General features: G+C 40.5%; 1 long non-coding RNA gene across 1 annotated transcript; it reads right to left on the reverse strand.

Moving 5' to 3' along the window:
- Nucleotides 1–27,449: 27,449 nt before the first annotated feature.
- On the reverse strand, nucleotides 27,450–47,707 carry LOC104001850 (uncharacterized). Its single transcript, XR_673839.2, has 5 exons — nucleotides 47,434–47,707; nucleotides 45,085–45,232; nucleotides 43,985–44,092; nucleotides 42,595–42,630; nucleotides 27,450–27,525 (listed from the first exon to the last, which is right to left on the reverse strand). It is a non-coding gene; the product is annotated as an uncharacterized LOC104001850 (long non-coding RNA).
- Between the last annotated feature and the right edge of the window lie 24,382 nt (nucleotides 47,708–72,089).

Raw genomic sequence — 72,089 nt, forward strand, 5'->3', positions numbered from 1 at the left:
TGGAAATCATCAAAGATGATGGGCTGGAATCATCTTAAAGCTTGGAAATGTGGTTTCTGGAGGTTGCTGTTGGCTGGGGGCCTAGCCAGGCGGTCAGCTGAAAGATTCTCACATGGCCACTCCATCTATGTGCTGTGGGCTTCTCCACAACATGATGGCTGAGTTCCAAGAGAAAAATTAACAGAGAGAGGAGAGAGAGAGAAGAGAGAGGAGGAAGAAAGAGAGAAAAGAGACAGAGAGAGAGAACCAGATGGAAGCCATATTGCCCTTTATGAGAGACCCCATCAATCACCCAACATTCTTTTGTCAGTTAAGGCAATTGCAAAGATCCACTGGTGTGTTCAAGGGGAGGGAATATTAACCCTGTGTCTGGATGGGGAGTTTTGGTCATGTCACTTTGTGAGCATATGAAATAGTGTATATTGGTGTGAACATCTTTGGAAAATATAATCTGCCAAAGGGATTTGGCAAGAAATATATATCTCATAATATTATTTTGTCACATAAGTGACTGCAACTGATAGTCATCATCCATGTGTGCAGATGTGGCCCCGAAGAAGTAAAATGTACATTGATGGAGAATCAAGCTCTCCCTTTCTCTTTCTCCTTGTGTCTTTAATCTCTCTTCTTGGGGGTAAAAGACACTTTTCAGTTATTTGTGTCCCACAAAAGAACTGCAGGTCTGCAGTGGACCTGTATCTGCATGGGTCTGCAGCAACTTCAATTCTTGCCTCCTCAGAAGAAAGAATTCAGCTGAGGGGCATAAGGCAGAAGGAGAGACCAAGGCAAGTTTTAGAGCAGCAGTGAAAGTTTATTAAAAAGTTTAGAGCAGGAATGTGAGGAAGTAAAGTACACTTGGAAGAGGGCCTAGCCGGTGACTTGAGATATCAAATGCCCCGTTTGACCTTTGACTTGGGGTTTTATATGGTGGCCTGCTTCTGGGGTCTTGTATTACTTCTCCCCTGATTCTTCCCTTGGGGTGGGCTGTCCGCATGCACAGTGGCCTGCTAGCACTTGGGAGGGGAGCATGCACAGTGTGTTTACTGGAGTTGTACACATGCTTGCTTGAGGTGTTCTTCCCTTACCAGTTGAATGCCCCTAGGAGGTCATATACCAGTTAACCTCCGCCATTTTGCCTCTTAATGTGCATGCTTGAGCCCACTCTCCCAACTCCTGAAATCTTATCTGGAAGCTGCAGATCACATTTCAGTTCTTTTCTATCTATTGGGAGACTGCGTTTCCCTGGTGCAGGCTGTGACCAGTTATTATTTTAGAGAGACAGTTAGCCACCTGACCATCACCTGATGGTTGCTTGAGATTCCTGGCATGTGTGTGTGTGGCAGGGGAGCCCTCTCCTGCTCTGTTCATATCTGACTAGTTACCTACCTTAACCGGTCTGCCCTAGCACATTTACAAAATAGCTAGGCTTTTTCTCCCTAGCCACTCCTTTTGTTTGTTGCCTGTGATGACTAATTTTATGTGTTAACTTGACTGGGCTAAGGGATGCCCATGTAGCTGGTAAAACATTATTTCTGGGTGTGCCTCTGAGGGTGTATCTGGAAGAGATTAGCATTTGAATGGGTAGACTGAGTAGAGAAGATCATACAGTCCATTGAGGTCAGGCATCATCCCAGTGTGGGCAGGACCTTACCAATGTGTGCAGGTATCATCCAACCCAGGGAGGGCCTGGATAGAACAGAAAGGAAGAGGAAGGGCACATTCTCTCTCTCTTCCTGAGCTGGGACATCCATCTTCTCCTGCTGTCAGATATCAGCAGCACTCTTGGTTCTCAGGCCTTTGGACTCAGATTGAATTTCACGACTGACTTTTCTGGTTCTCCAGCTTTCAGATGGCAGACGGTGGAACTTCCTGGCCTCCACAACCATGTGAGATAATTTCTATAATGAATCTCCTCCTCATATGTCTCTATATAGCCTATTGATTTTGTTTCTCTGGAGAACCCTGACTAATATATTGCCCTTTCTCTACTTTCCCCAGTGACCGAGTTTGTTTATGCTGAATTTCCCCCAACCCTGTCACCAGGTCCTGCTCATTTTTCCTTCTTTCCTTTCCCATATCAGAATTAAACAATCTAGCCTTTTGCTGGGGAATTAATTGGAGTTACCATGTCCCTAACAAAAATAGTTTGTGTTTTTGCTTTTGCCCATGCATTTTAACAGCTGCCTAATTGAAGTACCTAAAGGGAATAACTAATAGGGAGAAACTTCGGTTTTAAAAGCTGACTGAAGGATTCATTTGGGAATAAGACCAAGCAAGGTAGGTGAAGCTGCTCGACAGCACCTGATGGTGCCTTGCAGATACCCATCCGTGTGGCCTGGGCCCAGGGCTGACCTGCTTTCAGGAGGCCTAATTAACAAAAGGAGAATTGCCTTCTTCCCATGCTCGCGGGAAGGGGCTGATCAAGCAGAATTGTGCAGCCCAGTTATTCTCCACTTTTTAATTATATTTTCTTCAAAATAAAATACTTTTACTATTTTATTCTGGTTATAAATTAGTGCATGCCTACTCTTAAAAATTAAAACAATTCTTGAATGTATAGAGAAAAAGGAAAAATTATCTGAAATCTTACCACTCCTACTTGACTGTTGTAACATTTTGGTAAACACCCTTTCATATGTTTCTATATGCGTAGGTATCTGCAGCTATACCCATATATAACTGCGTATAAATAGTACACTATACAAACAGTGCTGTATCTTATTTTTTTCATTTAATAATAGGTGGTGGGTTTTTTTTCAAGTGTCAGTAAATATAGATCCACACCATCATTTTTATTGACTGCACAATATTCCTCTGTGAGACATACCACAATTTGTTTAACTAATCTCTATTGAACAACAATTATGCTGATTACAATTTTTTGATATTACAATCAATGCTCTGAAGAGCTTTCTTTTACATCCATTTTTATGTACTTCTTTAAAGATCTCCTTTGGATAAATTCCCATAGGGGAAAACAACTAAACTTTTTTCTTTTAAAAAGGACGATAGGAAGCCATGAGGAAGAGAAAGCTGAGTTAGCAGCCTGGTTCCAGAGAATTTATGCAACAAAAATGCATAGAGACCTATATTGTGTCAGGAGACTAATCTAGACAGCTTGAGATGCAAAGATAAAATAAATCTTCAAAAAACTCTAGCCTGGTAGGGTAGATAGACTGACTCTTAAACACATAATTACTACACTGAGATCAAATTCCCAATAGAAATATAAACAAAATACCATGAGAAAGATAAAAGAAGGCAATTAAACCTGGGCAAGAGAGTTGGGAAAATAATTTAACAGAGAAAGCAACCATTGAATTGGTCCGTCATTAAAGAGGTAAGTGTATTATTTGTGTGGGTTGCTATAACAAAGTACTGCAGACTGAGTGGCTAAAACAATGAAAATTTATTTTCTCACAGCTCTGGAGGCTGGGAGTTTGAGATCAAGGTGTCAGCAGGATTGGTTCCTTTTGAGGGTCCTGAAGGAAGAATCTGTTCCAGGCATCTCTCCATGGCTTGTAGATGGCCACCTTCATCCTGTGTCTTTACATTGTCTTCCCCCTGTATGTGGCTGTCTTCAAATTTCTTCTTCTTATAAGGACATCAGTCAAATCAGATTAGGGCTTACACTAATGACCTCATTTTAACTTTCCTCTAAGACCCTCTCTCTAAATACAGTCACATTCTGAGATACTGCGGGTTAGGACTTCAACTTACAAATTTTGCAGGGGACACAGTGTAGCCCAGAACGGTAAGGGAATGCAGAAATGCTTGTATAAAGACCCAGAGTCAGGCAAAGGTACCGTGTGATTATGGAAGCCCGAGGAAGCATTGTGATATAGGTGGAAAAGGTCTATGGGCTGGGAATGTGGAAAGGGAATCCTGACGGGAGATGCATTTGTACTGGGAGGCAGGAGCTTGCAAACAGCCCTAAGGAAGGTTGGCTGAGAAATCATGGATAAGTTTAAGTGAAGGAGTGGCATGGTCAGATTTGTCTTTCATTTAGATGTTGCTGTCAGAACACCAAATGTGGATGAGGATTTGGAGCACCCGGAACAATCATGAGCAGCTGCTAGGATTATAAAATGGAACAATTGTATTGAAAAATAATATGGCAGTTTCTTCAAAAGTTAACCATACACCTACGATATGATCATGTATTCCTCTCCTAAGTATTTATTTCAAGAGAAATGAAAGCATGTCTATACAATGGTTTGCACATGAATGTTAATAGCAGCTTTATTCATAATTACCAGAAACTGGAAACAATCCAAACATCCATCAACAGGTGAATAGGTAAACAAATTTTGGTATGTCCATTCAATACAATACTGCTTAGCAATAAAAAGGAAGGAACCATTAATAACCCTAACATGGATAAATCTCAAAATAATTATATTGAGTGAATGAACCGAAGCCCCCAAAACAAGAATATGATACATACTATGTGATTCTATTGATATAAAATTTTACAAGATATGAATTAATCTGGGGATGAAGATTGGGGACAGGTGGGGCAGAGGTGGGAGGGAGATATTACAAAGGGACATGAGGAAACTTTGGGGGTGATATAAATGTTCCCCATCTTGATTGAGATGATGTTTTCATAGGTGTATGCATATGTCACACTCATCAAATTGTACACTTTAAGTACAGGCAGTCTATTGTGTGTCAGTTATATCTCAATTAATTAAAAGCAAACAAAACCAAAACAAACAAGAAAAGAGGTATGTGGGTGGATAAAAAAATAGAGCATAGACCTGTGAAAGAGATACCAATTAGGAGATTACTCCAGAAGGCCAGTAGGCTTAGGAAAGTCTGAATGAGGCTGGGTAGGTGGTGTCCAGTTGACTCTGCTCTTTTTCTGTTGTGGGACTCAAGATTTTAGGAACTGAACACCTGCGGGCTGCAGAAGGGCATTTTATCCCTATGTGATGGGGGAATGCACCAGCTTTCCTTCCTTCTACTCCCTTCTATATGCTAGCAATAATTTTAGGCATTCATAGCAGTGGTGAGTAAAACAGGCAAATATCTGTTGTGTTCATGAGGCTACATTCTAGTGGGAGACAAAAAGTAATATATCAGGTAGGGCTAAGCGCTATGAAGAAAAAGCAGGGTAAGGGAGTATGTGGTAGATGTGCAGGGGATGTGGAAACTACTTTAGAGAGGTGTTTAGAAAAGGCTACTCTAGGGAGATGACAATTGATCTCAGATCTGCATGAAGTGACCAAGGGATGTTAGTTGAGATCAGGGACAAGTTCCCTTGGCTGAGAGACTGGCAAGTGCAAAGGTCCTGAGGTGGTCATTTAAGTGGCTTGTCAAGAAGAAGCCTGGAGCAGCTGGAAAAGTAGGAAAGGCAACAGCAGAGGCTGGAGTAGGTTCCTGATTTGCCACCCACATATGCCTAGACAAGCCCCCTGGTAATTTATACTGGGCACTTCCTCCTACAACAAAGTTCGTGCTAGACTGTTGAAAATGCTAAATACTATTTGAAATACTGTTCATTTGACTGTAGCTTTGATTCTCTTTCTTATGCCTTCTCTCCTTTTTTTTTTTTTTAATAAGATTGGTGTCGATCATGATATTTGTTGTAATAAGATTTAATCTACGTCTTATTGGCTTTCTACGGTGTGAAAAGTCTTATAATAGTGTCTTTATTTACCATCTATCTTAATGCCCAGTGGTGAGTGGAATCTCAAATTAAAACGAATGTCAGTATGACAGAGAAATGGATACTCACAAGTGGTTGACAAATGAAGACTATTGATACATTTCTATTAATATAAATTCTGCCTTTAAAACGGTAATATTAAGAGGAAGCGACAGACACTGTCAGCCAGCTATTATGAGGTGAGCATTTCTACATGTCTGAATGAATTCTCTTAACAATCTTGTTATTAACACCGTTTTGCAGCTATAGAAACCGAGGCTTAGAAGCATCACAAGACTTGTCCAAGGTCACGCAGCTAGGGAATGCCAAAGCTAGGATTTCAAGTCACTTCTGCTGCCTCCTGGTTTGTTTGGGGCTTCTGTCACTGCACCCTGTCAGTCTTGAGTGCTGTGCCACAACATCCATAATGCCAGGCTGTCATGGACTGAATAGAGAGACAGTCCTCTTAAGAAAGCAAACAGCTTCCTTGAGAAAAAACCCCAAGGCTGTATTCTCTTGATCTTCAGACCTACCTATCTGTCTGAATGTTGCAGAGGAGCTTGTGCCTGTCTTCAGCTGCTCCTCCCTTCCGACAAGAATTCTCCAAAGGGACTGGCGGCAGGAGGCTGGGGGAAGTGGCTGGGTTAGCCAGGCGTGATTGAACACTGTTCCAGTATCGAGACCTGATAAAAATCTGGGGCCGCTGGACACTCGATTTTTAAAGTAATCCTGTCAGTTCCCTAATAATAGTAATAAATTAACCAAACAGCAGATTCAGTGGTATTTTATGTCCTAAGGGTATTGCTTTCACACTTCAACTTGATAGCATGATTTATCAAGAGATAAATTACAGCTGGGAATGAATGGATTTACTGATGTCAGGGAGACGACAAGTATATTCTGAAGATGTTACCAGTGATGGGCATGTACCTGACAAGCATACTTGAAGATCCCCAAACAAAATGCTTCTCTTCAGAGGCTGAATAACTTTTCACTTTGGATGTAGGTCATTGCAAGGACAGAAGGATTTTTGATAGTCTAATTAGCTCTCTCCCCACATCATTGTCACCTCATAGTATTAATTACATTGCTCTTTGTGGGTGGGCTTCTTCAATCACCTTCAAACATTTTCTCCCATTCCTCCACTCCCAATTCACCATTACTGTGTGTCTATCATTCTTGTTACATAAATGCACTCGACTAAGATAGAATTTGACTGTTGGATTCATGCACTGAGCTTGATCTCCTCATCCCTGGATGTAAAGGCAGGAGGGATTAGTTCTGGGAAGTTGCTCAGGAGAGTGATCAGAAAGCAGAACTGATAAAGAGAGCCCAGGTAGAGGGCAGAGATGACTTGGGCTCTCGAGTTGAGAAGTGACCTCCCTGGAGATGTGTGAAGATGGCCTTGAGGCAGACCTGGAACTGTGAGCTGAGAGTGGGGTCTGCAAATTCACAGATGCTTATGGGTCTGTCTAGAGTGGGTACTTTCCAGGAAAGGCATAGTAGAAGAATTCTTGGTGAGGAATGGTCTAATGAATGGGCTCTCAAAGACTTTTAGAGTTTTTTTTTATCACATTAAAAAGAACAGGCACATTTTTGTGGATATGGAGAGGGGCATACAGTGATAGGGAGAACTAGGGGTAAGGCTTGGTGCATGTGATTAGCCCTTAATGGTATATTGAAGGAAAAATAACTCTAAGCTTAGAGCATCTACCTCATAAAAGAGGCAAGTTAAAGGTGTCTTGAGCCTTGGACATTTGAAACATGTTTTAAAAAACAAACTGCAAAGTCTGGGCAGTGTACAGTTAAGAAGCCAACAAATCAAATTGTGCCCAACAAATCAAAGCAAAAAGTATAAGTCATTAGAAAAAGTAGATGTAGAAATAAGATTTAACTTCAGAAGCAACCAAGCAAATAAGCTCATTAATGAATAGTCCACTCAAGGAACAAATAGGATTTAAAATGCTTCCAGCTTCTGGATGTACACAGATTAGAAGAAAATGGTGCAATGCAGTTTCTTGTTAAATCTCTTTAAGTTTACCAATAGCCTGAAGCATCTGTCAAAATCCCAGGCAGGTGCTACAAAGAACTATTTTAAACTTCCAAATTCAGGGCACCTGAAGAAGTAGAGGTGCATGTCATTTTCCCTCTTGTGGATAAACAGCTTTGCCATTCATAAATAGTGAAAACTGTTATAAACATATAATAGTTTTCCACCATATAGTCTGTGTGAATGTCTATGGGCTTACGTTTTTTTAATTGTAAAAATATTTGTTTCATCATATATCTTTTTTTTTCTGACCAAATTCTAGGCACATTTTTATAGGAAAAAAATGATCAAGCATGAGACAGGACCCCTGGACTCTGGAGAGGCACTTTGGTTTCAGGATAATCCTTAAAGATAGAACCTCGCCATCTTGGACATCTGACCTCCAGATAAATCCTCCAAAAAGAAAAAAAAGAAAAGCCCTAAGGACCAGAGAAGTCATCTTTAACATGCATTCTTCATACTCTCTCAGAGAAAATATGCCCACGGCTAATGTGAGAGGCAGAGCAGAACTGAACAGAGGCTTAAATTTTTCTACCTGAGAGTCAGAATTTGCGTGTGGAGATGAATTTTGATAGGTGTCAAAAAGCAACTGTTGGCCTTTATGCTCTTACGGTTACCCACACTTCTAGTGAGCAACTCATGAGTGCTAATATTGGGAAGCAGAGCCACCCAAGCCAACTGTATTCAAATTAAGGTAGAGAGAAAACCCAGATTTGGCTACTTGCCAGACTGCTATGCTACCTCTTTCTCAACTTACATTAACTCAGGAGTAGGAAGCTGGGGCAAGTGGTGAATTCTTCTTTTTCTTCTGCTACTGACCTTCCTTTGAGGCCCAATTTAGCCCAAGATGGGTAAGAAAAGTGAGACTGCTGATATTACTTATTTTGACCTCCACCCAGAAACATACTGCTTCAGCCTTTCATCCTTTTTGGATCAATTGACACAAGTGTTGTTTTTTGTTTTGTTTGATTTGGCTTAAAACAGTGGTTATCAATTTTTTTTCTGCCTTTGGTTTGTTGAAGCAAAAGTTGCTATGAGTCACAAGCTTTGCCTGCTTTACATAGCCATTTAGCTATATTACAAAATTAAATTAAACATATTAAAAATAATATTTTATAATAATAAATATATTAAAAATTATATTAAAAATTATACTGCAGGAACAAATGGGAAGACATGGCACCATTTTTAAGTAAAGTATAACATAACATACATTAAAAAATGTGCCCTGATGAAATTTCACAAACAACAAACTGAATATTCCCATGTAAGCCCCACCCAGGTAAAGAAATAGAAAATTACCAGAACCCCCAAATCCACCTCTTGTGCCTCCTTCTAATTTCTTTCTGAGAAAGATAACCACTGTTTTGACTTCTACTACATATCACTTTTTAAAAATCTACTTTAGGCTGGGGGAGGTGGCTCATGCCTGTAATCCTAGCACTTTGGGAAGCCAAGGAAGGAGGATCACTTGAACCCAGAAGTTCACGACCAGCCTGGGCAACACAGTGAAATCCGGTCTCTACAAAAATAAACAAAATTAACCAGGTACGGTGGCACGTACCTGTAGTTCCAGCTTCTATATTCTGGAAGTTGAGGTGGGAGGATCACTTGTGCCTGGGAGGTTGAGGCTGCAGTGAGCCATGATCATGCCACTGCACTTCAGGCCAGGCAACAGAGCAAGACCTTGTCTCAGAATAAAAATAAATAAATAAATAAATAAATAAATAAATGTAAATAAATAAAAAAATTACTTTGACTAAATTAAATTGTACAGTTTGTCTTCTTTTGTGTCTAGATTCTTTCAACATTATGGTTGTGGGAGTCAATGTTGTTGCTGCAGCAAAATTCATTCATTCTCATTGCTCTAGTATTTCATCTGGTAAACTTGCCGCAGTTCACTTATCCTTTCTACTGTAGATGAACATGTGGAATGTTGACAGTTTTTGCCTATTATGAATAATGTTACAATGCACATATCTTTTGCTGAACATATGTACCATTAGTGTTGGCTATATACTTAGGAGTGGAATTGATGGGCCAAAGAGTGCACATATGTTCAGCATTGGTAAATACTAAATAGTTTTCCAAAGTGATGGTGGCAATTAATGTTCTGGTTCAAGAGTTTGGCTCTATAGTCTTACCATTACTTGATGTTGTGCCTTCTACATTTTAGCCCTTCTGGTAGCTGTACAAATGGCTCAATTTTTGAGAACATATATTGTCAAACACAACAGTTAAAAACTTTTTTAAAAAGCTATAAATATTTGTGTTTTAAAGATTAAATAATGTCCTGAGAGAGACAAATCCATGGATGACCTCACAGGGGAATACTAGTGACAGAGAATTTCTGTACGAACAATGTTTTGAGGATAGCTGGTCTAAATTATTCTATGAAAGATGTACAGAATTGCTTTAAAATGTGGGATTTTAGAATTTTAATAACAATAAAACATTTTTCACTCTGTTTCATGTTTCATGGGCATTTTGAAGAATTGTGATCAATACCTGATTGCAGGATATTTGATCACTGGTTAAGCTACATCAGCACACAAAAAAAGTGCTGCAATAGGGAGTCTGTTCATATGCTAAATACTCTGAAGCGTTTTTCCCTGAGGTAATCTAAATTCTGCTGTCATTTATTAATTCGCCTTCTATGATTTCTACAAACTTTAAGTTTTGGAAGGAAGTCCACATGTATTATGGTATTAGAGCTGTTAAAATTTGCCATCCATTACTTAAAAATCACATTGAACTTATTCACAAAGTGCCTTCCCCTGTGCTGACCATGCAGCAAGATCTGATACCAAATGTCAGAAATTCATTTGGTGGAAATAACAAATTAATTGGCTAAGAGTAGCTCAAGCAACATGCTTATCTTTCTCACATAATGAGAGAGACATATTTGCTGGTTTTAAGACATATTTACCAGCTAGTTGCTGGTATTGTTTCAGCTATTCAGCAATGTCATTAGGCATCTGGCTTTCAATCATTCTATTCCAGCATCCTTAATGCACTAACTTTCATACTCATGCTGTTGCTTTGTGGTTGCAAGATGGCTGCTCTACTTCTGGCATCACATCTGCATTGAAGAAGTAAAAGAAGAAAAGAGGGGGTGATTGCAGCTGTATATTTCCTATTTTTCAAGAAAAGAGCCTCCAGAAGACTTCTGCTTATATCTCTGTATGAATTATCTATTCTGTAGAACAAATAACCCTCAAAATCAGTGGTAAAACAACAACAATACTGCAGGGAATAAGACAGATGGAAAGAAAAACCAAATAATTATTATAATTTCCATGGATCAGGAATTTCACTGAGGCTTAGCTAGGTGAGTTTGGTTCAGGATCTTTCATGGAGTTGCAGTGAGGATGTTGGCAGGAGCTGCAATCATCTGAGGACATGACTGGGGTCCAGGAATCCACTTCTAAAATGGTTCACTGCCAAGATGAGCCTTACCACAGGCTTCCTGATGTGTTCTCACAAAATGGCAGCTAGCTCCCCTCAAAGCAAGTGACCTGAGAGGCAGCGAGGCAGAAATCACATTATTTTATGAACTAGCCTTACAAGACTAATACTATGTTTTGAGTGTAGCTTCTCCAAAATTCAGGTGTTGCCAATGTGATATTATTAAGAGGTGGATCCTTTAAGAGGTGATTAGGCCAAGGAGGCTTCTTCCTCATGAACAGGATTAAGGCCTTTTTAAAAGAGGCTTCACGCAGTGTTCAGCTAGCACACTCACTTGCTCTTCTGCTTTCTGCCATGTGAGGACATAGCAAGAAGGCCCTCACCAGACACTAAATGCTGGTGTCTTGATCTCAGACTTCCAGCTTCCAAAACTGTGAGAAATAAAGTTCTGTTCTTTATGAATTACCCAGTCTCAGGTGATTTTGTTACAGCAGCACAAAACAGACTAAGACAGTTACTTCTGTCTTTTGATAGAAGGGAGAAGAACCAAATAATTTGTGGACATATTTTGAAACCACTACTGCCCTATTGACCAAAATGGATTCACTTCTTCAGTCTAATTACAGTAGTACCTAGGAAGTAAATTATCATTGGAGGCTATGCCCATTCTTCCCTTGAACAAAACAGGGGCCTACTAGCAAAATGAAAGAATATTGCAAAGGCAACTATCTCAGGTATTTGTATGGAGTTCTTGAGAACTTGACCAAATAATTCTAGAGTTTATCTGAAAAAGGTTAGATAGATACAAAAATTGTTAAAAAGGCTTTTTGAGGGACAACAGGGAAACGACCAGACCTATTAGACTTCAAAATGCAAGGTGAACTAATACATAGGTGAATGAATGGGAAATAATATATAGTACACACATAGATCCTAATTCATAGGAAATTAAGATTGAAAGGGATAAATTTTTAAAGAAATGGTATTGAAAAAATCTATTAAAAGATCCATTTACTTTCTTGCTATACAACAGAGTAAATTCTAGATCAATTAAAAAGTGAAGCATGAAAAAGGGAACCACTTAAAGAAATCAGAAGAAACTTGTGGTAAATATTTACCTGATCCAAAATGGGGAAGGACTATCTAAGCATACATACAATGGACCAGATAGCAAAAGAAAAGATTGATTTTCGTATTTAAAATTAAAAACTCTGTGTCAAAACATCATAAAACCTTAAAAGGAAATGAAAATATTATGCATTATTGATATTTGAACGGGATATATTTATTAGCAAGAAAAATGCCTTCCCTTTGCTTGAGGTCTATGGGTCTTTTCTATGGAGTAAATATTGTAGAAATTAAAAGTAAAACAGTAGGAATATGTTTGTATTAGTCCATTTTCACACTGCTGATAAAGACATACCAAAGACTGGGCAATTTACAAAAGAAAGAGGTTTATTGGACTTAAGTTCCACATGGCTGGGGAGGCCTCAAATTATGGCGGAAGGTAAGGAGGAGCAAGTCACATCTTATGTTTGTGGCGGCAGGCAAAGAGAGAGCTTGTACAGAGAAACTCTCATTTTTAAAACCATCAGATCTGGTGAGACCCATTCACTATTATGAGAACAGCACAGGAAAGACCTGCCCCCATGACTCAGTCATCTCCCACCAGGTCTCTCCCACAACACATGGGAATTATGGGAGCTACAAGTTAAGATTTGGGTGGGGACACAGAGCCAAACCATATCATTCAGCCCCTGGCCCCTCCCAAATCTCATATCTTCACATTTCAAAACCAATCATGCCTTCCAAAGTCTCAACTCATTTAAGCATTAACTCAAAAGTACACAGTCCAAAGTCTTATCTGAGACAAGGCAAGTCCCTTCCGCCTATGGTCCTATAAAACCAAAAGCAAGTTAGTTACTTCCTAGATACAATGGGGGTACAGTCATTGGGTAAATACATCTCTTCTAAATGGGAGAAATTGGACAAAACAAAGGGGCTACAGGCCATACAAATCCAAAATCCAATGGGGCAGTCAAATCTTAAAGTTCCAAAATGATCTCCTTTGACTCCATGTCTCACATCCAGGTCACGCTGATGTAAGAGGTAGGTTCCCATAGTCTTGAGCAGCTCCACCTCTGTGGCTTTGCAGGGTGCAGACTCCCTCCTGGCTGCCTTCCCAGGCTGGTGTTGAATGTCTGAGGAAAAGTCAGGTGCATGATGCAAACTGTCAGCGGATCTACCATTCTGGGGTCTGAAGGACAGTGGCCCTCTTCTCACAGCTCCACTAGGCAGTGCCCCAGTAGGGACTCTGTGTGGGGGCTCTGACCCCACATTTCCCTTCCACACTGCCCCAGCAGAGGTTTTGCATGAGAACTCACACCTATAGCAAACTTGTGCCTGGGCTTCCAGGCAATTCCATACATCTTCTGAAATCTTGGCAGAAGTTCTCAAACCTCAATTCTTGACTTCTGTGCACTTGAAGGCTCAACACCATGTGGAAGCTGCCAAGGCTTAAGGCTTGCACCCTCTGAAGCCACGAACTGAGCTTCACATTGGCCCCTTTCAGCCATGGCTGGAGTAGCTGGGACACAGGGCCTCAAGTCCCTAGGCTACACACAGCATGGGGACCCTGGGCCCTGCCCATGAAACCACTTTTTTCTCCTAGGCCTCTAATGGAAGGGGCTGCTATGAGGACCTCTGACATGCCCTGGAGACATTTTCCCCATTGTTTTGGAGATTAACATTCAGCTCCTCCTTGTTACTTATGCAAATTTTTGCAGCTGGCTTGAATTTCTCCTCAGAAAATGGATTTTTCTTTTCTATTGCATTGTCAGGCTGCAAATTTTCTAAACTTTCATGCTCTGCTTCCCTTATAAAACTGAATGCCTTCAACAGCACCCAAGTCACCTCTTGAATGCTTTGCTGCTTAGAAATTTCTTCTGCCAGATACCCTAAATCATCTCTCTCAAGTTCAAAGTTCCACAAATCTCTAGGGCAGGGGCAAAATGCCACCAGTTCCTTTGCTAAAACATAATAAGAATCACCTTTGCTCCAGTTCTTATCTTATAATAAGATAACTGATAATAAGACTTCTATTTTCTTATCTCTGTCTGGGACCACCTTAGCCTGGATTTCATTGTCTCTATCATTATGAGCATTTTGGTCAAAGCCATTCAACAAGTCTCTAGGGCACTCCATACTCTCCCACATTTTCCTGTCTTCTTTTGAGCCCTCCAAACTGTTCCAGCCTCTGCCTGTTACCTAGTTCCAAAGTCACTTCCACATTTTTGGGTGTCTTTTCAGCAGCACCCCACTCTACTGGTACCAATTTACTGTATTAATCCAGTTCATGCTGCTGATAAAGACATACCTGAGACTGGGCAGTTTAGAAGTTTATTGGATTTACAGTTCCACGTGGCTGGGGAGGACTCACAATCATGGTGGAAGGCAAGGAGGAGCAAGTCACATCTTACGTGGATGACAGCAGGCAAAGAGAGAGCTTGTGCACAGAAATTCCTGTTTTTAAAACCATCAGATCTCATGAGACCTATTCACTGCCATGAGAATAACATGGGAAAAACCTGCCCCAATGATTCAATCATCTCCCATCGGGTTCCTCTCATAACACATGGAATTATGGGAGCTATAAGATAAGATTTGGGTGGGGACACAGAGCCAAACCATATCAATGTTAATATGTAATAAGTGAATATAACTGATAATAAGGCATCTATTTTCTTAATAAAATAAGCAAAAACATAAACCTATAATTCATACAAGAGATAGAACAAATGGCTAATAAACAGGAATGGATGGTCAACCTCATTAGTAATCATACCGACACAAGTGAAAACAGAAACAAAACTTAATATTTTATCTATCAGAGTAACACAGCTTGTTTAATAAAAATACTCAGGGCTGGGCCGGGCGCAGTGGCTCACACCTGTAATCCCAACACTTTGGGAGGCCAAGGCAGGAGGATCACGAGGTCAGGAGATTGAGATCATCCTGGCTAACGCGGTGAAACCTCGTATCTACTAAAAATACAAAAAAGTAGCTGGGCATGGTGGCAGGCGCCTGTAGTCCTAGCTACTCAGGAGGCTGAGGCAGGAGAATGGCATGAATCCGGGAGGCGGAGCTTGCAGTGAGCTGAGATCACACCACTGTACTCCAGCCTAGGCAATAGAGCGAGACTCTGTCTCAAAAAAAAAAAAAAAAACAACAAACCACACACAAAAATCTCAGGGCTGGCCAGGTTGTGGTGAAAGAGGATTATTTAACACTGCTAGTTAAAGAAATTTGACAGTCTTCACCAAGAGCCTTCAACATGTTTGTACTTTTTTATCTGATAATTTCCTTTATAGGAGTCTAGTCTAAGGAAATAACAGAAATGTGCTTAAAATATATGTATAAAAAGGTGTGTCTTCATATCATTTATAGTAGAAACAAAAAGAAAATTACCTAAATGTCCCCCAATAGACCCACAGCTAAACAAATCATGGAATGTCCATATGATGGAATATAAAGTGCTGTTAAAATATTTTAATGAGTTTAATTGAATAATGTTCATGACACAATTTTAATTGTAAGAGCAACACAAAACATAAAGTATATGTGATATGTGATAATATAAACTATGGAATAAGTATTATATAAGAGTAAAAAGTTTGGGTGAAAATAGAACAAAATGCTTATAGTGTTTTCTGAGAACCATTTTTTGGAGGATTGTAAGATTATGGAAAACGTGTGTCTCATTTAGATTTATGCATTTCCTGCAATGTGTTGCTTTCATAATGAGAAAAAAGTACTCTGTAAACTCTAAATGAAAGTTTTTAATTCTATTATTTCACCTGTCTCACTGCTCTGGGGAGTTGCACTGTGTGTGTGTATATGTATGTGTCTGTGTGTGTGTGTGTCTGTGTGTGTGTGAGAGAGAGAAAGAGAGAAAGAGAATTTGTGTTCTATAATTCTAGGGAATTTATGTATAAAAATGGTAAAACTCATTTTGTCAGGAAGTGATAGATTAAATCCGACAATAATGCATTAACTCTTTCAGGCCACTTAGGGACCAATTAGTGCATTATGCTAAGGGGTACTAAATTGTATCCTACTGGCTTGGAGGAGACCCAAGCATGTCCCAGAGCTCTAACTCATATCACCACTGGGAAGTGATTCAAATCTGGGAAGAAGCTGGCTCATTGAATATTAATTGAATGGGTGAATAAATGAAGGGAAGACAAAGAAGGGTGCTAACAAGCTAACACTTATTGATTATTTACTATGTGCCAGGGGCTGCCCATTCATTATCTCATTTAATTCTCATGGCAACCTTATGAGGCCTGTATTATTATTATTATTACCATTTTACAGGGGAGGAAATGAATTTATACCCCAAACATAAGGAGTTTCCTGCTCTTCCTATGGGGAAGATGCTGGTGCTGACTTTAGATAGTCACTTATTTGCCGTGGTCAGGAGTATAAGATCCTTCCTGGACCCACAGAGGCTTCTTTCAGCCTGACTGATTCGTAAAATTCTGCAGTTCAAGATAGCATTCCTCTGTAGAGTGTGGCTTTTCTGAGTATTCCATAGTATTTAGTGTACTTGGGGAGAGTGGGTGGGAGAGTGGTCTGGGCAGTGGAAAACCCTGTGGGATATCAGTCAATTACACTGAAATAAGGCTAAATTTCATGTTACTTTCTGATAACTATTTTTAGTTAAAAAAAAAAAAAAGGTAAAATGAAAAAGAGGAGAGCAAAAGATTGCTGGGTGCCTAAGGAGCACCAAAAGGAATGCCCCAAAGGTAGAAAAAGACATAGAATAAGGGGCCAGGGATTACTACAAGCTAACTGGTTGTATTGAGAGAGTGCCTAGAAACCATTCCCATCCTTTAATCTCCTAAAGGCAAATGGTAGGCATTTGTAAGATAGTTGTCTGGGCTGCCTGGCATAGATGGTTTTTGTGCCTCAGAGTAAAGAAAACTGGTTTCTAAAGGGAATGAATTCCTGACTTGTTTCATTAACAAGAAGTTGTAGCCCAGTAAGTTGTAAATGGTACTTGAAACTGACATAAGAAAACACAGTATCAGAGCAGAATCCATTTCTTATAGGACTCCTGGGCCAGGGAAAGAGCTCGGTACTCTGAGTATTTCTATTTAGAAGGCCTTTTACATCTGAGAGGGTGCACTTTTCTCTACAGGTGGTAAGACACAGTTTTACATTTTAGATAATTAGAAGTTTTCAGTACAAAGTTCTCTATGTCTATAATTTCAATTTCAAAAGAGAGACTTTAAGACATAAAATGAAAGTTCTAAAAGAAGTCTTTTTATTCTTTTCCGTTTCTTAGTTTAGGTACTTTATATTTAGGCTTTCAAGGAACAAGGGGACAAGGTTTTTCTTTTTAGAAAGAAAATCCAAACAACTGACAACTTTAAATAGATTTACACCCAAATTATACATTGTAAGTCTACAAGCAACTTTATAAAATAGCATCCACATGGCCTTTTGTATTGTGATCCTTTGTATGATACTGAAACTCCTGTAGGAGGTAGAAAATAATGATTAGGCTTACGCAAAGTGAAAAGATATTTTCTCAGCTGGAAGTTGTTAATACTTCAGCTGATAGAGACTTGGAGAATAACTCCACTGTTATGTGTTTAAAAAATAAATACACAAGCAGTGGAATAATTCACAGGAAGAGAAATCGCAGGAGAGAGATAACAGCCAAGCAGATCTGAGGCTGATCGTTTTCCTGCTTATGGGGATGTTGCTCTTTTGCCCTAAGTCTTGGGCTGACAGCTCTTCTGGACGTAGTCTCCAGTCCTTTGGGCCTTGCTGTCTTGCAGTAAATACTATATTGCCAAGTCAGTGGAGGGCTTTACATTTTCATAGAAGACATAATTATTGGAGACATAAGCACAGCGTTCAGAATTCTAAACCTCCTCTGTACTTAAAAATATTAAATATAACTTCTTTTCTTTCTCATTGTAAAAACAATACATGTTCATGGAAAACTTAAAAAATATAAAGAAGCAAAAAGAAGAATCTATAGAATAATCCAACTAGTGAGAAACAGTCACTAATTAGAAGTAGAGTGTGTCAATTCTTCTCTTGTTTAATCCAATGGGAATATATTTTACAAAAAGTTTTCTTCATATGGCATGTGCAGTTTTATAATCTTCTTGGGTCTACTCCCCTGTGCGTTCTGACGGGTAATAGTTAAATGTCTATACTCTGGAATCAGATCCAATAGAAGGCAGAATTCTGCCCCTGCTACTTACTATCTAGGTGGCATAAGTCTCCATTTCCTCTTCTGCAAAACGAAGATAATGTTACTTGGATTGAAAGGTGTTTGTAAGGACAGAGATAATGTCTGTGAAGTGCTTGGCACTTAGTAAATTTTCAATAAATGGCAGCTATTACGATTTTTCTTTCTGTCTTCCTTTTTCTATCTCTACCACATTGGTGCCCTACTTTGTTTTTTGCTATCTTTAATATTACTAAAATTGCATATGCCATACACACACACACACACACACACACACACACATCTATCTATATCTATCTATCTATCATCTATCTATCTATCTATCTATCTATCTATCTATCATCTATATCTATCATCTATTTTAGGATTAAGATACCTTGACAGACGAAGAAAAGAGTAAGATTTTTCATCTGGGTATGATCATCTGCTTTAAGGCAACGCATATACTGAACATGTTTAGGTTTGGGTGCTGCTTATATTTTGCCTTAGAATGTATAAAGTTTGAGGATGTTTTGCACAGGTCAGGATGACGTGGCATTCCAATGTCTTGATTATCAGGCTTCACTATATCTGTCTCTTTAAGTAAGATAAAGAATTGAGCCAATAATAATCAGGATCTCACTTCTCTGACAGAGGGATTTAAGGACTGATGTCCTTACTTCTACTTCTGTTTTAACAATGTTTGAGGAGAGAGAAGTGTGGGGACCAGGCCCTATTTTGATGCAGGGCAGTGGCATGAAAAAGTTAAGCCCCCAGTCAAGGATGAGAGCTGCTCTGGGACACATTTGCCTTGTTCAGAATGGACTCTTCTGACTTTCCCCGGGACAAGCAAATGGAGGGGTCTGCCCAGTAACTGTTAAGTCATGGACTAAGAGCGATCATGTATAGTGGCGTATCTACTGTCCATCATATTTACTTTTGGGGAATGCTGAGTCTGAGAGACTGCACTTCCTTGGGTGCAGCAGTGGGGCAACAGGTGAAGCATGCACAGTGGCCCTTACTTCTTTGCTTGCTGCACCGAGTAAGTGGAGCAATTTCTTTGTCAAAGTGCCTGGTGTAATGGAATGCACTGTTTAGTTGGTCAACATGAGTGGGCCTGGGAAGCCTGAAAAAAGGTATTTTGGCTAGGCACAGTGGCTCATGCCTGTAATCTCTGCACTTTGAGAGACCCAGGTGGGAAGGTTGCTTGAGAACAGGAGTTTGAGACCAGCTTGGGCAACATAGTGAGATCCTGTCTCCACAAAAAGTTAAAAAAAAATTAGCTGGGCATGGTGGTGCATGTTGCCGGCAGTCTCAGCTACTCTGGAGGCTGAGGTGGGAGGATCGCTTGAGCCCACGGGGTTGAGGCTGCCATGAGCCGTGATCATGCCACTGCACTCCAGCCTGGGTGACAAAGCAAGATCCTATCTCTAAAATAACAATAAAAAATAGAGAATTTTTATTACTGAATTTTCAGGTATACACAAGATTAGAGAGAATAGTACAAATGAACCCATGAACCCACCACACAATGTCAGAAGATTTCAACATGTTGCCAATTTTGTTTCATCTTTTGCCATATCACTTTCTTTCCTTGCCTCACTTGTTACCACAGTATTCTAAAGCAAAGATCAGAGAAGAAATTCTCTAAGTGCTTCTGCAGGTATCTCTAAAAGATAAGGGCATTAAAAAAAAACCCATAATCACAATCCCATTCATACCTAACAAAACTAGTAGTAATCCTTAATGTAGCCTAGTATCTATTTCAAGTTCAGATTTGCCTGATTACCTCAAACCCTGTGAGTTTCTTCAAATCATAATCCAATCAAAGCCTATACATTGCACTTGATTGTTAGTTCTTATAAAATGTTTTAATTACAACAGTTCTTCCTTCCCCTCCCCCTATTTTAACACCATTTAGTTTTTGAAGAAACTGGATTATTTCTTCTTTGGAATCAGGGATGACTTCAGATGAGCTATTTTTTTCAGGCCATAAGATTTTTGGCTAGCTTGGAGGTCATGTGGAACAATGTAATAGAAGTGTGTCTGTGAACATGTTAATGTCATCCATCATGGTGAGATCAGATGATTGAGTGATTGATGGGATGTAGGAGAACAGCTTCAGGCATGAGATATGGAGTTGCGACTCACTGCTTAAAGGGAACTTCTTATGCAGAGAAACTGAAAATGACAGTCTGGCAAGACAGCTGCCTTGTGAATGATCTCATTGATCACACTTCTGTTCTTTTAAGAACCCCTCCCTGGCCTACTGGTGGTATGGTTTGTGAGCCTGGTCTTCACACCATTTTGTGTGTACTGACTCTACTATCCCCCAGCAGCTGTGGCTGGTTTTTGTTGGTAATGCACCGGCTTTCCCATGTAAGACTCTCTTGGCATTTCTAGTGAGCACTTTGGGAGTGGTTATTCACATACCTACTATGTGCTCTGTGGAAGAACAGGTGTGTGGTGATGCTGTTTGAAAAGTCTCTGCTTTCTATTCCAAATTCAAACAGACTAAGTCTCTATGGTTTTTAAAAGCTACTTAGCTGATTCTTTGGGCTTTGAAGCCACACGATCCTGGTAGGAACCGAAAAACAGAAATGAATTCTTTCTTAACCTGACCTCTGGGTTACTCCCAGCATTGTGCCATTGTTGGGCCTAAATAGTTAGGAAAGGGGTTAGAAATGCGGCATAAAGCAGTGCTCTGGCTTCCCACACAGCCCATGACCACGTGGACTGTGCAATATCTCCTGAACCTACTTCATGATTTTCCACCATCACATGCTGCTTTCTCTTTTAGAAATGTGCTCCTTCTTTGTCTCTTTGAAATCTCCTCAAGGTTCTGTTAAGCAGACAACTCCTTCATGAGGCCTGTCCTGAGCTCCCCAACCAGGTGTGCTTTTCTCTCCTCTGAACTTTCAAAGTGCTGACATTCAATGGACCCACTGGGACTAGAACTTGTGCAGAGCCCCCTGTCACTTGTCCTCTTTCCTCTAAGCCCCTCTCAAGCTTGTGGCTGGGTATCCAACCCATGAAAAAGGGACATGTCACCAACTAGCCAATAAAGAAGCAAAACCAACCTGGAATAACAGTATGTAATGATAAGTACTTGGTGAATTTTTCTTACCTATGCCTTGTTTGTGAGTGGAAATTTGAGTTCAGTTCAGTACACTTGTTTAACTTTTTTTTTTTTTTGAGACAGTTTCACTCTTGTTGCTCAGGCTGGAGTGCAGTGGTGTGATCTCGGCTCAGTCCAACTTCTGCCTCCCGGGTTCAAGTGATTCTCCTGCCTCAGCCTCCAGAGTAGCTGGGATTACAGGCACACACCACCATGCCTGGCTCATTTTTGTATTTGTGTTTTAGTAGAGACATGGCTTCACCATGTTGGCCAGGCTGGTCTTGAACTCCTGACCTCAGGTGGTCTGCTCCCCTCAGCCTCTCAAAGTGCTGAAATTACAGATGTGAGCCACCACACTCGGCCAACTTTTTTATTTTTAATGTTTGCTATGAGCTAAAGACGTTGTGAGATACTGAGAATACAAAGAATAATAATAACTGTAATGTTAACAGTGATTATGGCACATCACACCATGTTCTAAGCACTTTACAGCTATTATTATTCACTTAATCCTCAGAACAATGCTATGAAGTTGATGCTATTATTATCTCTATGTTTTTCCCCCAAAAATAGAGGCATTGAGAGGTTAAACAAGTTACGCAGGTTACACAAGCTGTAAGTAACACAGCTGAGATTTGAACCAAAGCAGTCTTGCTCCAAGAGAAATAAGACATAGTCCTTTAGCCTTCAACTGCTTATAGTCTGAGGGTTCTAACCAAAAGGGAAGTATGGTTCTTTTTCAGTCTCAGAACCCCAGACACATTTCAAAGACCTGGGTATTACCACCAATGGAGTGCAGTGTAAGCTTTGGGTTAACAGACTATTGGACAAGGCCACAGCTGAGACAAGTGTTGAGAAGTGGTTGTCTTAGCATGCCTCAGAAAGAGGGGCAGTTGTTAAGAAGGGCTGGCCTGAGCTCCCCATTAAATTGTGAATCCTTATGCAGAGGGCATTGTCCATCAGATGGGACTGGGAGCACCACTGCATAAGGAGGCTGGTCCTTCCCTTAGGAATTTTCCCTTTGTTCTGCTTCATCATCATCAGTGAATGTAAGTGCACAGTGCAATTTTGTGGTATAGACTCACTGCACTGCCTGTTAAGAACTGCTCTGAGGAGACCCCAATGTATAAATAACCATTTGGATATTTCCTTAGAATTTCCTTCCAAAGTAACTGATCATGCTGCAGTGATGAAACAGTGCTGAACTGGAGCCATGTGGAATTGGAGCCAAATGCTAGGACGGCATAGCAATCTCCACAAACATTCCTCTGGGGATTTGGGAATGTTCAGAGTAATCCTCCATCTTAAACACTGTGTGTTTTAGCCAAATGGGTTTTCTGAGAAAGAAGAGGTTTTAAGAGCTTCTCTGGAGATAAATGAGCATCATCTGCTCTAGGGGGAAATGGTTCCAAAGCTCTGGCATAAATCTGGGAAGTTGTTGCCTTAGAAACAACTAATGTTGTGTAACTCTCTTCCCTGGACAACCATTTAGGGTCTCTATAATTTGCTCATTTCTACCCACAGTTTCTAAACCTTTAACCCCAGGTAAGAATTCTTAATCTCTTTCCCCAATGAGGACTGTAACAAACAACCATTCTTATCACCCTAGAGATTAAGCACTTGGTGGGGACTGATCCTCTTCTTCTTATGTGAGATTCTGTTGAGATGGCAGAGATAAGATAAGTCATGGCAGAACCACTTGGGGTTCCGTGATATTTGTCCTGCTTTGCCCATGACTCAGGAGTTTCCTGGGCTGCAGGATTTTCAGTGCTAAAGCCAGAATGGTTGCTTCCCTTAGTAGGGACATGGACAGCTCTCCAGGAGAGGACTCTGAGCTCCATGACTTCTGGACTCTAGACAGTTCAGAGTTCCTCCCCCAGCCTCATCTGTAGAGGACAATTCAGAGCACAGTCCCTGTTGAATTGTCCAGTGATTGTTCTTTCAAAGAAAGATTCCCCCACAGCAGACAGAGTTACATTTGAGAAACTGTTGGAAATATTACACACAGCCAGATTCAGTTCAGCTCATTCAGTTTTACTCAATGTATCAAGCCTACATGACATTTCTATAAGCACATGGCACTGAATTAGAGGCTGGGGATACGAAGATGGACAAAGCATAGTCCTGCTCACTAGGGGCTCTGAGTCTAATGGGAAAGATGAAAATGTAAACAAAGGAGCACTTTTCAGTATAAGGGATGCTGTAATAGAAGTGGTAGACAAGGTGTGGGGAATGAACATTAATAAGGAAGTTAATTACCTGAGGTCAAGAAAGGCATTACAGAAAATTGATGCTTCAGTGGAGAGTTTGAAAATGAGTTGGCGCTTGCCCACTGGACAGAGGGGAAGAGCACTTCTGGCAAAGCTAAGAACACAGAACAAAAGCACAGAGACAAAAAATGATCTGGTCAAGCAGAAACTTTCTGGTATATTTAGGGAACAACAGGTATGGTCTGAATACAGAGTTTGAGTTAGAAGGAATGGTAGGAGAGGAGGATGGAGGCAAGGGGCATGAGAGAGAGGTCGTGAATGGCATTGTATGAAATTGTAGAAATAGCCGTTGGCCACCTACCCAACACTTTTTCCCACTTTGTTAATTCTGTTCACATGATCCACCCCCACACAGTTGTAGACTTCTTTAAGCCAATCACAGTGATCTAATTTCTCTTGTCAGTGGCTTGTTTTAAGATTTGTGCAGAGGCAAAAGAGATGCAAAGAGATGTGTGTCTGTTGAGAGTCTTGTAGGAAAAGATGCTCTACTCTCCTGCTAGAAGTTGTCATGTTTGCATCTGAGGCAGCCATCTTGTGACCATGAGGATGGCTGGCTTGAAGACAAGCTGACTTGCTGAGAGTGATAGAGCAGAAAGATGAAAAGCTGCTGGGGCCTTGGAGTCACTTTCCTTTAGGACAGTTTGTTATGTGAAATAAAACGTTTCCTCATTGTTTCATCATTTTGAATAGAGATTTCTGTTAAAGAAGGTTGAAAACACTTAATTAGATGGCATGATGTGTTGCAAAGTTGAGACTTTAGGTGACAGGAGAAAAGGAGTAATGTTGCATGAGTTTTGTTATAGGACATTCATTCTTATTTGTTAGTAGCCATGTTTCTTGCATTTAAATTTTAGATGCAGAAACTCATTCATTCATTCACCTAGACTTTTTTTGAACTTTATATTAAGCACCATCTTAGATGCTGAAGATTCACTGTCAAATAAGATAGGATATCTCTTCTTAGGGGAGTTGCAGTTTCTTAGCGGAGACAGGTAAGTAAATCAATTTCACTGTGGTAGGTGAAGCTGTGGCAGGTGCTTTGATAAAGTTACCCCCAGTGTACTGTAGTTATGCTATAGGGGCTCCTAAGTCAGTTGTATAAATTGTGGAACATTTATCAAGGAGGTGTGATTGGACTGGGCCAGTTGAAGACTCCTAAAGCAGTAGTTAGTCATCTGGAGAACTCTCTCTGGGCTTGTGCACCCTCCCATCCTTGACTTACTTATTTCCACCGTGGTTCCTCTGACTTTAACTCATTTCTGGATGCTGGAGACCTGTTTCTGTGCTCATCCTGTCTCAGCTCTGCTAGATTTAGTTTCTTGCTTTGGTCTCTTGGATTGACTAGTTCATCTATTCTGACTTGTCTTTTCATTGGTTCTAGCTTCTGGAATCTTTCTGGGCAGGTGTTCATCTAGTTTTGATTTCACAGATTTGGGCTTTTTGCTGTCTATTTTTAGACATATTTATTCAGGAATTACCTGCTGAACACTTCTAGCTTGTCTGGGTTCTCCACACCTTGCGTTTCAATGGTCTATACATGGCATTAGTTGTCAGGGCACATAGGTTCAGTGTACTAATAATGAGTGTGGGTCACAGTCATGTAGTCGTTTTGGGATTGATGTAGAGGGTCAGATTGGTTCAGAGAACTTTGGCGTAGGTAAAAATTAAACAGAAAATAATTGCCATCTTCCTTCTTGGCATCTTTGTTTTTAGGGGGTTTTGGGGGTCTCAAGACTTTTCAAACATCCAAAGAAGCTATATATGCATAACAGGATAACTTCCCATTTACTACAATTGTTTGCATTATGAATGATGTTGTTTAGTGTGGGGACAGTATTAACGACCTTTTAACATTATGTAAAAAGCCTTTTTCTAGAAGGTAAAAGCTAAAGAATTGTCTGGGGCTTATGCAGCCTTCCTGAGAATTGATTATGTGAAGTATCCCCTGAGGGGTAAGGAATGTGAGAAGGTAGGTGGCTTTTCTGAGGGCCCCTTACAGTTTTAACATAGCTTAATGTTTACCCTCTAGGATCACAGAGCTTGGAATTCAGTAGGTAGTGCCAGGTTTGGTGGCTTATGCCTGTAATCCCAGCACTTTGGGAAGCTGAGGCAGGAAGATTGCCTGAGGCCAGGAGTTCAAGACCAGCCTGGGCAACATAGCGAGACCCATCTCTTAAAAAAAAATTAGCCAGGTATGGTGGCACGCACTTGTAGTCTCAGCTACTTGGGAGGCAAGAGGATCCACCTGAGGCAAGAGGATCTCTTGGGACCAGGAGCTCAAGGCTTCAGGGAGCTATGATCATGCCACTGCACTCTAGCACTCCAGCCTGGGTGACAGAGTGAGACTCTGTCTTTAAAAAAAGAAAGAAAGTCAGTAGGTAGAAAGGTTTAAGGAAAAAGAAGACATAAGAGGTGCATAATATGTGTTTACTACTTTTTAAAAATTAGAGATGCCAAATATTAAGCTTCTTTCAATTACTATATATATTTTCATAAAGAATAACTCTACTGAACTTATGAAAACAATATAGCTCATTATAAAGAAGTCAAGCAGCAAAGAAAGGTACAAAGAAGAAAGCAAAAAAGTCACTCCGTATCCCACTACACAAAAATAACTATCATTAACAAAGGGCAATATCATCCTATGTATCTCTCTGTATAGAAATAAAGACAGGAAAAAAAATACAGAAAAACTGAATTTGGAATATTCTGTAACACAATTTAAAATACAAAAATTAACTGTACTTAATTAAAAAAATCCTAAAAAGTGAAATAAAGCAAATTATTCATTTTAAGTGCAAGAAATATTAATTCCCAAAATATTTTCTAAAGTTTAAAAAATAAGGTATAAAAGAATATTAAAAGATTGGTGTCATTATACTTTTTAACTTCATGCACCAAGTGTAGGCAGTATTTATTAAATATTAAGAGAAACTGGGAAAACTGCTGTATTACTATTTTTATGCGATTCACCTCTATATAACATTTATTTGGTGTTTATAACCATTACAAAGTATTACGACAATTATTTTGCCTTGTTTTATATGTAAATGAATTCAGTGCTCATAACCAGCCCTTTTCCCATGGCCTCTCTATTTTTGAGATTTTCATTTGATCAGCATAATCATGATTGCATTTCTTTAATGAGTAGGATGCTCCCTCAAAGAATGGCTGTGATTCTTTGTTTGCTTCTTCCCCTCAGAACTCTGGAGACTTTGCTTGACTCTGTATCACTAATTTCTCTAGTGATATGTGCTCTTCATCTGCATTCCTTCTTCATTTTTGAAGTAGCTGTACCTCAGCTTTGAAAATTGTTAATGATTAATATTTATCTTATGAAATATTAATCATATAGAACCTACCTGATGTTAGTGGATATCAGGCTACCTACCAGGTAGAAGTATTAGGTAGACTGGCGACCGATTTGGAGCAGTCATCAATTGTTAGTTCTCTTGCCTGGGTGGTGTGGGAGGATCCCCACTCAACTCAGTTCTAGGAGCAGCTGTTACTCACTCAAAAGTCCCACATGTCACAGTCTCAACGTATTGAAATCTGACTGTTACTGCCTTCTCTCCCTTCTGTACCCAGCTTTCCATCTGTTAGTCTCTCTTAGGTAGGATGAGAAGTCCCTCTCAACATGATTTCTCCTGGCTCCACTTGTAACTCTGCAAGGTCAATCCACACCTCTAAAGGGCCATTTGCTTCTTGTGGTTTACCACATCTATCCATCTTATGCTTGCAAACATAGCTGTATTTGGCTTGGCCTCTATGATGGACCTGCACAATATTTCAACAAACAGATGATTGCCTTATTTTCTAATGGTTAAGAATCAGGAGATATTGCACACAAAAATATGAATTTCTGGCTTCTCTTGAAATATCAATGACTTGATGATACTGGGACCACATTCCTACAGCCATCTAGAGGTAGGATGCCCTGTTCCGAAATGCCACAGTCCCCACATTCCCTGCTTCTCTTTGACATAGCCTGTGTCAGCCACTTACGTTAAATGCCTGGCAGTTGTAAGATTTGAATGTGTAACCACTTTTTAAGCAAAACATCTTGAAATTGAACTTTTTAGGTATAGGGTGATAGCTTATTGGATAAACCTTTTGAGTGATTATTTATGGAGCACCTGTTAGGTATCTGGCACTGTGTCAGATGCTAGAGATATAAGATAACAAGATGTAGTCACTGCTGCTAAGGAGTTCCATCTAGTTTGGGAAATAAACAGCCAACAGATAGAAATCGTATTTTTTGACATGTGCCTCTGATACGTATATAAACAATAAGAGATAGCATCTGTCAAGGAGTTTATGAAAAATACAATTAGTCCTAAAGTATGTTTTAGGAAGAAAAGAGTGATCCCATCTTGGGGCCTTCAGGGCAAAGTATTTGAGCTGGTTCTTAACGGCTTTGCAAGCTTTTAATTGGCAGGTGGGTGGAAATTGAACAGCCCAGAGGAGACAAGGCTGTAAGCAAACCAGAGCACAGAAATGAACAAGAAAGGAGAGAACCTGGGCACTGCAAGTCGTGCTGCTAGCGGGAACTGAGGCTTCATTTTTGGCAGTTGGGAAAGATATGGCTTAGAAAGGTAAGTTAGGGTGAGATGGGCAATGCTAAGATTTGAGTTTTATCCTTCGTACAGTGAGAAGTGACCTCAGGATGCAATGAGGGGAATGACATGATCAAAGAAAGGTTTTGGTGGATTAGATATTCTACTCAAGCAGGATGAATTAAAAGAAGAGAAATGCAAAGAAACTAAAATTTATGGACTACTTGTTATATACAAAGCACTGTGATGTTAAAAAAAAAAAAACCTGGATGCTTATGGGATTTTCTCCCCTAATACCTGAATTTTAAGGAATGCAAACAAGATATGTCTTGATGTGTGTATCAATGTATTCATTGTATGATACTTGGTGAACCCTTTCAAACTGAAGACTCTTGTCTTTTTTAGTCCAGGAATGACTTTATTTCTTTGATTATTGATCTTTTGAATACTTTGATCTCTCTTTCTGGAATTCTTGTTACACATAAGTACTAGATCTTCTGGATCATTCCCCCTGTGTTTCTCATTTATTTAATACTTTATCACCTTTATCTCTTACACTCTAAGTTATGGGGAAATTTCTTGAACTTGTGCTGTAATTAAATATTCAGTTTTAATACATAATCCATTTGCTATGCACTGCACTTATTGCATTCTAAAAGTTATCTGTCTTTTTAAACCAGTAATAAATATTTTCTGATGTCAAAAAATAAAATGGCATTATAAATGATATTTTAAAAAATGCTCTATGAAGTTATCTCACTGAAATCCTCAGGAATGTACCTATAGGAGGCATTTTTATTTCTATTTTAAAGAAAAAAACCTAAGGTTCAAAAAGTTTATGAGTCTTGCCCAAAGTCTCAAATCTAGTATGTGAAAATGCCTGGAATAGCTTTCCTGACTGTCTGACTTCAAAAACCATGGTTTGACCACTTCCTCTGTATCATGAGGAAGGACTGGCATCACAGAGAGCTCATAATAATTATTATGCTTATATCACATGTGCCAAGATACTAAAGAGATAAAAATGCGCAATTTATTCAGGGTCCAATCTCTATCCTTCTGGCCTTCTGAATTTTGGAGAGAATTTGATAGGGGTGGAGAAGGCTCTAAAGCATATCCTTTAATCCTCAACTGATCTATTAGCTCCCGACCAGAACAGCTGGAACAAAGACTCTGAAAAAGAATATTTTACTAGTAAATTTTTATATTTTATTTCTTCTTATCCAAAGAGAGTCTTTTAAGCTCTTAAGGGAAGGGAGAAAAGGTGGGCAAGTCATGATGAGGGTAATGAGACTCTCCTGCTCCAAATTATTCAGAATACTTTAGCCACCTGCTTTGCCCAGAATCACCATGCCGGCAGAGACCAGTAGAGAACAAAGCAATGGTTTTTGGAGTAGTCTGGCACAGTGGGTTTTCTTCTCACCTCCCTGCAGGTGTGTGTGTGTGTGTGTGTTTGTGTGTGTGTGCATATACTAGTGCCACACTGACACAGCTGTTAGAATAAGCTCAAAGTTTTCTTATGTTAATCTCCAGGATTTTTTTCTCTCTAGTTCCAGGTAAGCTTTCCTAACCTTTTCTTAAGTTATATATATATATATATATATATATATATATAAAATCTGGAGATACAAATATTCACTTAAGTGATTTAGAAATACTTTTAAACAGTTTCATAGAAAAACTGTGAGAAAGAATTTAAGAAGCTAGCTCAAATTTCTCTTTTAGAAAGAGAATTTTGATTTGATTTTTTACAAGGTTTATGTATCTAGGAAGGAGAGAGGAAAAAGCCCTAGAGGGTATGCTAGCTAGTAAACTGTGGCACAGGTCTAGGATTTCCCTGGTTCCACTTATGCACAACCCCCATTCCACTTCTTCGGAGGCTCCTGTTCGGGTAGAGGCAGACCTGGGTCACCAGCGGCCTCAGGAGCCATTTCCTATTCCTTTGTGTTTCACCTTATTTAGTGCAAAGAAAAAGGCCACAGCAACAATGTATGGGAGCTAAGGCTGAAGACACCTTTCCAGCTTCTTCTTCAGTGTACCTGGACTTGTCAACATCTAGCTTTGCTATGGAAGAACAATTCGCTGAGACTATTGCATCAAATAATACTGAACATTCATCAGTCACAATAGTGATGATTAAGGCTCAATGTGAATGACAGCTGGGGGCTCTTGGTTTCTACTACGTGTGACAGCAATCTGACAAAATCCTGAAACAGCCTTAGGGATAATGGTTGGACCAGAGTGTGGCATCTTCCAACTACATCCAGGGTGTTAAGTTTGGTTTTGAATGCCACACTGTGGAAGTGACAGGAACACATTTGAGCACATTCAGAGGAGGGCAATGAAAACTAGACAGGAAGTGCCCAGATACCGGAGGCACTGCAGATGCTTCATCTACAGTAAAGAGCCTGAAGAGGCACATTGACACCCAGAGTAGGCTGGTTGTGTGCTGTTTCAGGCAAAGATAAATGCATGCTAGAAATGAGTTCTATGGAAGGAATAACTTTTCTAACAATGACAAAATGGGCTACTGTAAAGGTAGTGAGCTCCCTAACATCAGAAATGCTCAAATGTATGCACCAGATGACCTACATCACAGATTCTGTGATCTTCTGATTTACTAGAGTCTTGCAAGTGACTTATTTAAACAAGTCCATGTATAGCTGCCAGCTGTGGTTGATGCCTCTTTCCTTTCCTAACAGTCTCTTCAACCCAATCTAAGCTGGCTTCCATTCCAGCAACCTCATGGAGATTGCTTCTGTCAAGGCGACCAGCAACTCTCAGTCACCAGACCCCAATCTTCTCTGTCTCTAACATATTTAACTTTTTCAGAAGCATTTAGCACAATGGCAACTCCTACCTTCTGGAAATAGATTCTCCTGCTGGCTGCCATGACCTCATATTCACCCAGTGGTTTCCTTCCTACCTCACTGACATTCGTATCAGTCTTGTTTGCTAATTATTCATCTTCTCCTCAACATCTAAATGTTGACATGCCCCAGGGCTCCCCTTAGAATTCTCTTTTCTTCTCTGTTTGTGTTGACTCTATGTGGTGGCTTTAAAACATGCATGCAAACTTCTTGACATTCCTCTCATCCAGAGGTGAGATCTGTGTCTTCTCCCCTTGAATTTTAAATGAATTTACAAATGAATAGTAATTCATTTGTAATCATTAGAATGCAGCAGGAGAGATAATTTGTAACACCAAGGGCTAGGTCATAAAAGACCATGAAGTGTCCACCGGGTTCCTTGGGACATTAGTCTTAGGAATCCTGAGCTTCTGGCACTGAGGTGGTCACAGTGACAGGAAGCCCAAGCCTTTCAGGGGGCCATAGTGCTCCAGCTGAGGACTCAGGCATCACGGAGCAGAGACAAACCTTCCCTGTTGTGTTCTGCCAAAGTTTTGACTCACCATGAGCATAGTAAAATGGTTGCTTTAGGTCACTAAATTTTGGGGTGGCTTGTTATGCAGCAACAGAACTGATACATTCCCTAAGGGGGCTCATGCTGTAGCATGACTTTAAGTACCGCCTATAAAAGCTTATGAGTTCCAAACCCGCTTTCCAGCCCTGATCTCTTCCCTGAACTCCAGACTCTTAAATCCAATTATCCACATGTTTACTTGATCTCTCCATATGGGTATTTAGTAAGCATTATCTGAAATGCAATATGACTAAAACAGAAAGCTCAACATTAACCTTTGTCCCTTGAGCTTGTTTCTTCTCTCTCCCCCATTTCTGTATACATCTAGTTTTTCAAGTCAAAACTGTTAGTCTTATTTCTGCCTTTTACCCCTAAAATCATCAAAGTATACCTAGAATCTGTCCCGTTCTTTCCATCTCATCTGCTTCTGTCCTAATCCAAGTTATCATAATCTCTCTTCTCATCTACTGTCATATCCACTGAACCAGTTTTCCTTCTTTCACTCTGGCTCTCTAAAATTCCATTTTCTACACAGTAGCCTATATTAGTTATTTATTACTGTGTAGCAAATTACCCCCAAATGCAGTAACTTGAAACAGTAATATTGATTATCTCACAGTTACTGTGGGTAAGAAGTCTGGGTACAGCTTATCTGGGTTCTCTGGCAATGATCTCAAAGCTTGACTGGGAGGGAGCTGCCTCTTAGCTCACTCATGTGATTGTTGGCAGGATTCAGTTTTACCAAGAGCCCAGCTTCCTCATGGACTGTTGGCTGGAATCCTCCTGTGGTTCCCTTGTCAGGTGGGACTCTCCCTCAGGCAGCTTACAACATGGCAGTTGGCTTCATTAAGGTGAGGGAGAGGGAAAGAGAAGGAGGACTGGCAAGTCATAGCGTTTTGTAACCTAATCATGGAAGTGACATCCCATCACTACTGCCATCTTCTGTTAGAAGCAAGTCCCTCAGTCTGGCCCACTCTCAAGGGGAGGGGTTCATACAAGAGTGTGCATACCAGAAGGTGGGAATCACTGAGGGCCATGTCAGAAGCTGCCTACCACATGGCCCCAGCGTGATCTTTTAAAATCATAAATCACCCCTCCTTAAATCATATCACACCCCTCCTTAAAACTTCCAATAGCTTTTGCTACATTTTAGAATGAAATCCAATATCTCGTTGTTTTGCAGAGCCCCACATGTCTAGCCTGCATTTCTCACCTCTAATGTTACGATGCTTTATTTCAGCAGTTTCACTCCAGCCTTCCTGTTTTTCTTTCTGTTCCTTGAATTCTCCAAGTATGCTTCTTCCTTGGGGCTGTACATTAGGTGTTCCACCTTTTTGGATCACTTTCCCCTGTTTATATAGAGATAGCTGGGTTTTCTCATACAGGTCTCCACTTCAATGTCACTTCCTCAGAGAGACATCCCTGGCTGCTCAGCTTAAGGTGGATCTCTAGCCTCTGTCACATTAACCTCTTTCATTCTCTGCATTGCTCTTATTCCTATTTATATTGTTCTTATTCCTATATTCATTAATTTACTTACCATCAGTCTCTTTCCTCCCTTCTCTCCCACAAGTAGAATGAATTTAATGGGTTGACCAGTTCCAACTTTGGGTCATTCACTCTACACCTTTAGTAATATCAGTCTCTATTAATAGAATTGCCAGGGACTTTCTGGCAATTTTCATTACTACACAATTTTCATTTCTATACAATTTTCTGTACTACTATTACAAAATTTTCATTACTAAGTTTATAACAATAGCTGACAGTTATATGATACTTATAAGGTGGCAAATACTGTTTCAAATGCTCATTTAATCATCACAACATCCACATTCTACAGATAAAGAAAGCCAGGCACAGAGAGGGTAAGTAAGTTGCCCAAGATCACATAGGTAGTAAGTAGGATGGCTGGAATATGACCTCAGGATCTAACTTTGCAGTTCTTGCTCTTAATGAGTACACTTTCCTCCCATTCATGACATGTACAATTCTGCAACATCCCTCCATCATTACTCAACACAGGAATAGGCAGGTTGCCAAATTCATGCAATTCCCACTAGTCACTGGAAGGCATTTCCCCTGCAAAGTATGCAGAACCTGTAGTTTTTAAATTTGTTTATTGTCTTAACTATATTTCTACCATTTTAGTGCCTGTGTTTCAACTATCTGGGACAGGGAGAGGAGAAATGTTGAAACGTAAAGAGATACATTCTCCAAAGTGCTCTTTGAAGCCATCGTTTTACCCAGGGAACAGATTATGTTTCTAAATATCTCTCAGATCTGCCCCGGCCTGGAATCGCAAGAGGGCTTTCAGAAGTTTTTCTGGCTTTTTGGCAGGAAGAGAACAACTGCTAGCTTGGTTATGACCTAAAAAATACTCCCTTGCTCTAAAGATGTTATTGACTCAATGATACTCTCTGTGTTACACCATCAAACACCCCCCTTGGCTGTTAACAGTACAGAGTTTTACTGTGTAATTGCTTCATTTTCCATCCATGTGGAGCTACCCGTACGGTTCCACTATCCCATCTAGTCCCCCTGCAAACTTCTCTCCACGCACATTTTGAAATTTAGCTGGTAATTTTCCAGCAAAGAAATTTCTCCTGCCCAGATAATGATGATCACATGGCAGACAACAGGGGCAGGCCAGTTGCCACGCACTGAGATGGAATAAACATCACCCAGCTTCCTTTTCCCTCCCTCTTGAGAAGGAACGGTGATGTCTTGAGAGTCAGAAAGAAAACAGTGACCAAATAGACACGATTTATTGAAAAATATGCAGGGCTTTGTTGGGAGGTCTGTCAGGGATGTTGTCTCCTCAGGGAGCCCGCCTCTTCCCACTGCTGCGCGCAGAGGGCCTGCACGCGGACGCCATTTTCTTTGGTACACGCTGTCTCTGGGTGGAAAGGCTATTTTTTGTTTAAGCTGAATATTCACCTGAACAAATAGCAGATGTTGATGAATATTAATTTGTGCTTAGATTAATGCTTCAAAGTGTCAATTTAATTTCTGTTTTACTATTCAAGCCCTGATTGCAATGAGCTACTTCAGGATGTGGGGGAGCATACACCTGGCTGGGGGGCGGGGCTGGAGGTCTTCAGGGAGTGGAGCCGGGTCTTCGGGCTTTTACCTCTGCAGTGGGACAATGCAGAGATAAAATTGTCTCCAGTGGAGTCCAGATTCCCCCTGGAAGTCCCCCAGCTGTGCACTGGCACAGTGGAGAGCTGGCAGCTCCTGAGAGACAGAGAGAGAGAGGGGAGAGACAGCAAGAGAGCTAGAGCTGAGCAAGTGCTTAAGCTGGGCTCCAGGCTCCAAGTGGGACAGGCTGCTGGGACTGCTGGGATGATCCCCTCGTGGTCTCTTTTTAACATATCTCAGTCCATTTCTCTTGCTGACTTTTTAGGTTCCTGAGAAGTTTAATTCTAATTTGTATCCTCCTAAACCCGCATGGTGAGGGGAACACAGCATGAATTTGAACTCAGGCATTTTAGAGTTTAAATCCTTCGCTTTCCTGAGTCTCAGTTTCCTCCCTCGTAATACAGAGTTAGTGAGGGGACCAAGTGGTACCTGTGTTCCATGCTTAGCAAGGGCCTGGCACCAAGTGGCACTCCGTAAATTAGATCCCTATCCTCCTTCCCTTCTGATGGATAAACTCATTCTCAAAGAATGTAAAAATTTAAACTTTTCCTTATTGAGTTTTCAAATATCTCTCTGTTGTGTATGTTTATTTCTTTATGTTGCTCAGTTTCCTGATTCTCTGACTTATTAGCAACTTGGTAAGTACACATGACATAAATGTTTCTATTTTGAGTTTTTCTGCCAGAATAATGTGAATGCCACGGTTTTGTTTGTTTATTTTTTAAAGAATGCTTATGGCACCATATTCCATATTTGTCTTGTTCGTCCTTGACCTATGTTGCTGCTTCTCTGTCAGCTGGACAAAGAGAATGGATTTCTGTTTCATTGAGAATTGCCCTTTGAAGGCTGGGTGAGGTGGCTCGGCTGTGCGCGGTGGCTCATGCCTGTAATCCCAGCACTTTGGGAGGTCTAGGCAGGTGGATCACCTGAGGTCAGGAGTTCGAGACCAGCCTGGCCAACCTGGTGAAACCCCATCTCTACTAAAAATACAAAAATTAGCTGGGTGTGGTGGCAGGCGCCTGTAATCCCAGCTACTCTGGAGGCTGAGGCAGGAGAATCACTTGAACCCAGGAGGCGGATGTTGCAGTGAGCCGAGATGGTGCCATTGCACTCCAGCCTGGGGGACAGAGTGAGACTCCATCTCAAAAAAAAGAGAATTGCCCTTTGCAGACCTAACCTCTGTCCTACCGTGGACTTGCCTTGTCATTTTGCCTTCTTGTTCTTTCCACCTCGCACACTCTCATCCCGCAGACCCCAGACTGTCGGCACATTACTAACTGCAATCAAAAGAATCCTGAGTAATGCCAGTGTGTAGGATTTTAAGGTCTAGAGTTCCCGTGGTGGAAACTGTTGACAGCAGGTTTCAGCATGCTCTGTGGATTCCCACCTCCCTCTAGTTCTCTTCCTGTTATGTTTGTTTCCCAGGGCTGTGATAACAAAGTACCAAAACCTGGGTGGCTGAAAATAACAGAAATTTATTATTTCATGGTTGTGGAGACAAAGTCCAAAATCACAATGTTGACTGGGCTATGCTCCTTCTGAAGTCTTTAAAGGAGAATAACTTCTTGCCTCTTCCAGCTTCTAGTGGTGGCCTTCGATCTTTAGTGTTCCTTGTGTCTCTGTCTTTCCATGGTGTTATTCTTGTGTTTTCACATTATGTTATGGCTGTGTGTATTTGTGTCCAAATTTCCCCTTTTTATGAGGATAGTAGTTATATTGGATTTGGTTTCATCCTAGAGTTAAATTGGTTACATCTACAGGGCCCTTATTTCCAAATAAGGTCATATTGTGAGATATTGGTTATATCTGAGCTCAGGACTTCTTACTTCAAGTCTGTTCATCAGGGCAAACTTGTATTGATTCAGCAACGACCTTCATTTTCTCTTCAACTGTTAACATCTCTACCTTAACCCTAAGAAATCCTGTGTGTCCTTGATATCCCCTCCATCAACATTCTCTGGTCCCTCTGTCTTTATCTTTGGGATTTCTGTGACTCTGGCCCCTGCCGCCACTCTCTGACCAGCAGTTTTGGCTCCTGCTGGGTGCTTTCTCCTCTGTTCTTCTCTTTTGTTTCCTTGCAAGGACATTTCTTTTCCTTGCCCTTCTCCCTTCCATCTCACTCTCTTTGTTATTAATTCTTTCAACACTGCAGCATCCTGGTCCCTGATATCATTCACCTATATTGAAAACTGCCTGGTAATTTCCATCTTCTTTGTTTATACATCAGCACAATTCTTTACCACTTTTTCTTGACACTCGTCTGTTTTTTTCAAAGCAACACACATAGCTTCCAGTGTATTTTAAATAGCCTTAAGACACCACTTTATACTGGAACACAGCCCAGTTTCCTACCTCTGCTGCCTCTTCCAAACACAACATGGGTCCCTTGGGGGATATTGCCTGTTCTTTCCCAAGCGCTGAGAGGTGCCCTCTTGCTAATGTTATGGCATGGTGCTTTTTCAACAAAACTTAAGGAGTCTAGTTGGCTGCTCTTTTAACAAGCTTAGTGCCCTTCCTGGGAGAGTTACTTGAACTCGTTTGAAAGATTACCTGGCTGATACTTCTGCCTGAAAGAATAACTATCCTAAAGTACCTGAGGTAGGTGAAAACCTAGCTTATATTTAAAACCTCCAGAAAAGGAGAATCAGTTCAACTCCCTTGATTAAAAATAATCCCCAATTTCAGGGCCCCATATTTTCTTCTGCTGTATTGTACATACTTATGTTCTGAGTGATCTGATCTTCTTTATCACTTTTTAGGTACTATATGTGTGCTGGAAAATGTCAAATCTAATTCCCTTGGCTTAATACCTTGCCCAAGCTCCAGATCGATATTTTTAGCTCTCTGTCATCTCCCTGGGTGTCCTGAAGGCACTTTACACTTAGCATTCCTCCGTTCCTGCTGCCTTCTTCCTCTTGTAGTCTAGATTTTGGTTACCAGCCTCAGTCACATCCCCCATCTCCCAAGTTATACAGCATTATCCCTGGTCATGTCTCTAATCAGTTAGTGAACACTACCATTCCAGCAGAGGAGGACTATTTCTGTTGTATTTCTGTTTTCTTCTCATCCTCTTCCTCAACATTTCTCACTGAACTCCAGCATCTCTACCAGTCTTCCTCTCCAGTCCCTCTTCATCCCAATTCAAGTATACTTCTTTTGAAAAAGTAAAGTTGACCATGTAACTGTTTTTTCTTTGAAACTCTGTTGGTTTCCCATTGCCTGGGATCAATCTCTGAACTCCATATGTTGTCATTCTGGGCTTCTCAAATCTGACTCTGACCTTCTCATTCTTCAGGCTCTGGCCCTCTACTCTCTCTCTCCACCCCCAAGCATACGAAACTTTGCCAAACCAAGCCTCTCATTGTGTCTTGGAAACAACATACCGTTCATGCCTTTGCACTTTTGCATATACTGTTTCCTTTGCTTGAGATGCCCTTTCCTCCCTTCATTACCAGACAAATTCCTTCTCGCCTTTGAGACCTAGTGCAATGTTAAATTCTTCGTAATAGTAGTAATAGAATCCCCCTTGCTAGAGTTGATGTTCCTCTGTAGTGCATCCCATGGTACTTTATTCACAGTTGCATGGTACTACTCTGTACTTTATAATTTCCTTTGCCTCCTTCATTAGACTATTCACTCACCAACAGCTAGTACACAGTGCCTGGTGTTCAGCAGGAAAGCCATGAATGTAACTCAACTCTATGTCTTTTTATCTCTTTACCTTCCTTCACTTCTTTTTTTCTCCCCTTAGAGAAAAATCTGAGATAGTGTTTCAAAATCTACATTGTACAAACTATCAAAAAACAAACTAGCTGAGGTTTTAAAAAAGGTGGTGGCAGTGGATACTGCTCAGCCATAAAAAAGAATGAAATCCTGTCTTTTGCAGCAACATGGACAGAATTGGAGGCCATTATCTTAAGTGAAACCACTCAGACACAGAAAAACAAATACCATGTGTTCTCACTTACCCGTGGGATCTAAATAATGTGTACCTATGGACGCAGAGTGTGGAATGATGGAGAGTGGAGGCTTGGAGGGGTGGGGGTGAGGTGGGAAGGGGCTGGATGATGGGAAGTTGTTTGGTGGGTACAGTGTGCATTGCTGTAGTGTTGCAGACACTGAAGGCTCTGACTTCACCATAATTCAATGTATCAATGTAGCAAAATTGCACTTTTACCCCACGAATACAATCACATAAAAAATAAGATTTGCAAATCAAATTAAAAAAAAAAAAGGTAGTGGGATCAAGTGAGGGATGGGGTTAGTGTATCTCCTGCCTGTCTTGAGTAGCCCAGCACTAGAGATGGCTGCAGAACTTTTTTTGAGCTTCCCAGCAGCACAAACAGAGGGTACAAGATCAGTTTATATAATTATTAGTATCTATGTAACAAAATAACTCATTGCTCTGGGAAACAGCAACCATTCTAAATCCTGAGACCTGAGAGAAGTTTCTCATGAGGGCATATGTGATTTAGTGAACACTGCCATCTTCTCCCTCTGATTTCCTGGCTGAGCTATGGAAAAATCGTATAATATTTGTCCAGTCTCTACATTAGTGAGTTTTAATGAGGAAATAAATATATTTTGTTCTAGTCTGTGTCTGATGGGCAGGGACAGAAAAAAAGAGTAGAGAGGAGAGAGTCACCATTTTTGGACTAAAAGCCCTGACAGATTCATTCATTCACTCACTCATTCATTCATCAAACAATAACTCTTAATTAAATGACCACTTTATAGGAAATTTCCCTTATACCCCTATTGTGCAATCTCTCCTATCTTAAAATTCGGCTGGAAATTATCTTACCACATATCAGCTCTTTCAAATCAGAGGCCAGAGGATGCATCGCCTAAATTGCTTTGTAAGGATTCAGCACTCAGGCTGGAGGTTTTTCAGTGGCAGCTAATGGTTGTCATAGGGAGGAACAAAAATGGCTCTTGGACATGCTTCTTTTTAAGCATCCAGGGAACATTTTCTGGCTCTGGAAAGATTGCTTTCACAGAGCAATTTTAGCCATTATCAACTGAGAATAAAACCTACTTTACAAAATTAAATTAGCTGGTCTTCCCTCCCAGATTCATTTTTCCTCCTTTAGTGTGATGAAACCCATCTCTATTTAGCAGGCCATGTAACCTCTCCTACCTCGTTGTTCAAATCATTTAGTAAAATAAAAAGGCTTTAAAAAAGGAGGTTGCAAATATAAACACGAGTGCAATTAAGATCTCGACTCCATTACATTAATATAACTACTTTGCATGGAGTTCATTATGATGCGCGTCAGGGTTTTAATGTTTTCTCCGGTTTAGTGCTGTCCTTAGTTAGAAGGAAACAGCCTGCTCTAGGAAACAATTGCCTCTTGGGTTGGAAAATAGTTTGAATAGGATTCCATTGTGATTAATTAAACTCACACTTGATGAAGTAGAGAGAACCAAACAGTTGTTCTTCAAATTGACAGCGTATTCGGTAAATAAAAAAATTTATAACACCAAATTTAAATTTTCCTGATGTAATAATATAGTATGGAAATTACTCATCTTTATTTTTCTCTTTTTGCTGAAAACATGGTGAGCCTTTATTTTTTTTCCTATGCCAAAAATAGAGGCACAAACAAGAATGAGGGAAATTGAAAAAAAGGACTTAATTAGTGAGCGCCGGCATGATAATATGGATATAAGCCTTTATTTTCTCTCCATTACCCTCAAATTATTTCTCTCAAACATTTGATCAGACAATTCTTCTTCACAGTCAGCTCTAAATGTGTGCTGCCTCCATGAGGAGGGGCCGTCCATCTTTCTCCCTGCATAACAGCCTCCCTTCCTGGAAATCAGTCACCAAACTGAAAAGCAGCTCCTCTCCCCTTTCAGTTCCTCTCCTGACCTAACCCACGCCTCCACTCCACTCAGCAGGGCCTTCAGGAAATAACCATTGTCAGCCCTTAGAATATGAGGCAAGCTACATCAGTGATATTAGAGAACTGTAACTAACGTGTCTGAAAGGAGAATAATGAGCCCTGCTTTGAAAAATGTCATTTTCACTCAGCCTCTCCTTCTCTCCGTCTCTCTATTTTGTCTTTGCCTTGTTTTCCTCTCTCCTTATGCCTTTCTTTGTGCCTGTGTTTTTCTGTGTCTGTCCATCCTCCTTAGTAGGTCCATCCGTTTCCTCTCCCTGAGCACCACCTCATCCCGGCATCCTTCTTTGCTTTCTCTCTCTCCCTCCTCCCTTCTCCCCTCCTCTTAAATTCTAAGTCTCTGGGTTGCAATCAAGATCCTTGAAGCCAACCAGGCATGGTATCTCACGCCTGTAATCCCAGCACTTTGGGAGGCCCAGGCAGGTGGATCAGCTGAGGTCAGGAGTTCAAGACCACCCTGGCCAACATGGTGAAACCCCATCCCTACTAAAAATACAAAAATTAGCCAGGCATGGTGACATGTGCCTGTAGTCCCAGCTACTTGGGAGGCTGAGGCAGAAGAATCAATTGAACTCAGAAGGCGGAGGTTGCAGTGAGCCAAGATCGCGCCATTGCACTCCAGCCAGGGCAACAAAGTGAAACTCCCATCTCAAAAAAAAAAAAAAGAAAAAAAAATCCTTGAAGCCAAATAAAGAGTGATGGAGCATGTCTCTGGAGAGTGTCTTGAATTAACTGGCAAGACTCAGGAACTGCTATTAATGAATCAAGGCAGCTAGCTCCCCAGGGTCAGCCAGTGTTACTGGGGCAGCACATTCAAATACTTTTGGTCGTCATTGAGAAGCTTAGTTTGGGCCTTAAGTGCTGATTTCTCTTCTGATGGAGTGTTGCTCCCAAGGCTACAGCAGGATCTGTGTGATACTTAAAGTTACCTGTCTTGGTGTTGTCCATTGTTGACACTGTCACCACCAGGGCATAGCCCACAGTGAGCTCTATGAGCTGACTCAGCTAGAGAGCAACATGGACCTGAGGTAGGTGGGGACAGGATTTAAACTTTCCTTAGCCATTAGGGTAGGGGTGTCCAATCTTTTGGCTTCCCTGGGCCACACTGGAAGAAGAAGAATTGTCTTGGGCCACACATAAAATACACTAACACTAACAATAGATGATTAGCAACAAACAAAGAAAAACACACAAAAACATCACAATGTTTTAAGAAAGTTTACGAATTTATGTTGGGCTACATTCAAAGCTGTCCTGAGCCACATGCGGCCTGCAGGCTGCACATTGGACAAGCTTGCTTTAGGGTGTACCAAAGAAATATGTCCCCTTAAACACCTTCTACATTTTGGAGGAAAGCCAGCTTCTCACAGGGGACTGGTAGCTTTCTGATAAACAGCCCACTGGGCTAAGACACCCATAAGCATACTTGTTTGCTCGTGATGTGCAGGCTTGAGAAACAGAATTACCAAAGCGTTCTGCAAATCCAAAGAGATGAAATACGATAGAAACTTTATTGATTTGGCACGCTTGACTTTCCCTTTCTGAGCTTTTGATGAATGTCTAGAACGAATGTATAACAAACACCCGTGGTCTAACTGCTGTCTACTGATTTCTGATTCTTTTTCCCTCTGTGACTTCACAGACCTTGTTTTACAGACTCTTCAAGACAGTTGAAATAATTTATTTTTAAAGAATAATTTATAAAATGAAAACTAAACCCAGGTTTTAGCCTTGTTCACCTAGCAAGAATAGAGGAAAAGAGTTAAAAATACTTTTAAAGTCTAGCTATTAGGGAATATAGCAGCTAAAAATTTACTTACTCTTACTTCTTACAATCTTTCAGTCCTTGGTGCCATCTATAAAGTTAGAAAAACAAGACTTAGAAAATCCTCAGGTCAGTTCAGTTTAAAACATATTTATTAACTATTATGTACCAGGTACTGATGAAGGGCAGGGATCCTGGGGTAAGTAGGACATGGTTCTTGCCCTCAAAGAGCTCACAGTCTTCATGGACCTTCCAGAGATTGTATGAGGAAAGTGCTGAGTAAATGTCACTTCTCTTCTTTTTACCTCGATGTAAGGACTTTCTAAGGACAGTGGGCAAACACTCATTAGAATCCTTTCTTATCTTAAATGGTTGGGTTTCTTCCTATTTGTTTTGTGTTCTTGGTAAAGTGGTAGCATCTCTGTACTCATATACCACTTTGCATATACTTTTACTTCCAAACTGTGACCAGGGCATGTTTGTTAAATGCATGCATGCATGAGGGCCTGAATTGTTTTGCAATTACTTTTTAAAATCAATTTGTCTTTTACTTTGGACTCTATGAACTCTTTCAGGAAGAGAAGGCCATGTCTTTCTCATGTTTGTGTCCCCAAATAATATGTGCTCACAAAAACTCTTGGAGTTACATTTAATTTCGTGCCTCCTTTTTGGGTGAAAAATGGGATGCTTTTCTCCTGGCCCTCATCCCGAACATACTGGGTGTGGGATTGTTGTGAGGACATATGAAGTGTGGATCTCAGTGGATCTGCGTAGCTTGGAAAGCGTGGTTTTGGGGGTGAGTGGTGGCAGCTATCATACATTATGAACAAGCATGGCAGTGTGTTTCTGGGTGTTCTGCTCTGAAGCGTTTCTGCAGAGACCAATTCTTAGCAACAATTAAGTAAGCATTTTTTTCTTCCTTCTGCCAGCTGTGAAATGAAGGTGTTGGCTACCTTCTGGTTTCCTCTAAATTAGCATAACCCTCTCTTGGTTGCAGATATCGTATATAAATCCTCTGTAGGTGCTTGTTCATTAGCTCCATGAAGTTTCCTTGGGTCTCTCCTCCCTTCCTTCTCTCAGAATCTCCCTGACATAAGCTCCTCATGGTTCCTAACCCTTCAGGCTTATCACTTTGTCTCATTGTCCTCTTGCCTGGTTTAGAGGTGGTAGCCTGATTTTGGAATTCTTAAGATACTACTGCAATGAAGAGCCTCTACATTTTACTTCTTAACAGTGACCCAGAGGTACCTCACCCCAGTCTCATCTTTGGTCCAGGGAATAGAACAGCCTAGGGCTCTTCACCTTGTCCTGTATCTGTGGAGAAAGCTGTGATTCCCCTAGGATGAGCTGATGTTCAGAATGAGTACAGCTTTCTCAACTGGAGGTGTAGGAGTAGGGGAAGATTATGGGTGGATCTAAGGTAAGCATCTTTCCTTCTTACTCACAGGACACACAGCTAGCCTTGCTTTCATCCAGGTATACAGCAGAAGAGGTGTGTGGATGTCATTTGCATCTCCTTGCTAAAGATAGGCAGCAAGTTCATATGCTGGCTCCTAGAAGGGAAAAGTTGGGAAATGCCATAAAGAACTTTTTTGGGATTAGAAACTATTGAGAATGCTTGCCTCATTATTAAAAAGATTCTAGAACAGGACAGATCTAAGGAGATACATCTGATCCTAGACTTTTTTTTTTTCTTGTTTTGGAACACTCGGAGTCTGGCCCTGTCACCCAGGCTGGAGTGTGGTGGCGTGATCTTGGCTCACTACAACCCCTGCCTCCCGGGTTCAAGCGATTCTCCTGCCTCAGCCTCCAGAGTAGCTTGGATTACAGGTGCCTTCCACCACGCCCAGCTAATTTTTGTATTTTCAGTAGAGACGGGGTCTCACCATGTTGGTCAGCCTGGTCTCGAACTCCTGACCTCAGGTGATCCACCCGCCTTGACCTCCCAAAGTGCTGGGATTACAGGCATGAGCCACCATGCCAGGCCTGATCCTGGACTTTTAAAGTCATTCCTCTACCCCCAGACATTCAGCTCCAGGGAAAGGACAGTGTCAAGGGCAAAGGCAGCAAAAATCTAAGGGTTTTGGAGAGTGGTTGGCAGGGCCAACTTAAGGGCCTGGCTCTGTAACTCTTTCTCATTTTTCAGGTGTCTCCTTAGCCCTTGGGAAGGCTTCTAGATGCCCAAATGCTGGGTTCTGTGTGCCCCCTTAACACACTGTGCCTACAATTCTGCCAGCCCCCAGCCCATCCAAGGCCCATGTTTGTGAGACTGTAACAGTACTGAATGCAGGGGCTGCTGCTTTTCCTGCATGTGCCTTCAGATATGTAATGTCACAGAGACATTACGGGCATTCACTGGGGACTTGCTGAATGAGTATATTAGGCAGATCCTTTATAGCACAGGTGGTCCACTCTAGGAAAAGCCCTGCCACCTCAAAATGTCTCCAAGGTAACTTGTGCCCAGAATGTGCCCATGGAGTATTAACTTTAGGGTTTACATTTTTCTCCCTAATTCCTACACAAAGTCTGTGAATGAACACAATACCTTCTCTTCATGAATTTATAAAGACCACCCTTGTCCTAGTTCCTAGCAAAGGCACATCTTCGATGAGTACTATTTCCCTTTTGATGATATGCAGACAACCCTGGAAGAAGTGGCATTTTACACTGTCCAACAGGAATTAGATAAAAATCTGGAGAAATTTGTGGAGCAGATTGTTGTACCAGGAGAGAGCACACAGAGAATTAAATAAGTTAATATTTGAAAAGCACATAGTCAACACTATATAAGTCTTTTTAAATGGAGAAACAAAGTGTTACTGCTGTTATTGTTATTATTAGACACTAAAACATTATGCAGACTAGAACATTATTGCTTACACTACCGAAGTTCTGATATTTCAAAGAGAAAATGTTTTACATTTTGGAAGTCTCCAAAATATAACATGGAAGTACTCTTGGCTTGAGGTTTATTCTATTTAACACCTTTCAATAGGGCAACATCTGGATGTTATCAAGGCTTGGCAAGATGAGATGCCAAAATTACAAATTCTGGAAATGCTGTGCATTAGGCACTCTTGTCTTTGCCTGTAATTGCCTTAAAGATATAAAAGAGCCTGATTGTAATAACTCCCCTAGTGTAACTATTCTTCATTTCTATTCCACAAGAGAAGATAGCAGGAAGTAATATCACTCTAAGGGTATGAGTAGGGAGAGAAGGAGCTAATCCTTAAATATGTGTGCCCTGCATCTCAAATAAGCCCTGAACAACAGTGTGAAAGGATTACGGGTAATCTTATATATATCCCTTAACCTATTAACTGGAATAATTGTTGCACTAAGATAAGACGCCCCTAAGTATTCCAGGCTAGGTGGCCCTAGGTCAGAAAGCATTTATTATTTATTTCCTAAAGTCCTGTTCTCCAGTGATAGGGACGGAAATTTGGCAGACTGGGTCTCCCCTTGTCAAGCAAGTGAAATGGTGGTTTCATTTTTAATCTGGATCCTTTGCCCTGACAGATAAATCTGAAGAGTGCTGTTAAGAATGTGATGAAATGGGCTTCTGGTGATGTCTGTGGGAAAGGGAGCAAGGTACAGCAGCCTGGAACTACTTTCATTGCACACAATTGCAGGCCTTTTAAAATGGTAGAGCCAACCATTGCCGAGAAGACTTAAGCAAGGAGAAAAGTTTGTCTCAAACATGCCTTGAATTCTCTCAGTGCACTTCATCTCTCATTTCAGGGACTGTGTTGAGGGTCTTTGGATTGAGCTGGAATGATGGAGAACACTTGAGTACTATTGTGTCTGAGTTAGTTTTGCCCCTGGGTACCATGACACTTTGTGAGCAGAGAAATGGGTGCTTCTGTGTTACAGTTCAACAGCTCTAGCTGGAGGTGAGCTGTGTAACAGAGAGAGGGTAAGGCATGTCTGAGTCACTCTTGGTACCACGTGGCTAGGTACCATGCTGCCAAGCATAAAAATAAGCAGCAGTTTAATCCTTATTTGAGTAATCTGACCTGAGGAGATAGCCAAACTGTGTGATTACCATTCCCAACTAGACTTTTGAGATGGGCAGATCACCTGAGGTCAAGAGTTCGAGGCCAGCCTGCCTAACATGGTGAAACCCTGTCTCTACTAAAAATACAAAAATTAGCTGGGCATGGTGGTGGGCTCCTGTAATCCCAGTTACTCAGGAGGCTGAGGCAGGAGAATCACTTGAACCCAGGAGGCGGAGGTTGCAGTGAGCCGAGATCACACCACTGCACTCCAGCCTGGGCAACAGAGTGAGACTCTGTAAAAAAGAAAAAAAAAAAAGAAAGAAAAGAAAGAAAGAACAAAAGTGGTAAAGCAGTCAGGGTTTGGTCAGGAGACAGAAATCACAATAGTATAGTCATGAGCCACATAATGACATTTCTGTCCAACACAGACTGTCTATATGATGGTGGTCCCATAGATTACAACACTGTTTTTACTGTACCTTTTCTAGGTTTAGATATGTTTGGATATACAAATACCATTGTGTTACAATTACCTACCACGTTCAGTACAGTAGCATTCTGTACAGGTTTGTAGCCTAGAAGCAATAGACTATGCCATATGGCCTAGGGTTGTAATAGGCTATACTATCATCTAGGTTTGTGTAAGTACATGCCATGATGTTCACACAATGATGAAATTGCCTAACAACACATTTCTCAGAACATATCCCCATCATTAAGTGAGACATGACTAATAGTTTGGACAGGGAAAACTTAATACCACATAAAAATAAGGACTAATTAAAGGGTATTATCTACTAAGAAGTATAAAGGGAATTCTCAAGAAAACTGGGGTAAGACGCAGGGAGCAGTCACTAGGCATAGGGCTGAAAGACAGTATTCAAAGAAGGTATAACCTTGAAGGAAGTCCTTCCAGTTCAGTTTCAAGGCTGTGATTCATTTAATGTGGTCTAGTAGATGTCAGAGAAGTCCACTGAAGTGATGCAGGATGGGCTGCCGAGCAGGAAGCCACCTGTTATGGTGAGGGTGAAACTCTTTGGAGGGTTTGTGTCATCAGGTCTTCTGCATGCCCCTACCAAGGGAGCTGCTGGTTGGCAAGGAAGCAGCTCAGTGTTTTCTAAGAACAGAGCTGGAACCAGAAAAGCCCCTTCCTTGTGCAGTGTCCCTCTAGCGCCCTCTACTGACAAGGTCTAACATCGTGGCTGCTAACGAAAGAAATTAGGTCCAGCTCCAGTTATCATAATGTAGGGCAGAAAAGGGCATATGTGGGGTTCAGAGACAGTAAATTGGAACAGGCATAGGCGGGGAAGTAAAGGTTGTCTTAGAGAGGGGAGAGGAGGTTGGAGTGGGTGGAGCTGCGGATAAATTAGGGTGAGACTAAGCGATGCACAGACCATGGTCCTGAAGCGTGGCTGAAAGAGTGGGGATGGAAAGGAGGGGGAATTAGAGGAATCCTCAGGGGATGTAATAAATAGGTCTCTGTGGCGGATGAGCCAGAGACGGGCCAGAGGGAAGTGGCAGGCATGCTCCTTGTGTTTGGTGGCTTTCCTATCTGAGAAAAATGGCAGGTTTGGGCTTCAAGGAAGATAATGAATTGTTTGGACTTCTCAATTTATGGTACCTGTAGACTATCCTAAAATTCAGAATTTCCTGGAAAAAGCACAACAGATTCAAATATTCAAATACCCAAATATGTAGTGGAGCTATAGAGTTCCACAACTGATACAAAACTCACATGCAAAGAAAAGGAATGAAAAACAAATTTCCACCTTAAGAAGAAATTCAACAAAATTTATTTTCAGAAATAAACTTTCTTCAAATTCATAAAAATCTAATGAATTTCCATTCAAGCTTGGAGCTGCAGTACTTTTTTATAATATGGGAAGTTGTAATTTAACTTTTTAAAAGATTGAGAGGTGGGATTTCACTATGTTGCCCAGGCTGGACTTGAACTCCTGGGCTCAAGGGATACTCCCATCAACTTCTGGAGTAGCTGGGATTACAGGTGTGCACAGAAACTGTAATTTGAATAAAGATCACCATTAAAGTTCAGTGTATTTGTGCGTGTGTTTCTGTGTGTGGAGTTTTGTTGTTGTTTTGTACAGAAAGAAACTTAAAAATCTGTATATAATTTCCAACTGAATGAACTTTCTATATTAAACAGAGTAGAAAATATAATACTTTTACAGGCTGTTACATTTTATTGCAGGCCAAAAGCTGTCTCACTCTTTCTGTATGTATACACATATACCCAAAGGAAGGAGGTGGAGCTAATGGGCTGAGAAGTCAAAAACCAAATAAAACAAGTGTAATTTTTCCTTAGCACTCATTTCTCGAACCACACATTGTAGCACTTGGTTGTATTTTGTATTTTTCTATTTTGTGTCCAGTTGCTTTCTGTATATAAGTCCTGCTTCCTCTTTCATACTTATTCCTAGAGGGCAGGACAGATACCACATGCTATTTATTCTTCACAATTTAATAAGAACTTATCAATAAAGAATTCATTTTTATTGTTCAACACAGGCTTACTAAGCATCATTCTGAGCCAACACACGCCTAGGTGATCCTTGGAACAAGCATGAAAAACACACAGTTCCTGTCCTTGAGGAACTCATGATTTAAATGAAGAAAAATGTAAATGAGACCATTTTGATAAAATATAGTTGGATGCTTAAAGTGATAATCCATTCTTTGGTCAGACTCTTGAATTTTGAATGGATCTTTGAAATAAGGATCCAGGAAGTACCATCCATTCTTTCCACCAAAGTTTGTGAGTTTACTGGGTATCAGACACAGTGTGGGATAATCAGAACTCCAGTAGTATTTATATGTAAAAATCAAATGAATGTTCCCATATTATATGGAATTGTACTGGAGAGAACATCAGAACAGTCTAAAGCTTTATAAACTTGACAAGAACGCTGGGAAGAATAACGAGTTAATCTTCCACAAAATGCTTTGAACACAGAAAGTACCAACATAAGTGCTAATTATTATTATTAGCCCCAAGACCTTTTTCCTTTTTCCCTGTACTGTTAGATCCATCATAAAATTGCTTAACTTCAAGGGAAAGTATTGTTCTTTACATGAGCACTTTTTGTGAAGTCAAATGTTAATATATGCATTTATGGAAAAAACACATCTTTCATTCTTCTTTTTATCCTCCCTAGAGGGAAGACATTGTGTCATTTATCTACTCTGTAAGGTCCCTAGCAAAGCAATGTGCATTTTGTTACTCTATGTTGGCAATGGCTGGCTTGCCTTAAGAAGAAGCAAAATGTATATTTAGAATCTTATCTGGGGCCAGGCATGGTGGCACGCACCTGTAGTCCCAGGTACTGGGGAGGCTGTAGTGGGAGGATCACCTGAGCCCCTGGGAAATCGAGGCTGCGGTGAGCTGTGATCTCATCACTGCACTCCAACCTGGGTGATGAAGCGAGACCCTGTCTCAAAACAAACAAAAAAAATCCAACAACAACAGAAAAAACCCCAAAGAATCTTAGCTAGGACTACAAACTAGTGAGATTTAAAAATAACAGAACTTAGATAAACTAAAAATATTTGCATTTTAAAGTGGTTACCGGGGAGACTATAGAGTCTACACTGTCAGAGATCTGTCATCACTCCAAATATTTTGGTTCTTGTCATCTGGAATTGCTTTCAGAACCACTTGTGAAAACCATATTAAAAGCTAGTGCCATTACTTCATTTCACATCTGATACACAGAAAAGAACATGAGAGACCAAAAGTGAAAAATATATCCAAAGGGAATGCTCTATGTTGGTGTGTGCAAGGCTCAGAAAGTCAATGAGTTAGAAACTCATTGCACTAATATGAAGCAAATCATTCTATACCCACCCACATAAACTCAAGAAAATTTCAAACACAAACATTGAAAGGTTTTAAAGCATTTTAAAATTTCAAATTTCGGTTATACTGGATCTCGTGGGAAAAAAAAATCAAAATCATGTTTAAAAGACATTCACCAAAGAAGGAAAGAAGGCAAACAGGGAGAATAACCTCCACGACCCCCCACCCCCAACACACACACACAATTCCTCTCTGCCCTCTTTCCAGGAGTCTAATCAAATGTTCTGAAAAACCAACTAATGACCACCCCCTCTCCCAGGTTGTTTCTTTCTTTCTTTCTTCCACCTCAGGTGACAATAGTCAGAAATTTTTGGTTACTTTCCACCATTTTCTAATGAACCCGTTTGTTGTCTGGAAGAGGAAAGAGAACTAGATAATGGGCAGCTGGAAGATAGAGCTGGCTAGTCACAGGCTCTTATTCCTTTCCCTGTCTTATACATCTTTTTAAGGCTTGTGTTGGTTTGCTAATGTTTCTGTAACAAAGTACCACAAACTAGGTGGCTTCAACAACAGAAATTTATTGTCTCACAGTTCTGGAGGCCAGCAGTCCAAGATCAGGGTGTTGGCAGGGTTGTTTTTTTCTTAAGACGTGAGGAAGAATCTGTTCCATGACTCTCCCCTAACTTCTGGTGGTTTGCTGGTAATCTTTGCTGTTTCTTGGCTTGTAGACATATCACCTTGATCTCTGCGTTGATGTTCACTTGCTGTTTTTTCTGTGTGTATGTCTGCCTCTGGATTTCCCCTTTTATCAGGACACCAGTCATGTCAGATTAAGGCAAACTCTAATAATCTCATTTCAACTTAATTACCTTTGTAAGTCTCTTTCTCTAAATAAGGTCACATTCTGAAGTACTTGGGGTTAGGACTTCAACATGTAAATTTGTGGGGAACATAATTTGACCCATAACAGCCTAGAGTGAGGGTGCACGGAGAAATGAAAATGTGGGGAAAAAGAAAGCCTAACAGCTAGACTTTTTGCACTATGGCATATATAAACAGGAAGTCGTTCTTCTCACTTTCATAAATTGTCATACCTATAAGGGTCTGAGCTAAGGCACCTTTTCATATCCATCTCAGATAAATTCCTATAGCATTTTACTTGTACCTATCTATGACACTCATAATTTTCTACCTTGTACTGCAGTTTATTATGTGCATAATTTATTTCTCTTATCAAACTATAAACTTCTTGAAAGCAGTATCTAATCCATCTTTGTTTCTATTTCTTGACCTAGCACAGTACCTTGAACATGATCAGTATTCAATAAATTATCATTGAATCCATAAATGGCTGTCCAGACTTTATAGGCCAGAGTTCAAAAAGTATATAAACTCACTGTTAAGCACTATATTGGTCAGGATAAGTTAGGTTGTACTGCAGGATCAAATTACTCCAAATTCTCAGTGATTTAATACAACAAAGTTTATTTTTTGCTGAGGCAAAAATCTTGTACAAGTCCAGGCAGTTCCTTAAACTGTTAGTCCTCCATGTGGAAGCAAAGTACCCTGGACAATTTCATCTTAGCATTAAGCAAGCCAGAAATGTGAAATGTCAATCTCAGGGACCTTTTCTTTTTCCCTAAAAAAAAGTATCCTATATTAGTGTTGTGTACAGTATTTACTGAGCCCTTACTATGTACCAGGCAGTATTGTAGATGCTGGGATCCAACAGTGAAAAAGACACACTAGAGGCTACATTCCTGTGTCGAACAAGGATTGAAAAAAGGAGTGGCCAAATAAATGAGATATTTGCATACAATTATAAATGCCATAAAGAAAGTAGAACAGGATAATATGGCACAAAATAACTTTCTTGTGATTTCAGTGCCAGTATGTTCTAAAAATCTTAGTCTTCTATTAGAAAATTAGTCATGGGAAAATAAATTCACACAAAATATTTAAGAAAAGAAAAAATCTTAAAAATGGAAACACACACTCTATTTCAGTTATCTATTGCTGTAGAATAAACCACCCCAAAACTTAGTGGTTTAAAACAACAGTAATTGTATATTTGCTCAGAATTCTGTGATTTGGGTAAAGCTTGGTGGGAAAACCTCATCTGTGCTCCATATCTGTTGGGCTGGAATGTCCAGAATGTCTTTTTTATTCACATGACTATTGACTCAGTTGAATGTCTAAATTATGGGGACTATCTGAGCATCTCTATCTCCATGTGTCTACTCCAAATGGCTAGCTTGGGGTTCCTCACAGTATTGCAGCTGGGTTTCAAGATGGAGCATTCCAGGAAAATACGCTCAGGTGCCTATCAATCCTTTGCTTGCATCACACTTACTAATGTCCCATAGACTAAGGGTAGTCACATGGTCAACCCTAGAGTCAACCTGGCAGAGAACTACAAAAGGGCATGATAAGAGAAATTGTTCATTGAGAGCTACCAAAATATCTGTTTATCACTGTCAACAATCTGGCCTCTAATAATTCTCATTCCTCCTGCAATACCCTCTGCTTTTGCTGAGACCCCGTAATCTCATTCTGTTACAGCATGAGATTTAGACTTGAAGTCTATAATCTCATCATCTAAATCAGGCCCAGGTGAAAGATGAGGCTTCTTAGGTATAATCACTTTTGATTTGAATACCTGTGAACTGAAGAGATGAAGAGATAAGTTATATTCTGCCTCATGCCCATAACCATCAACATATAATGGTGAAGCAAGGACTGAAAAATGGCAATAAAAGTTCCATTCAAAAAGGGGGAAATGTGAAAAATATAGCAGTCACCAATCTTAAGCAACCTGCAATCTAGCTAGGTACATATTTTCAGATCTTAGGGCCTAGTTCTGATATCTGGAAGTGATTCTCCATGGCTCATGCTTACAGCTGAGTGGCTTTCAGTCTTCATCTTGCTCATAGAAGGTTGAGAGCACAAAGGCTTCTTTTTATTTTGAAATGCTTCTGTCTCTTTTAGTTCAATCTGGCAATGTTTGTGCTAGTACATTTCTCTTTAAAACTTTGTGGGTTTCTTATGTATCTTATTGGGGTTAACTTCATTAGACAAAAGTTATACCCACAAAGCTCTTTAAAACTGATCCCTTCCTAATTTTGCCTGCAAGTCAGGGTGCTATGGGATAATACCTTTACTATTTTTAGAAGGTCTTTATTTCTTCTCTTTTCTTTCTTTCTTTTTTTTCTTTTTCTTTTTCTTTTTTTTTGGTGAGAGAGTTTGAGGCAATTTGTGAGGATTCCTAGAAGCCCCTTTTTCTATCCAAGGGAATTTATGGGTCAGAGCCCTAAATCTTTCTGAGATCTCACAAACAGTATCCTTGATTTCATCTTTACTTTGAGTCCCTATTTTATTGGTATTGTTCTGGATTTGATATGAGGCAGATTTTACTTTGAGAATATTTTTCCAAGGAACACTGGGGATGAGAATTTATTTTTGAACCCCAAAGCCTCTGCATTTTCTTCAAATTCTGCTTGAAAACAGAATAGCTAATTCTTTAGTTCATCTTACACTTCCCATAACTTAACTTAGGCAACTAAAAGATGCAAGGTGCTACTTTAAACATCCCATGTGGATATCTTCATAGCTGGATCCACAAGTTAATTAGGTATCTTCTATTTTGCACATTACTGTTGGTGACAGTTTTGCTAATGAATCTACCCATCCATAACTTGGGTTTTCTTTTCTCCAGCTTCCAGAAAGCAATTTCCTCTCCACTCTTTTAACTAACATTAAGTGTCTTCTTGAGATTTATCAGGTCTCCACCTATTGCACAATTCCAAATCCCACATGTTTTAGCTTTTTGTTGTAGGAGTACTCCACTTTGGGTATCAATTTCTAACTTCCAGTTTACTTCAGGGACTGTTTTACCAATTGTTCTGCCAGTACATGATTCAAGTTTTCTTTTCTCCAGTGTCTGATAGCTATTTTATCACTGCCCTTCCATTTTTCACTAATACAAAAACTCAAACAAAAATCTCTTTTAAGTTATATCCTTAGGGGAATAAGTACACATTTAATTTGGTCCCCTATATCTTCTGGATCATCATTTTCAGCACTGTAAAGTCATAATTGCAGTTATTAAAATTTCTCAATTGCCTAAGATTCAGTTTTCTTAGAAAGACTGCAATCAACAATTGCCTGTCTTTCTTTCCCTTCCTTCCTCCCTGCCCTTCCTTCCTCTTCTTTCTTTCTCCTTCCCTTCTTCCTTCCTTCCTTCCTCCCTCCCTCCCTCCCTTCCTTCATTTTCCTCCCTCCCTCCCTCTGTCCCTCCCTCTCTCTCTTCTGTCTTTCCCCCTCCCTCCCTCCCACCTTCTTTCCTTCCTTCTTTCCTTCCTTCCTTCCTTCCTTCCTTCCTTCTTTCCTTCCTTTTATCCAGGTACATAGTATTTGGCTTTAGGGTGCAGAAGTAAATACATTTTTTTCTTGCATGATACTTACTGTCTAGTGAGAAACTTACTTGTCATTTATCCTAAAAAATATATTAACCAGAAGACCCATTTTGGTTATTGGATAACCCAAGGGAAAATTTCAAAGTAAACAAAACTTGTCTTTGGCTTACCTCACTTCACCTGTTGGCAAAAATTTCTCCACTTTTGGAAATCTAGTCACTGAGGTCTACTGTTTTTATGTTTTTCTTAGGAAGCCTTTGTCCTTTGCTTGATTTCTTCCAGAACGGGCCTCAGAATCTATCCATAGTTTTCCTGCTTTTCTTTACACAAATTCATATATATCTCTACCTTCTTCTTTGATTTCCCCAGGGCCTTGGTCTTGACTAAATTTTCCCAAGCTTTTTTTTTTTTTTTTCCAGTAATGTGATATTGGGTCATCATTGCTTTCTCTGATAAAATGGTAACATTTAGACAGATATTTTTCCTTCTGGAGATGAAACATGCGAACCTAAAGAATGTCTAAAACTATGACTGGGCATGTGAGGAAGATATGTAGGGGTAAACTGGCCTTTCAGGCCTCCTTAAGTTGCCATGGCAACTCCATGTGGCTTCTGTCTCTCCTCCTGGGATTCTCCATGTGACCAGGCCCTTGTGCTGGAGTAGGCATGCTTTCAAGTGTGGATAGAACCAGTGGCTGTGCAATTAAATTTCTCCAATTTATTTTCAGGCCAAAGAGGTTTGCAATGTAGGTCTGGCCTTACACCCTTACTTAAGAAAACATCTTATGGCTCCTCAAGGATCCGAAGGAACCTAATTAGCCACATAGTAAAATCTGTACTTTGTGGCCACCAGAACTTTGACAGCAAGTGTAAATAACTTTGTGACCAGCATTTGCTTTTCATATTTACTTGAAATAAATCTATGTTATCTCTTCTGTGTATTTAAGATCTGAAGAAAAAGATTTCTGACCCCACCTCTTGTTCACAAGACAGGGAGTATGACCCTCTGGCAGGGTTTTCAGCTCTTTACCTGCATTGGGTATTTTATTTTTTATTTTTTATTTTTTTTTTTTTGAGACAGAGTCTCGCTCTGCCGCCCAGGTGGGAGTGCAGAGGCAGGATCTCAGCTCACTGCAACTTCCGCCTCCTGGGTTCAAGTGATTCTCCTGTGTCAGCCTCCCCAGCAGCTGGGACTACAGGTGTGCACCACCATGCCCAGCTAATTTTTTGTATTTTTAGTAGAGACTAGGTTTCACCATGTTGACCAGGATGGTCTTGATCTCTTGACCTCGTGATCTGCCCACCTCGGTCTCCTAAAGAGCTGGGATTACAGGCGTGAGCCACCACGCCCGGCCTGGGATTTTTATCTGTGAGGATTAAGTGAGGTGTCAGGACACAAGGAAGACAGCTGGGCTGAGGGGGATGCCCCGGAGCCTGCTCCCAGGGAGGAGGTGGCCTGAAGGTGCTGCAGCCAGACTCTGCCTCTTGCTGCTTGTGGGACCTATTGGGTTTGGAAACAAATACATTTCTATAAATGCGGAATGTTCTCAACTGAAGAGAAGAATGGGAAAAGCTCACTTAATCTCTTCAATGATAGTTTATTTGTTTTTTGTTGTTGTTTTGAGACAGACAGGGTCTTGCTCTCTTACCCAGGCTGGGGTGCAGTGGCACAATCACGGTTCACTACCACCTCGACGTCCTGTGCTAAAGCAATCTTCCTACCTCAGTCTTTGAGTAGCTAGGACTACAGGCATGTGCCACCACACCTGGCTAATTTTTAAAAAAATTTTATTTTTTGTAAAACCGAAGTTTCACTATGTTGCCCAGACTGGTCTCAAACTCCTGGGCTCAAGCGATCCAGATCCTGTTTTGGCCTCCCAAAGCGCGTGAATTACAGGAGTGAACCACCGCCCGCAGTCTTCAATGATAGTTTATCTTAAAATATAAAATGCAGATAGTAACATCTGCCCAGCCTTCCCAAAGATGAATTATATTTACAGTTCTGACCATCCTGGGGAAGAAGATGTTCATAATTTCTGAGAAAGTTTCTGCAAACCAAAACAAAAATATGTTCCTGTAGGGAAGAGCAGGTCTCTCTGACTTTCTGACTCAGCTTGAGTTCCCATTGGTGGGCAAGTAAAATTGCTTTTCTGTGCTTCTTTGAGAGCAAGTTGAAACCCAGACAGGGAGGGACACTCCTTTGTACATTTACTGCTACGTGGAAGAATTTTCTTTTTCTTTCTTATAGAAATAAAAATAGAATCTAAAAATGTTCCCTTTTTTTGGGTGTAGTTAGGTGTGAAACAACTTAAAACCATCATTTAAATAGTTATGACAAAGCTACTTCTTTTTTTCAGGGAGGAAAGGTATAATCCTATTATCTTTGTGTGGTTATCAGCACCACTTGAAATTCCAATTAGTGCAGCTAATCACCATGGGCTCCTCTAGTACTTAGCTGGAAAATAGCTAAGTCTAATTAATACTTTGGAATGGTAGGTAAATGACATTTATTTTACTCCTGTAGGCACATTTTCTAAGTAAATTTCTGATTTGGGGCTTGTTTCATTGCAAATGGACGATTTATGAAGAGGAACAACAATGACAAAATTCTGTATGAAACTAACAAAATAAGATCCTAAATGATCTTATCTAATCTAAAAGGAACTAAGTCCTAGAGAGAAAGGTAGTCCACTTGCTGTCTAGTCAAAGACATACTTCTCATCCACTTATTGTTAAAAAAAAATCTATGAAATAGGAGAGGAATTATTCATTTAAATTCAGATTTGTAAAGACATACATTACCATTTGACCCTTTAACAATGATTTGTTTGATTAGGATAGAATATTATATTACTAATAACTTGGACCTCTGAGCTTTTTAATGCAAAGGACTTAGAGCCTGGGTCCTCTGGCAAGTCCATTATAATCACCTGGCTGATCTCCATGCAAAATGATACCTTTCCTGTGGCCAGTAAGCATTTTATTTATTTGTTTATTTTTAATTAATTAATTGTTTTGAGGCAGAGTCTCACTCTGTCACCCAGGCTGGAGTGCAGTGGTGCAATCTCAGCTCACTGCAACATCTGCCTCCTGGGTTCAAGTGATTCTCCTGCCTCTGAGTAGCTGGGATTACAGGTGCCTGCCACCATGCCTGGCTACTTTTTGTATTTTTAGTAGAGATGGGGTTTCACCATGTTGGACAGGCTGGTCATGAACCTCTGACCTCAAGTAATCCGCCCACCTCAGCCTCCGAAAGTGCTGTGATTACAGGCATGAGCCACCACGCCCGGCCCCAGTAGGCATTTTAAACTGGAACTTGGCTGAGGGGCAATCCCTGTTCTTCCATGTAGAAATTCTCTGTTAGCAACACCCCCTACCTGTCAATTCAGAGTTTCATCATCTCCTGTCCTAGTGAGATCCTGGAGTTGATTTAGATGAGGGTCAGCTTTATAGGGGGAAGCAAGGCTTGATCACCTGCCCAGTGTTACCTATGGCCCCATGTTGACCATTGTCGTCTACATATGTCTCAGAGGAAGAGACAGGAGGGTTCACAACTTAGTCAAACTCACTGTGACTACTGGAAAATCCATTCTGATGGTTGGTCATTATTGTCCCCTCAATGTTTGAAGATGAACACCACAATATTAATATTAACCCAAAAAGTAAGGGTGTATTAGTTCATTTTCATGCTACTGATAAACAATACCCAAAACTGGGAACAAAAAGAAGGTTAATTGGACTTACAGTTCTACATTGTTGGGGAGGCCTCAGAGTCATGGCGAAAGGTGAAACGCACTTCTTACACAGTGGTAGAAAGAGAAAAATGATGAAGAAGCAAAGGCAGAAACCCCTGATAAACCCAACAGATCTCACGAGACTTAATCACTATCACAAGAGTAGCATGGGAAAGACTGGCCCCCATGATTCAATTACCTCCTCCTGGGCCCCTCCCACAACATGTGGGAATTTTGGGAGATACAATTCAAGTTGAGATTTGGGTGGGGCACAGTCAAACCATATCATTCCATCCCTGGCCCCTCCAAATCTCATGTTCTCACATTTCAAAACTAATCATGCCTTCCCCACAGTTCCCCAAAGTCTTAATTCATTTCAGCATTAACCCAAAAGTCCATAGTCCAAAGTCTCATCTGAGACAAGGGAAGTCCCTTCCACCTATGAGCCTGTAAAATCAAAAGCAAGCTAGTTAGTTCCTAGATACAATAGAGGTACAGGTATTGGGTGAATACAGCCCTTTCAAATGAGAGAAACTAGCCAAAACAAAGGGGCTACAGGCCACATGCAAGTCCAAAATCCAGCGGGGCAGTCAAATTTTAAAGCTCCAAAATGATCTCCTTTGACTCCAGGTCTCACAACCAGGTCATGCTGATGCAAGAGGTAGGTTCCCATGGTCTTGGGCAGCTCTGCCCCAGTGGTTTGCAGGGTACAGCCTCCCTCCTGGCTGCCTTCACTGGCTGGCATTGAGTGTCTGAGGCTTTTCCAGGTGCATGATGCAAGTTATCAGTGGATCTACCATTCTGGGGTCTGGAGGACAGTGGCCCTCTTCTCACAGCTCCACTAGGCAGCACCCCAGTGGGGACTCTGTGTGGGGGCTCCCAAACCTCAATTCTTGACTTCCGTGCACCTGTAGGCTCAATACCACGTGGAAGCCGCCAAGGCTTGGGGATTCCACCCTCTGAAGCCACAGCCCAAGCTCTACATTGGCCCCTTTCAGCCATGGCTGGAGTCGGGGGGACACAGGACACCAAGGTCCCTAGGCTGCACACAGCATGGGGACCCTGGGCCTGGCCCAGGAAACCACTTTTTCATTCTAGGCCCCTGGGCCTGTGATGGGAGGGGCTGCCGTGAAGGTCTCCCACATGGCCTGGAGACGTTTTTCCCATGGTCTTGGGGATTAACATTAGGTTCCTTATACAAATTTCTGTAGCCAGCTTTAATTTCTCCCCAGAAAATGGGTTTTTCTTTTCTATTGCATTGTCAGCTGCAAATTTTCCAAATTTTTTATGCTCTGCTTCCCTTATAAAACCAAATGCCTTTAACAGCACCCAAGTCATCTCTTGAATGCTTTGCTACTTGGAAATTTCTTCTGCCAGAGACCCTAAATCATCTTTCTGAAGTTCAAAGTCCCACAGATCTCTAGGGCAGGGGGAAAATGCCACCATTCCCTTTGCTAAAACATAAAAAGAGTCACCTTTATTCCAGTTCCCAAAAAGTTCCTCATCTCCATCTGAGACCACCTCAGCCTGGACCTTATTGTTCATATCACTATCAGCATGTTTGTCAAAACCATTCGACAAATCTCTAGGATGTTCCAAACTTTCCCACATTTTCATGTCTTCTTCTGAGCCTTTCAAACTGTTTCAACCTCTGCCTATTACCCAGTTCCAAAGTCATTTCCACATTTTCGGGTATCTTTTCAGCAACATCCCAATTCTGGTACCAATTTACTGTATTAGATTGTTTTCACACTGTTGATAAAGACATACCTGAAACTGGGAACAAAAAGCCATTTCCATGTGGCTGGGGAGGCCTCAGAATCATGGCGAGAGAAAAAAGGCACTTCTTAAATGGCAGTGGCAAGAGAAAAATGAGGAAGAAGCAAAAGCAGAAACTCCTGATAAACCCATCAGATCTTGTGAGACTTATTCACTATCACGAGAATAGCACGGGAAAGACCAACCCTCATGATTCAGTTACCTCCCCTTGGGTTCTTCCTACAACATGTGGGAATTCTGGGAGATACAATTCAAGTTGATATTTGGGTGGGGACACAGCCAAACCATATCATTGGGTCTGCATTTCTTTTAAGGCTGTTTCTCTATAGGCCTGGGGGATTCCTATGCACATGTCCTAGAGTAACATGTTTATAATTAAACAGTTGCTTTGTTCTCCTCCCTTGAAAAAAGTCCATATTTGCAGAGAGTACCAGAGTTTCTAAACCAGAAAAGGCTGTAGAGAGGATAATTAGTCTCAAAGAGTTGCAAATTTCTGTGGTTTTGAGCACAAGCCTTTGGCTGGGTGCTGGTCTGGGAACAGAGGATGCTTATTTTTAAGACACAAATTCTGTGTTTAATTTTTGGGAATATGAAAGAGTAGAATGTTTACTGGGGAAGGGATTTGAAACCTTTTGTAGTCATTTTGAGTTTTGCAGATAAAGGCAATCCACACTGCTGTTCTTAGGCAAAGTAGTTCTGCAAGCAGCTCTCACAGGACTAAAGAGCCGCTCCCCAATGTGTAGCCATTATTCTGTATAATTACGGATATTTTCCCTTCCAAAAATATTTTTTTTTCTAGAAGCTGCTGTTTCAAAGGCTTTCAATTCTGTGTGTCATTATCAAATAATCTTTTTTGTACTCGGGTGTTTATTATTGGATTGCAACAATGATAAAGCTCTAGGGGTTTTTGTCTCCTTTGGTATGCTAATTAGCCAGTTTCCTTTTGATCTTTTTCTTACTGAAAAGAGTGAAAAGCTATCTCGGTAAGGAATCTTAGTGCTGTACATTCATCTCCTCATCTCCATAATCTGAGGATCAGAGGAAGACAACAATTTTACTGTTGAATGAGAGCTACTAGAGGCTTTAGTTAGAGCTCACTGCTGTCAAATAGTCCCACTGGCACCCAGAGTTGGGCACCAAGGAGGAAGATGCAAAGGGGGAAAAAGGCACAAATATTTTATGTAGCAGAGTGAGCTCAGTTGCTTTTATTTTTTCTTGAAGCATTCAATCCATGCAAATCTATGTCACTTTGCTTAATTTCTGACTTTTAGATTTCTTTATCCTATTGATATATTTTTAGTGACAACAACTGAATATTTAGTTGGAAGAAAATGGCCTGAATAGTGTGAAGAAATAGGCTGCCGACAAAATCCATTGGATGATAAGCTGCCTTTCAAAAGACACAGTAAATTCACATATGCAGAGTAATTGGGGAAAATGCCATGGCTCTTATGGGCTGGAGGCACATGTATTAGATTATGTTTGGGAAAGGATGGGAAGAAATAAGTTAGTAGATTCTTCGTTTGATTGTTTATTGGTCCACTGCGGTTGTGAAGATTTACCTTTTTATTAAGATCTAAGGATTTAGGACACAGTCTGGGAAGTTGAGTGGGAAATTTCATCATTGATATCATCACTTAACATCTGTTGAGAATGCACTAAGAGGGCAGCATTGCATTACAAGGACCAAGCAAGTTGATATTTAAATACTGTTGTCACAGGACTTATATCCAGCCCCTACAGATACACATTCACAAACATATGCACACATTTTTGGTTGAGCTACAGGAAATCACTGTTTTTGCAAGTAAAAAGTAATTTCAGATATCTCAATGGAACACAATTTACTGTTTGGGAGGTGTGATCAGGGTAATCAAGTTTTATTTATTTATTTTTTAAAAAGCGCTCATACATCCAAAGGAGTATTGCCTCCTTTAAAACTGTACCAGGTGGTCTAATTCCAAATATACTGCCATGGCTGTGGACATTTTTAGAATAGTCCTAAACCTGAGTTGTTTCATTTCCTCAATATTTAGAAACCTTCGAAGATGGGTTTGAATTTTGGAAATAAAGGAAAGTCATCAAAATCACCTCTTGTATGTAAAAACACTTTATACTGTATAAAACTGCTGAATGAGAGCTACTATTTTGAGTGTTCTTTTAAATAAGCAAAATTTGAATGCAATGGTTTCCTTGGGTGCCATAGCAACCACCAGTGCCTTACAATGTTTGATTCAAAAGATACTTTGAGGTCATCTGGTTGAACAATCCTTAAACTTTATCAAACTTAAAAATTCTCAGAGGAATTACAAATGCAGTTTTGAGCACCTTGCCATAAAGATTCTGATTTATTAGACTTAGAAATGACCCAGAAATCTATGCTTTTACTAAGTTTGTCAGTGATTCCAATGCAGGAGGTGGTCAACCATACTTGGAATGGCTGCTCTTACCTATAGAGATAGATGCTGAAATTCAGTGACCCACTGGAAATTATTCCACTACACAAAAGCTGGTCCAGAGCAGAATGCCAGGCTGCCGGACTCCCAGGAGAGCCTTCAGAAGGGACTTCTTGGGTTTGAATCACAGTATGGTACTTAACAGCTAAATGGCATCCAACCATTTTTAAAGCCCATGTTTTCTCATATGTAAAATGAGGATAATTCTGATACCAAGCTCACAGTGTTGTGTCCTGCAAATTGCTTACAATAGTGTCTGGTAGATAGTAATTGCTCAATAAACGTCACTTACCCTACGTTTAGCCAAAGAATTTTATTATGGCTCTTTGTATTTATTTCCTTTTCTGTACTTGTCACTTTTTATGATTTCTCCCCTGCACTTTCACCCTCCTTTTCACAGGCATCTCATCTTGACATTCCTTCCCCATGACTTTGATCCCACCTTGGTTCCTGGTACTGCCACCAGACTAGAAAGTCACTGAAAGATAACAATCAGTTATAATAACTCTTTGGAATCCTCTCTGAGAGGAACAGCTGGGTCTTTTCACATTTTGTCTTTATGCCCAATTAACCTCTAACTACAGCCCTACTGGGTTGTTATTTAAAAAATTCCTCAGCTAGTGTGCAGAGATTGAAGTTATCAGCACAGAAATTCTCTCTTTATGCCAGATGAGTGGAGGGCAAAGAGCAGGATATAGAGAAAAGCAGCCAGCACAGCTGGTGGCATCTGCACTTGCCCACAGGCTCTTCAGACCTGGCTCTGAAGCCAGAGGCACTAATGATGGTGCCAGAGGGAGAAAGTCAGCATGAGGCATCCGTGCAAGGTGCCAATGAAGCACTTGTGTCTCTTCCCCATCTGTTCCCATCACCCGTACCCCCTCCCATTTGCTCACAAATAAATAGGCAATGGGCAACCAAATGCTGCCTGAGCTACCTGATGCTGTTAATTACTATGACTGCTAAGAGCCAATTATCTCCACAAAAGCAAAACATCTTCATGTAGCATTCCAAATGGAAACTGTTTCGTCTGGGGCAGAGACAAATTGAACACAGTGGCTTAGTTCAAGCTAAAAGGGCTCTTCTTTGGCATGGATTTCAAAGACCTATTTGTTGTCTTTTTGTTTCTTTTAATTTTTGAATTTTTGTTGTAGCTTTGCAGATGCCACAACTACTAAAAATATAGCAGGCATGATTGGGGTGTGATACTCTGTATAGATAGATTTGTATGTGTCTTTTAATCTTTATACATACATGTATATATGTAATATGTACATGTAACACACACACATAATAGATGCAGAATGTATATTGTCACTTTTCCAAATCTGATCTTATTCTTAGTTTGAATACTGTAAGTATTTCTCTATTCATTCAGTCTCTCTCAGTCTCAACTTGGCTAAAGAGTGTCATGTGAACTTATGGAGAACCTCTAGGTAATACAATTGTGCATCTATTCATTCAAACTTTGTTGGAAATCTAGTCTAGGACTTCATTCATTTAGTACAAATGATTAGACAAAAACTTTGAATTAACTCTCTTATCTTTAGTATAAGTGAAATGATGCTTACATAAGACAAATGAGGTATAAATCTGAAATAATTATCTGATTTTCTGGTCAAAACATTTCAACTAAGGAAAAAGTTAGGCTATGAACAATACATATTTTCTATTGCTCTGATTAGTGTCATTGGACAATTGCTCAGCTCTCTTTGTTCATAGGTACAAGTTGAGTCATTTCTCTCCCATGTCACTGTTGGAAGAAACAAAGATAATTTGTATGGAAAGTAATATGCATGATTTCAGTGTCCTCTAAATGAACGAAGCTTCCACAATGAAGTCAAGAACCTGGAGGAGAAGGATGCAGATAAATGCATCTCTCAGCATGGACACACCTGGGAAAGGCCAAATTTCCTTGGGCATGCTTCTAATTTCCCCTTGGTTTCTCTAAAGGAGCAGACCACATGTCATGGAAAACATCCACATATTGACTCATCCTGGATAAAGTTCATGTGAACTGGAGAGTTTTGCCATATTCATCCAGTCATTCATTCATTTGCCATGGGGATGCAGTGGAGTTTCAATTGTAGCTGAGGTGAAATCCATGGGAAAAACAGTTTTTATTTACTCCCTGGAGTTAGAGAAGCCATACCGAGAAACTTCAAGGCCTGCGAAGTGCTGCTTTTAGCAGTCCCAATGTTGTGAGGATAGTATACTTTTTTGAGATTTAAAAATATCAAGGTTGTTTTTGATAATGCCTGCCGGTTATCCTTAGTATTTAGCAGACATTTGGATGTGTGTGGTAGTATGTGCTAGTATCAAACGAGACTTCGATTTATAGGACTTGGATTGCTACTAGATAGTGATCACAGCATCCAACTGGTGACTGAGCTGAAGCTTACTAGGTACCCCCATTTCATCATGTGAGTACCAGGTAATAGCTATTCTGAAAAGGATCTCTCTTCACTGAGCTCCCTCCCAGCTTGTTAATTGTGTGTGTGTGTGTGTGTGTGTGTGTGTGTGTGTGAGAGAGAGAGAGAGAGAGAGAGAAGAGAGAGAGAGAATATGTATGGGCAAACATGTATGTGAACATGTGTGAGTTTGTGCATAATGGGTGTGGACATGCATATATGTGAGTGTATGTGGGTGTGTCTGTGTGTGTGAATGTCTGTCTTCAGAATGCTTATAATATAGATCATCATAGGCCTCTTGATGCCCTGCAGAGAATTGAGAGACTCTTCTGGAGAAAGTTATTCAAATTATAGAGCAGTTGAGTAATTTTAGTAACCCAGCACATTCCTAAATGTAGTTTTGAAAAGGGGTTTATTGAAAAGAAATAGACCCTTTTCAATAAGCTTTAGGTTCTATCATACTATGAGGCAACATTTGGACAGTGTCCATGGTAATCTGTGCAGCAGTCCATGCTGCATTCATTTTAAATTGGTCTTTTTAAGAATAGCATTAAATGGTTGCTCATAAACAGAACTGAGCAATTTCTGAGTGGGAGAAGATTCCTCAGTTCTTTACCCATGTGATTTGTAACACTGACGTGGGTGTAGAACATTTCTGCCCAGAATATCATTATACATTACATAGGGATATTTTAGAATAAATATTTTCATTTTTTTCTCAAGAAAAAAATGTGTTTATTGCTAAAATCCTTTTGGAAAATGAACCAAAAGGATAGATTGTTATTTTTCATTTTTCTTACAAAATTATGCTCTGAATTGTCCCCGCTCCTTTTAGGGGCTGTGATATCAAAGGCTGATTTCATAATGGCTGTGTTCTGGTGTGCTTCCCTAATTTCAGACTGGGTCTTCATGACATACAGTGAGTGCAACTCCATTAGATGTCTTTTTAATTTAAGTATCTGGAGACTTAATTTTTTTTTCTTCTTAGCTACTTAGACTTATTCAACAGGCATTTATTAAGAAAATTTTGGGTCATCTATAATGACAGGTTCTGGGGAGAAAATGATGAGTATAATCTAGAGCCCTCAAGGTGCTCTCGGAGTGGTGGGAGAGGCATTCTCTAAGAAAGAGCCTAATTAAGTGAGATGACAACACAAGGGAGTTCTTTCCATGGCATAATGGAAGCTTTACAGAAGAAATGATACATGAGCTGAGGCCTGAAGGATGGATATGAGTTTGTCATGTGACAGATATTGTAGGGGGGTAGTGAGAAAACATTCCAGGTTAAGTCCTGGATGTATAGAAAGAAACCCAACTGTCGAATTTCCATTTTCAGAGCTAAGTAGTCACAATTCAAGACCTATTTATTATTTTTCCTCCTTTCTCAGTCACTATTCTAGTCTTGCCATTTTCTCTCCTCTCCTTTGCCTGATTCTCTTCCAAAATCTTCTGAATCAAGCACTTGACTCACTATAAAAATATAAGACACCTAGCCTAACAAAGAGCAACTCTCTCCTTCCTTGAGTTTATTATGCTGCCTTCTTTGTCTAGGACAAACTGATTTCTTGGTTTAGAACTTTTTTGGCAGTAGGGTGAGGGGGAAGATTGGTGGCCAAAATGATGCTTTATATTCCCCAAAGCTACTCCAGCCTCTGTGTAACAGCCCAGAAAAAGGACAAACCCTCTACTCCCATAGGAAAGACAAATAATTTGGGCAGCCCGCAGTTCTGGCCAGAGCTTATCCTGGGTTGTGTAACTTCAAGAGGCTCACTTTCAGTCAAGGCTAGTTTGAAATTGGTCTCCATTTGCTTTTTATTTCATGCTTTGAATTGTGAGTCATTGGGGTTTAAGTGCCCTTTAGATTTCTTAAAATGGACAAGCCATAAAACCAGACCAAAACAAAAAAACAAAAGAACACAAACCCCCCAAAAGTGCCTTGTCTGATTTGCAACACATTTAGCCTTTTGTGGAGTAAAATGTGCTTCGTTAGTAAACAGCAAGTGAAGATTTATTGGAGTTCGGTAATGAAGGCATCAACAAGGGGCTAGAGCAAATATTTTTCTGAAAATAGCAACCATATTCTGTTCTGTTTCATACTAGGTGGGACTGTAAATCTGCAAAGGTCAGAAAGCAGCTCCTTTCAGGCTCACATGAAACGCTTACAGATGTCATATAGTACCAGTTTTAGTTACAATGTTACACAGCAAACAAGGCCAAATTGTGGTTTAATTCCAGCATGTGTGTTCTTGATTTGTGTTGATTTATGTAGAGCAAGGATTCAGCTTATGACCCCTGAAATGATCTATTCTTGTACTAACACCTGTTTTGTCCTTTGTGTTGCATAAATGATAATCTCCTTTTTGTCTAGGAGGTAATTTTTCTATATGGTGTGAGAATAGAGTTTTCTATCCTTTTGGTTCTTGAGAACTTTCATGTTTTTTCCCCTGTTTTCTTTAATTCCATAGTGTAATATAAGCACAGGAAGTGTGGTGTGCAAACTCTGGACTGATTAATACTATTTACTGTGATACTTCTTCTTGTCAATTGCTGCAGAAATGAGATACATCAGACCCTATCTGAAAAGAGGCATCTGGAGTCACTGGCTTCCATTGTCTTCCACGCTTTTGATTTCTTATTTGCTAATGTACAAAATTATGTGATTGGGTAGACAATTCAAGTTAGTTCTACAAATATTTATCAAATGTATGTGTAAGACTCTGTATTAGGTGTGTAGGGGCTGGGGAAGTGGAGGCAATAGCATTATGGGCAAAGATAAACAAGAATCTGTCCTTGTCTACAAGAATCCTAATATTTTGAAGGGGAAATGCTGACTTATAAACAAGAAGGAATGAAAATACTTTTATAGTAGAAGCATAAGCACAGTGCTCTGGCAACCTAGAGAAAAGGAAAGCTTTGGAAAAGCCAATTTCTTTTGAGCTGTAAAAATCCTTACAAACTGGAACTCATTACTTCTAGCTTGATATATATTCTCTGGGGCTGTAATATGAATAGATCCAGCTTCATTTCACATGTATATTTCAAAATTGCCTCTGGTTTTGGATATTTGTGGTGAAGCATTTTATAGACTGTGCTGGTTCCAAAGGCAGGTAGTATGTAGTTAAATAGTTATGAGAAAGCAAAGTAGTTTAGAAAAACCAACCTTTTCAAGTCTCCTTTGTTTGGATGACTTTATCTTGTATATTGTCTCAGACATCAATACTTTCAATTGTGGCTCAGAAGTTTTGCTCATCCATTAATTTCCCTTCTTTTTAAATATTGTATTTTCTTAACCTGGAATACATGGATGAGCTTTAGGGAACCTATGTACTCATTGTAAGTATATGCAAAAAAATCTCTCTGTGTACTTTTTTTTCTTTTGACATAGAGTTTTGCTCTGTTGCCCAGACTGGAGTACAGTGACCTGATCTTGGCTCACTGCAACCTCCATCTCCTGGGTTCAAGTGATTCTTCTGCCTCAGCATCTTGAGTAGCTGGGATTACAGGGACCTGCCACCATGCCCTGTTAATTTTTTTTTTTTTTTTGTATTTTTAGTAGAGACAGGGTTTCACCATGTTGGCCAGGTTGGTCTTGAACTCCTGACCTCGAGTCGTCTGCCCGCCTTGGCCTCCCAAAGTGCTGGGATTACAGGTGTGAGCCACCGCGCCCGGTCAGCTATTATTATTTTATTATTATTATTTTTGAGACTGAGTCTCCCTCTGTTGCCCAGGCTGGAGTGCAGTGGCGCAACCTCTGCTCACTGCAAACTCTGCCTCCCAGGTTCAAGCGATTCTCATGCCTCAGCCTCTTGAGTAGCTGGGATTACAGGCGCCTGCCACCACACCCGGCTAATTTTTGTATTTTTAGTAGTGATAGGGTTTCACCATGTTGGCAAGGCTGGTCTCAAACTCCTGACCTCAAGTGATTCTACTACCTTGGCCTCCCAAAGTGCTGGAATTACAGGCGTGAGCCACCATGTCCGGATCTCTCCTCTGGAGAGCACATTCTCTTCATCAGATTCTCAAAAACACTTATGAACCATATGATGTAAAACTACCATATTTTCTCGCTTCGTAATTTTATTCACTCTCATTATTTCAATACTTACTAAATGTTGATGACTTTAAACCTGTATTTCTAGCCTAAACCTCCTGAGTTTTATTCTTATATATCCAAATGTTTACCAGCCATCTTTGCTTTTTTGGGCCAATAGCACAAGCCCATGAATTTCAAGATTAAATTCATGATCTTTCCTTCTAAATCTTGCTCACACATTTTCTGTCTTCATTGGTGCCACCAACATCTACTCAATTACCCAAGATAGGAAACTGAGGATCATTTTGCTGATTCTTGAGTGTCTTTTAAGACAACTCAAATATCACTTGTGTAAGGAAGCACCTTTTGACCACCCAAGACAGGGTGGTTGCTCTCTTTTGGGTTCCCATAGCACTCTGTACGTATCTCCATCATTGTTCAGCCATATATTAATAATCTATTTTTCTGTTTCCCTTATTAGTCTGTAAGCTCCTTGAGAGAAGTGACCCATCTCTTATTTGGCTTTGTAAGTCAGCACTGAGCCCAGAGTCAAACACTCAGTAAATGCTTAGAAATGAATTAATTAAGAGGACGTACATTGTACATGGCTTCCTGAAGTTCAGATGTAGTGATAGTGACTTAAAATATTCTGATTTCATGGCCCATGAAAGAGCAGAAGGAAGAAAGCTTGGTCCAGTGTGGTCTGCTAACATGAAATTATCTTAAAAGTCAGACCTTAATGCTGATTCTATGTCACTCAGTAGGAGGGGAATGCCAACTGTGTGGTAATAGCCTATATTCTACATGTCCTTTCTAAACTTGAAAATCTTCCTCTCTGGAGAAAAAATTCTATTAAGTTAAACATTTAGCTTTAAAAAAAATAATGTTTCAGAATCAAGTAATTAATAATTAATGGCATCTTATGGCAATTTGTGTTAGATAGAAGTATAAAATTCCTGAGTTCTGGTGGAAGCATAAAGGACAAGAATAGTAATACTTTGCCCATTATTGTTTAAGATAGAAATACTTTTAAAATAGGGACTAATTCAAAAGGAGTTAGAATATGTCTCTCTGTCCTTCACCTACCAAACCTCTTTTCAAGCCATTGTAGTGAGGTTTTTTCATTCTTCACAGTCAAATGAATCAGAATTTTGTATCCCCTCCCCTCCTCCTGGGTTAAGATCAAGGGAGTGCTTCCTCCTACTCTATGCCATGTAAGAAGGACTTGAGAGAAAGTACAGTGTTTGTCGGAAAGGAAGCCTGACATCTCACCCTGGCTGACTGTTAGCTGAGCTATAGAATCCCATCTGTTCTTGCAACACCATGGGAGCAGAGCCAAGGGCAGAGAGACTAGGGAGAAGTCAAACTACATCCTCTAGAGTCTGGACCTAGAGATCAAGCTCTGGCTGTAGCTTGGAAAATCTTAAAAGCAAGAGGCTTGTGGAGAAGCCCCAAAGGTAGACCAATGATAGAAGGCCACAGTGGGAGCGTCGTGTACATCCAGATTTTGAAGAGGCAGAGGTGCAAGTTTTCTCATGGGCTAACTGGACATGGTGACAAGTTTAGAGGTATCTTGATAGTCCACTGCCTAAGAGATCTGATGGTCAGTACAAGATGGTTTCAATAGTCAGGCTGAATGGCATATTCTACTGGGGTAGGGAAGTGAGGTGCATAGTCTGGGAATGGTGTTGGAGATGCTGTGCGTGTGTGTGTGTGTGTGTGTGCACACACGCATGTGTTTGTGTATGTTTTGGGTTGGGGTCTTTCCCCATAGTCCTGTATCCAGAATTTATTCCTTCTGTTGGGTACTTGGTCTTGCTGACTTCAAGAATGAAGATTGAGAGGTGAAGCCAGCTGGACTTCCCGGGTTGAGTGGGGACTCGGAGAACTTTTCTGTCTAGCTAGAGGATTGTAAACGTACCAATCAGCACTCTGTGTCTAGCTAAAGGGTTGTAAATGCACCAATCAGCACTCTGTAAAAATGCACCAATCAGCACTCTGTGTCTAGCTAAAGGATTGTAAAAGCACCAATCAGTGCTCTGTAAAATGGACCAATCAGTGCTCTGTAAAATGGACCAATCAGCAGGATGTGGGTGGGGACAAATAAGAGAATAAAAGCTGGCCACCCCCCAGCCAACAGTGGCAACCAGCTGTGGTCCCCTTCCACGCTGTGGAAGCTTTGTTCTTTCACTCTTCATAATAAATCTTGCTGCTGCTCACTGGGTCCGCACTACCTGTATGAGCTGTAACACTCACAGGAAGCTCTGCGGCATAATTCTTGAAGTCAGTGAGACCACGAACCCACTGAGAGGAACAAACAACTCTGGACGTGCCACCTTTAAGAGCTGTAATACTCACTGCGAGGTCCGTGGCTTCATTCTTGAAGTCAGTGAGACCAAGAACCCACTGGAAGGAATAAATTCTGGACACGGTCCCATTCTCAGACTTACTCAATCTTACTTGTTGAGAAGCTAGAAAAAGAAGTTAGTGGGCCGGGCGTGGTGGCTCATTCCTGTAATCCCTGTACTTTGGGAGGCCGAGGTGGGTGGATCACTTGAGGTCAGGAGTTTGAGATCAGCCTGGCCAACATGGTGAAACCCCATCTCTACTAAAAATACAAAAAATTAGCTGGGCGTGGTGGCGTGCACCTGTAATCCTAGCTACTCAAGGGGCTGAAGCGGGAGAATTGCTTGAACCAGGGAGGCAGAGGTTGCAGTGAGCCAAGATCATGCCCCTGCACTCCAGCCTGGGTGAAAGAGCAAGACTCCATCTCAAAGAAAAAAAAAAAGAAAGAAAAAGAAGGTAGCCATGGGACAGGAAAAGGAATAAGGAAGACCTAGCTAAAAAGCTGATATCTTTGTCTGTTTGTGCTACTATAACAAAATACTTCAGACTGGGTAACTTATAAATAAGA

This window comes from Pan troglodytes, chromosome 14 (genome assembly GCF_028858775.2).
Source record: "Pan troglodytes isolate AG18354 chromosome 14, NHGRI_mPanTro3-v2.0_pri, whole genome shotgun sequence".
In the NCBI taxonomy this organism is placed as follows: domain Eukaryota; kingdom Metazoa; phylum Chordata; class Mammalia; order Primates; family Hominidae; genus Pan; species Pan troglodytes.